The sequence below is a fragment of the Chiloscyllium punctatum genome, chromosome 26, assembly GCF_047496795.1.
Source record: "Chiloscyllium punctatum isolate Juve2018m chromosome 26, sChiPun1.3, whole genome shotgun sequence".
Lineage (NCBI taxonomy): Eukaryota > Metazoa > Chordata > Chondrichthyes > Orectolobiformes > Hemiscylliidae > Chiloscyllium > Chiloscyllium punctatum.
In genome coordinates, this window is record NC_092764.1 from 9,888,432 (window position 1) to 9,960,520 (window position 72,089).

Consider the following 72,089-nt stretch of genomic DNA (forward strand, 5'->3'; position numbering starts at 1 on the left):
AAATCTAACTTCTTCATAAATGTCCTACAGAGCACAGAATCTCGACAGAAACACCTGAGAACAGAAAAGATGCTGAACTTTAAAAGAAGTCTGCCTGATTTTCCTCCCATTTCTGTTTCCTGTTTTTTTTTTCTTTTCCAATGGAAGTATCCTACCTTCCTGAATCTTTCCTTATGTCTGATGCTAAACTCAGACCATAACCTCCAGGGTCAGGATGAAATAATCTCATGAAAAGTTGTGTCAAGCTGGAACCAACAATTGAGCTAACTTTGGACTTAATCACAGTGTCCATTCTGAGCTAAGTTAAACCAGACTCTTCAGAACAGTATTGAGGGAAAGGATATTCCAACTGAGCAGGGAATCCAGAACTAGAGGTCACAGTCTAAGGATAAGGGGTAAACCTTTTAAGACTGAGATGAGGAGAAATTTCTTCACCCAGAGAGTGGTGAGTCTGTGAAATTCTCTACTGTAGCAAGCAGTTGAGGCCAAAACATTGAACATTTTCAAGGAGGTGTTAGATGTATATCTTTAGGATAAAAGGATATGGAGGAAAAGCAGGAACAGGGGACTGAGTTAGATGATCAAGCATGGTCATATTGAATGGCGGAACAGACTCAAAGGGCTGAATGGGCTACTTCTAGTTTCAATGAGAGTTCTGAAATGTCTTTCAGATGATGTGTTCAAGTGATGCACTATTCTGCCCTCCAATTTGCTTGTAAAGGTCCCATTGCCACTTTTTGAAGAGAGTCATTGTCATTAATGGGTGGCATAGTGGCTCAGTAGTTAGCACTGATGCCTCATAGCACCAGGTGCCTAGGTTTGATTCCACCCTCAGGTGACTCTCTGTGCAGAGTTTGCATATTCACCCTGTGCCTGTGTGGATTTACTCACACAGGCCAAATATTGGCCATACTAAATTGCCTATTGAGTCCAGGGATGTGCAGGCTACGTGGATTAGCTATGGGAAATGTAGGTTTGTGGGGATGAGGTGAGCCTGGGTGGAATACTCTTCAGAGGGTCAGTGTGGACTTGATGTGATAAATGGCCTGATTCCACATGCGGGGATTTGATGATTATTACCCCTGAATCTTCAGATGCCACTGAAACAAATGATCTGGTCATTAACTCACTGGTACCTGTTGAGTGCAAGTTAGTAGCTGCTCTTCCTTTGTGACAATGCTGCATTTGAAAGATATTCAGCCAACTGTAAAAAGTCTCAGATTATGGCATCTCATGATATACACTTGGAACTGCAAGTCCAGTGAACCTAAAGCCCTGAAATATTTTTCAAAACATCACCTTGGCTGTTTACCTTCAGAAACAAGTTTATTTTGAAGTGCCTAGTCAGCATTATAATTGAAAAAGTGTATGGGAGGAACACATCATTTTCAAATGGTGACAACATGGAGCTCGCTACTGTAGGGAATAGTCAAGGAGAACAGAAACACATAAGGGAGAAATAAATGGAATATTACCTTGACAGGTTAAGATGAAGAGGCATGACAGAGTTTGTGGACCAATTTGGCCAAATAACCTGTCGCTGTGCAGTAAAACTGAGATTTAACGTTTGCAGCAATTGATGTGGGAGGTGATGGACTGGTGCTAGGGCTTTCACTTTGGGTGCAATTTGGACTTCAATAATGGTCAAGATTGGTCTAAGTTTCAATAAAGTTTTCTGCCCTTAAGTTTCCTTTCAAATTGACAAATGCTGTGCTACCACATCATCAGGGCATGTCTTTAGGATGTATATATTTTGAAAAAAAAACTGCCTTAGAAGAAGTTCCCTCATACTTTTAAAAGTATTAATTTTTTGATGTTTGATCAATGAGAAGTCTATTGCTTGGGAGTAATGTGATACACAACTGAAAATAATGAATAAGAAAACCAGAATCATTTGTTGGCTGTATTGGTATCTATTCCTCAGTAAATTAGATAAACATACGAAAAGCGTTTAGAATGGTGCCTATTAATTCCTTGTGAGTTTAACTAAATTACATCTTAGAGCTTCCTGAAAGAATTCCAGCCAGTGCAATGAACTTTACATGCAACAATGATTAACTGACTAGTGATGATCATAATTGTCTCCCAGACCAATTGGCTAAAATCAATTTTGCATATGGGATCATCTTCTGTGCAAAGTCTATATTAAACTAAAATAGTTGCATTGAATCTTTTTCACTTAAACTTCCATGATCTTGAGGACTATATTCTCTGCTTTTTGACAAATTGCATGAAAATAAACTCAATAAACCGAAGGGCAGCTCAGGCTTTGGGTGTGTATGTTGCACTATTGGGTTTCACTGCTTCACTACTGTGTTTGTTTATGTACGATAGCTTTATTTTCTCATGCTTGGTGAAGGTTTGTGTTCTTGCGTTGGGATTGTACAGTCAGGCTGGTGTGGAAAACTGTCATTTCTCATGGGACAGCTTGCAATTGGCAATGTCACAGAAAAGTAAAATTATGAGCAAATATACAGTAAAAATACCACACTCTGATATAGAGTCATAGAGACGTACAGCACGGAAACAGGCCCTTCAGTCCAACTCGTCCACACTGTCCAGATATCCTAAGCTCATTGAATCCCATTTGGCAGCACTTGGCCCATATCTCTCTAAAACCTTCCTATTCATATACCCATCCAGATACCTTTTAGAGGTATCTATTGTACTGGCCTCCACCACTTCCTCTGGCAGCTCATTCCATACATGTACCACACTCTGCATAAAAAAGTCGCCCCTTAGGTCCCTTTTATATCTGTCCTTTCTCACCTGAAGCCTATGCCCTCTAGTTATGGACTCACCCACCCCAGGGAAAAGACCCTGCCTATTTATCCTATCCATGCCCCTCATGATTTTATAAACCTCTATAAGGTCACCCTCAGCCTTTGACGCTCCAGGGAAAACAGTCCCAGCCTGTTCAGCCTCTCCCTACAGCTCTGGCAACATCCTTGTAAATCTTTTTGAACCCTTTCAAGTTTTACAATATCCTTCCAATAAGAAGGAGATCAGAATTGCATACAATATTCCAAAAGTGGCCTAACCAATGCCCTGTACAGCCGCAACATGACGTCCCAACTCCTGTACTCAATACTCTGACCAACAAAAGAAAGCATACCAAATGCCTCCTTCACTATCCTATCTACCAGTAACTCTACTTTCAAGAGACTATAAACCTGCAATCCAAGGTCTCTTTGTTCAGTACTATCCCCCAGGACCTTACCATTAAGTGTATAAGTCCTGCTCTGATTTGCTTTTCCAAGTGCAGCACCTCACATTTATCTAAATTAAACTCCATCTACCACTCCTGAGCTCATTGGCCCATCTGATCAAGATCCCATTGTAACCTGAGGTAATCTTCTTAGCTGTCCACTACACCTCCAATTTTGGTGTCATCTGCAAACTTACTAACCATCCCTACTATGTTCACATCCAAATCATTTATATAAATGACAAAAAACAGTGGACCCATTTGATTATATTGTCAGATGGGGTGACATGGTGGGTCAACGGTTAGCACTGCTGCCTCATAGCACCAGTTTGATTCCAGCCTCGGACGACTATCTGTGTGGAGCTTGTACATTCTCCATGTGTCTGTGTGGGTTTCCTCCCACAACCAAAAATATAGAGCTTATGAGAATTGGCCATGCTTAAAAGTGCCCTGTCACATCCAGGGTGTGCAGGCTAGGTGGATGAGCCATGGGAAATGCAGGGATATGTGGGATGTTCTTCAGCAGGTCAGTTTGGACTCGGTGGGCAGAATGGCCTGCTCCCACACGGTTGAGAATCTACTTAAGAAGCCTCTCCTACATTAATCACAATAATTGATACTTTCACAGCTGTTTTTGTTTTATTTTTACGTCAGATAATGTCCAAATTTGCGCATTATATAAACTTAATACTGTGACACGGTCAGAGATGTTAGGTCAGGTGCACAATAAGAGGTAGCTTTTAAGGGACACCTTAAAAGAGAACAGAGACAGAGAGGTGAACTTGAGGGAGGGATTTCCAGAAATAAGGACCTTGATTGTTGAACGTACAGCTCCAATCAGAGAGTCACATAATCATTACAATGCAGATAGAGACCATTGTGCCTGTCATGTCTATACTGACTTTCCAAATAAGCAGTTTTTTGAGTGCTATTCTCTTGCATTTTCTCCACCAGCATGTCCATTGTTCCTTTTCAAATAAAACTTATTGGGTGAGAAAGTTTCTTCATACACCACTTTTGTCAATTCCTTTAAATCTATGCCCTCTTGTTCTTGATCCATTCACACCTCGACCAGATCTACTCTCAGCCTTCTGTTCTCCAAGCCAGTTTCTCCAATATTTCTTCATAACTGACATTCACAATCCTTAGAGCTATTTTCCACATTCTCTATAGTGTTTTGACAACCTGCCTTGCAGTGCTCAAAATTGAATGTAATACTCCAGCAAAGGCTAAGATGTGTCTCACACAAGTTCAGTTTAATGTCATTGCTCTTGTACTCTATGTCCCTATCAATAAAGCTTAAGATGTGCTCTCATTTATTAAATGCTCTCTCAAAGTATCCTGCCACCTTCAATGAATTTTGCACAGCTGCAGCCAGGTCTCTATGCTCCAGCACACCCTTTAGTTGTGCCCTTTAGTTTGCTTGCTGTGAGATCTATCGCACCTTTGTCCTTTACACACCTGCTATCTTATTGGGTGTGATATTATTTAAAAATCAAAGATCAGCAAAACAACAGAACTGGAGGAGATCTTAAAAGGCTGGAGGAAAGTCAAGACATTGAGGGATTCAAAAAAGTAATTAAAAATTGAGACTTTGCTGAAATGAGATGACAAAGGACAGCCAAGTTGGAAGTCGTTAATAAATGGGTCTTGGTGGGAATTAAACTCAATTAATTCATCTTTTCGAGGTTCTGTTGTGTTCTGTGCCTTGACAAGGTGCAGAGACGATGCAACAATTTCTGTGTCTGAAATTGTTCAATGCTTTAAAATGTCTGCAGCAGCCACAAACCTGCAGCTGATTTTGCATTTCTGTTTGTCAGATATCACACCAAGTCTTCATTGAAGCTGAGCAAACAGTGAACACATAACCAGACCAACAAAACAATGGAATTCTGCAGATCCAGGTTTACAGAGGATAGATGGAGACTGCCGTGAGGAAGTATTCGATTGCACAAAAAGTCCTGGTCCCTCTCAGAGGCACAGTGTTTTGTTTCTTTAACAAAGCTACTCACATCAACTCGGCCACGCATTAGGCCGACAGACGCAGCCAACACATAGCATTTGATTTGACAGCTGTCTCATTATCGGATTGCTATCTGCAATCCCGAAATATCATGTGTTACATTGGAAGGAAACGTTTACTTCAGTAACAGAGTGTTAATGAGAAAGCCTTAACAACATTGAGAAGACCTACATGAGGACACTCTTTGCTGCATTGTTTGGCCTCACACCATCTTTCTTTGAACAGATTGCAATCCCGTTAGGAAGCACATGGTGTGCATCTGCCAGCAGTTCATTTGCATCTCCTAGAGAAAAGAAATTCGCTCTGGGCGACTCGATGACTTATCTTTTCTTCATAGTCAGGATCAGTAATGGAAAAATGCACCTTGGTTCTGCTTCTGCATTGGATGCATGTGGCAAACTGAACACTTATTGCCCCACTTGACTGAGATGAAGATATGGTACAAGTTTCCACCGAATGTTATTTACATAATTATTAGCATTAGCTTCTCCATGAAACACTGTCATTAGGCTGATGCATTCGACCAAATTGTGTCAGATTAACATCCTGTGATGCTAAGTTTGTGTGTGAATGACCTTCCTGAGGAAGTGGTGGATGTGGGCACAATTACAACTTTTAAATGACACTTCGAAAAGTACATGAAGTGAAAGGTTTGGATGGATATGGGTCAGGGGCAGGCATGTGGGACTACTATAGTTTGGGATTAGGTTCAGCATGGACTAGTTGGACCGAAGGATCTGTTACCATACTGTATGACTCTATGACTCTATGAGAGCAAAGGATTTCTTCCTGGGCTGATAATTATCAGTCAACCAACATCACAAAAAAAAATCTGGTCATATCTGTTATAGGACTTGCACAGCAGCATGGATGACCTCAAAATACCCAAAGCAGTTTGTGATGAAGCAATTCCTTTAACAAGGTTAGGTTGTCCTTGGGTTTTTTCCAGAGAGGTTGTATACAACTCAGGTTCCAAAAAGTCTGAGTATGGACAAATTGTAGGGCCAATTTGTTTATAGCTAAAAGATGCTGCCTCAGGAAGAAGGCTTTCAAGTTTAAAAAAAACTTCTAGAATGAAAGGGGAGTGGCCAATTCTCGCAGCTTATTTTTTTTCTTTGGTTTGGGTCTGAATGCAGGTGTGTGTGTGTGTGTGTTTGTGTGTGTGTGTGTGTGTGTGTATGTGTGTGTGTGTGTGTGTGTGTGTGAAGAAAGGCTGCCGGACCCTCTCTCTCTCTCGATTTCTCTCCTGCAAGAACATGTTTGAATTGTGCCTAGGGGTGTTTATAGGGATTGTTGCAAGTATTGTGGAACAGCATCATTAGGTTGGGATAGCCTGTTGGGTTTTCAGATAGTATAGGTTATTTGGTATTCCGTTTGCTGTTCTTTGTGTTTCATTCAGTAATCTTGTAAATAAATTCCATTTTGTTTAAAACTAAATAGGGTGACCAACCGATTCTCTGCTGGAATATCCACAGTTCACATGCTGAAATCCAATAATAAAGTTAGGGTCTTCTTGAAATGTTTTGAGGAATCTGGCCTGGCCCATGACAAATCCATGAAGTACCTTTCAACTGTAGCATAGGATCCCCACAGTGTAGAAACAGGCCATTGGCCCAACAAGTCCACACTGACCCTCTGAAGAGTATCCCACCCAGACCCATTCCCCTACCCTCTTACTCTACATTTCCCCTGACTAATGCACCTAATTTACACATCCCTGAACATTATGGGCAATTTAGCATGGCCAATTCATCTCACCTGCACATCTTTGGATTGTGGGAGGAAACTGGAGCACCCAGAGGAAACCCATGCAGACACTGGGAGAACATGCAAACTCCACACAGACCTGAGGCTGGAATATGAGGCACTATGAGGCAGCAGTGCTAACCACTAAGCCACCATGCTGCCCCAGTAGTCAAAATATCTTATGCATCTGTGCTTATAACAGTGCAACCTCCTTCATATCAGAATATCCAAAAAATATGCTTCTTGTGTCTGATCTCATTCCAATTCTCTCCTACTCAGCACACGTTGACCTCTCTTGTGACCCTGTTTAGCAATACATCAACATTGTTTTTTTTTAACCTTGTTTTGAAATTGCCAACTGCGTAAATTTCCAAGATATTGGCACTCGTCTAATCCGAGCTCTTTGGTCAGCATCACTTTTAATGGCTTCACCACTGGAGCTTGTGCCTTCTTTTACCTGGCCCCCAAGATCAGCAATTCCTTCCTAAAGCTTCTTCCTTTGGATGCTCCTTGAACCTACCAGTGGTTAGCTGTAAATTTTATGTTTAACACTCCTGTTAAAATCCTTAACTATCTCCCTACATGGGGACTACTATGTAATGTCACAAACAATTGAGAATAGACGGTCCCCTCTTTTTTAAACCCCGCTTAATCAGTCGCAACATTTGTTTTATTTCATTCTTATTCATTCTTAACGCGCAACTGCCTGACATCAATTGAACTTAGTTAAAAATGAAAACTCTCCACTTTCAAGGTGTACTTGAGTGAGAGAGAATGGGGTTTTGTTCGCTATTAAACCTGAAACAAATAACAAAATTCAAATACACACACAAACACGGCTCATAAGCTTACATAAAGTTCAGGCACAACTGGTTCTAGTGGAGAAATATCAGTTTAAACTTCTCAGAGACCTACAATTGCAAAACTTGTGTATCAATGGTTTAAGTGTTGCCTTATTCTCTTAACATTGGTAACATTTGCAGATATCCTTGAGGTCTCAGTAAATGGTCATTGTTCAAATTGCTTTTCCACTGGCCTTTAGTTTGAAAAGGAAGAGGGTGGGGTGCAAGACAATGTCTAAACCTTCCTGACCAATCCATTTTTTTTGTGTCTCTGCTCTGCTGTTCAGAAGCAATTGTTGAAAAGGGTTCACTAATGTCCTTTAGGGAAGGAAACTGCCACCCTTACCTGGTCTGGCCGACATGTGATTCCAGACCCACAGCAATGTGGTTGACTCTGAAACTGTCCTCTGAGCGACTCAGAATAGGCAATAAATGCTGACCTAACCAAAGACACCCACATCCCGTGAATGAATTTTTAAAAAAATTGCATATTCTTGAGTCTGCTCATTGGCTTTCAGTAGTGAATGCTGATTTAGAACATAGGTTGAAAGTGAGAGGGAAAAGATGTAAAAGGGATCTAAGAAGCAACTTTTTCACACAGTGGGTGGTGCGTGTATGGAATGAGCTGCCAGAGGAAGTGGTGGAGGCTGGTACAGTTCCAATACTGTCACTTTAAAAAGGGTTTTTTGTTCTGGGTTTTTTTGAAGAAAGGTTGTAACGGCAGACGTGGCGAAGAATCTAGGGAGCTAGGTTTATTTTTAACAGTTAAACAATAGAAGGGGAGCGGCCAATTCTCCCAGTTCAGGCTCTTGTTCTTTTTAGCTGTAGCAGTCACAAGATGTTTTGAGAACCAGAAAGTTGCAAGCTTCAGTAAATTATTCCTAACTGACTTTTTCTGAAATCTCTCTGGATGTTGTTCCCTCTTGCCTGTCAGAATCTGTGTTTGAATTTACTTTTTTGTGAAGGGGTGTGTTTATAGTATGTTAGTGTCCTGAAACAATTAATTAGTTAAGTTGCTGTATCGGTTGGGTTAAGTTTTCCAGAAGTTAAGTTATTCCAAATTCTGTTTTGTTTTGTTTGTGTTTCAACTGTAGTGTTTAAATAAATCCAGTTTCACTCAAAGCCGAATGGTTAGACCAGCTGCATCTCATCTGGAATATCCACTTCACATCTACCTTTAGAATAAGAAAAAGTTAGGGTGTAGTCTACCCTCTTACGGGGATCTGACCTGCTCCATATAATGTTTAAAAGACATCTCGATGGGGACATGAATAAAAGGGGTTCAGAGAAATATGGGCTGAGTGCTGGCACATGGGACTAGATTAATTTAGGGTATCTGGTCCTGAAGGGTCTGTTTCCATGCTGTATGACTCTATGAGATGGGTTGTTTGATTATATGAGCCTGTTTGCCATTGATTCCCGCTGTGTGCTATTGGTTAAGCTTGAGTGTGGACTCAGAGAAAAGTAATCAAAACTGTGGAAAGAGCTAGAAACCTACGCTCACAGCACGGCACGGACAACTTAAAGCACCATAAATAAAACCTTTCACTAACATGGAAATTACTGCTGCCTTGGCATTGCTTTACGGCAAGAAAAATATATAACATAAACACTCATGGCCATTTGAGATCAGTGTTGAAAAGGAGAGAGAGAATCCAAGCAAGAGGATGATGGGTAAGCAAGAGATGAAAGGAAGCAGAGAGCCGGAGAGAACGAGCTCAAGTAAGAAAGAACAAGAGAGATAACTGGTCAGGAAGCCTAACCCATATGTAATTGCCTCAGTGGTGTTAGACAATTTTTCAGTTCAAGACTTCTACAATGAATAATTAAGTGTTCTGCTCAGGCTCCTTCCCTTTCACAGGAGACCTATAGGTGGACATGCTGACAAGTGTGCATGATGACTGTTAGGAGAAAGCGAAGACTTGCAGATGCTGGAGAGTCAGGGACAAAAAGTATGACCCTGAAAAGGCACAGCAGGTCAGGGAGCATCTGAGGAGCAGGAAAGTCGACCGTTTGGGCATAAGCTCTTCATCGGGGATGTGGGCATGATGACTATTGACCAGCAACATTCAGCTTTATCATTTTAGACTGTGAGGAGTTATCCATGCCCTCATTTCTATACAAGCAAGGGCTACAAATCTGCTCTTCAGATCCAACAAATATCTTGCAGTATCCTGCCCTCCTTGCCCCCGATAAGAGTTTGTTTTCTGTATGCAAGTACACATTTACTGTTCACATTGAGAAAGTTAAGGAAAATTCATTTAATTTTGCGATCCTTCACAGAGACTCCTCTTTTTGGGGAGAAATCGGCGAAGCACTGTTTATTTTTTTGTGACATGATTAGCTGCAAGGTAGCAGAGTGAGGGCCTCTTAAGAGATTAAATGCAATGCCAATTACATCGTGCACAGTAATGAAATGTAAATCATCACCAGCAGCACCCTACAGAGAGGGGGAAGAAAAAATCGCCGCAGTTGCTAAGAATCAGGTTAAGAGATGTGTGCACCTTGGAACTGAAATTAAAGAAAAACAAATGACAGCTATTTAATAAAAATCTTGTTTTATCATTCAGAGCTCAGGTTGTGGGTGAATATGCATTGTCATTTCTGTTTAGTAGGACACAAGCCCTGCGGCACCTGCTGATGTACTGCACTCACTTAGCCAGCCTTGTAAAAGCAGAAACTCTCACATCATGCAGAGTTTAAAAAAGGAAGCATCAGAATCCGTGATAAGGTAATTTTATAATCCCTTATTTCTGTTTTACTTTGCATCTTAGAATCCCTACTACGTGGAAACAGGCCATTTGGCCCAATAAGTCCACACCGACCCTCTAAAGAGTAACCCACCCATACCATTCCCCTACTACTCCACATTTACCTCTGATGAATGCAGCTAACCTATATATCCCTGAACACTATGGGGAATTTAGCATGGCCAATTCACCTAACCTGACCAATTTTGTATTATGGCAAGAAAACGGAGTACCCGGAGGAAACACATGCAGACACAGAGAGAGTGTGCAAACTTCACATTAAATACAGTTAATTTATTCTGTTATTTTCCTAACCATCTGCTGCCAGAAACTGTTTATAAAGCCTTCGGCAAAATAACATAGGCTACAAGAATGGATGTCCTTCAAAGGTCCTGACACTGGCTCCAACTGGAGTCCCCCGTGCTTGTACAATGTGCATGGATGGCACAGCTGGGCTAACAGCATTCAGGGGAACAAAGTAAAAAAGATCTTGCATTTATGAAGCTCCCTTTCATAACTGCATGGTGTCACAGAGCTTTTTCTCAGTCAATAAATTACTATGGAAGTGCAGTCTCTGCTTCACGACAGCCAATTTCCAAACAGTAAGCTCTCACAAATAGCGATGTGATAATGAGCAATCTGGTTTTGTAATTTTGCGTGATGGTTAAACATCAACTGGACATAGAAACATATCATAGAATCTCTATAGTGTGTGAGCAGGCCATTTAGCCCATTGAGTCTACACCAGACCTCTGAAAAGCGTCCTACTCAGATCCACCCCCATATTGTATCATTGTAACCCTGCATTTCCCATGGTTAACCCACCTAGCCTGCATATCCCTGGACACTATGGGGCAATTTATCATTCCTGATTCAGGGCTTTTGCCCGAAACTTCAATTTTCCTGCTCCTTGGATGCTGCCTGACCTGCTGTGCTTTTCCAGCACCACTCTAATCTTGGCAATTTATCATGGCCAATCCACCTAAACCTGCACATAGTTGGACTGTGGGAGTAAAGTGGAGCACCCACAGACATGGGGATAATGTGCAAACACCACACAGACAATCACCCAAGGGTGGAATTCAAACCTGGGTCCCTGGCATTGTGAGGCAGCAATGCTAACCACTGAACCACATGCCACTCATCATTGAAAACTTCCTTGCTCTTCTTCAAAATAGTATTATCAGGATATTTTACCACTATCTTAAAAGTTAAGTGTGGTCTCAGTTTCATATTTGATTTGAAAGACATGACCCTTTACTCAGTAATGCACTGAAATTTCAGTCTGGATTTCCTTTGCCTTGAGGTTTGAATTGTCAAGAAAGTGGCTCACTGAGTTGCATCCAACTTCAGTGAATGTAGGAGTTTCAACTGTGTCACTTTTAAATCAATTTTAGCATGCTATTACAATTTCCCAAATGTCATTTGCCATCAGACAGAAGCAAAAAGGTGCTGGAAATATGAAAACAGACCCAGAAATTGCTGGAGAACCTCTGCAGGTCTGAGAAAGAAACAGAGTTAACGTTTCAAGTGCAGCATATATCTTCTTCAGACTACTTACGGCAACTTGTTGTTTAATTGTAGGCTTACCCTTTATAATTTGTAATCAACTTGTTTAGAGATGTTGGTTCCCCTCTTCTGGAGAAGGTGACACATAAATCAGGGTCTCCTGGCTCAGAGGTAGGGTTACTACTATTTATTATTATTATTATTCACTAGTGGGACCGAGACATCATTGGCTGGCCACCATTTATTGTCGAGATTAGAGTGGAGCAGGAAAATTGATGTTTCAGGCAAAAGCCACCATTTATTGCCCATCCTTCGCTCTTCGAGTATTGAGTGGTTTGCTAGGCCATTTTCCTGGAATGTCAGAGGGTGAGGCCTGAACATATAGTGGTTTAAAAAATCATGAGGGACAGAGATAGGGTGAACAGCCAAGGTCTTTTCCCCATGGTAGGGGAGTCCAAAACTAGAAGGCATAGGCTTTTGGTGAGATTGAAACATACAAAAGGGACCTAAGGAGCAAATTTTACTCAGAGGGTGGTGCGTGTATGGAACGAACTGCCAGAGTAAGTGGTGAAGTTGAGTACAATTGCAACATTTAAAAGGCATCTGGATGTGTCTGTGAATAGGAAGGGTTTAGAGAGAGATGGGCCAAATGCTGGCAAATAGGATTAATTTAGGATATCTGGTCTACATGGATGTGTTGGACTGTAGGCACTGTTTCTGTGCTCTACAACTCTATGACTCTGTTCTAATCTGTCCATGTACACTTGTCTACACAGGCAGCTGGCCTTGTACCATCCTATGTATTTATGTACGAACAGTATTTACCTCTGCATGGCATCTTTATGGGCAGCACGGTGGCACAGTGGTTAGCACTGCTACCTCACAGCATCAGAGACCTGGGTTCAATTCCCGCCTCAGGCGACTGACTGTGTGGAGTTTACATATTCTCCCGTGTCTGCGTGGGTTTCCTCCGGGTGCTCCGGTTTCCTCCCACAGTCTAAAAATGTGCCGGTTAGGTGAATTGGCCATGCTAAATTGTCCGTAGTGTTAGGTGAAGGGATAAAAGTAGGGGAATGGGTCTGGGTGGTCGGTGTGGACTTGTTGGGCTGAAGGGCCTGTTTCCACACTGTAAGTAATCTAATCTAAACATCTAATCTTATACCATTCCTCATTCTTACAACTTCTGAATTCCACCATCTCTCACTACTAGACTAAGGCAAGTTTTTTTTTAATTCTCCAGACTGCAGATGATATTACTGATTATATTTAATACACAGACCAAGAAAGAGTGTTATTCTTACACATTGGGAAAGAAAATTTTAAAAATCAGGCTCCAGATCAATGAAAATTGTTTGCACATTTGTTTTGTATATGTAACAATCAATGCCACATGGAATATGAAAGATGTGCATTTAATCCAAGATTTCATTTATATGTTGTGGATCTAGCCTGCACTGTCTTTGGTAGGGCATTGATTGTCTGGCTTAATAGGAACGAAAACATCATCCAAGTTCAGTTGATGATGCAAAGTTCTGCTGTTAAATTTGGACTTGGAGGGCAGAACTTAATGCTTTTCCTCAAGTGCATTAAGAGGGTGGGTGTTATGGACCAGGCCAGACCCCCTCAAAACATTTCAAGAAAGTAGTCCAGGCCCCAACTTAAGCAGGTGTAAAGCAGATAGAGCCATAGAGTCATAGAGATGTACAACATATTCCAGGAGAGATGCAGCTGGTCAAACCGTTTAGTTTTAAACCAAACAAAATTTATTTACAAGATTACCAAATAAAACACAAACAAAGGAGAACAGAATACCAAATAATTTAACCTATCTGAAAACCCATGTACTACCCCAACTTAATGATGCTGTTCCAAATACTTGCAACAATCCCCATAAACACGCCTTGGCACAAAAGGTAAAATCAAACACAGGGTCTTACAGGAGAGAGAGAGATGGCAGAGGGATTCAGCAAGGAACACCTTCTTCCACATGACTGTTTCTTGGTCAGATTTGAGGCTGCTGATCCAACTGCTTTCAGTGAACAGTCAGACCGCTAAACAAAAACCAAATAAACCGAAAAAAAGCTGAACTGGGAGAACTGGCCCTTTCCTTGTCCAAGTGTTTTTTTTTAAACTTGAAAGCATTTCGTCTGAGGCAGTATCTGTTAGCTATAATCAAATTGACCCTAAAACCCTTCAAACCTAGACATTTCAGAATTGCTGCTTTTCCAACTACTCCGAAAAAAAATAGCCAAGCACTGCATAACCTTGTTAAAGGAGCTACATTATAACATGAGAGTTGGTGGGTGGGGTGGGGGGGGTGGGCGGGGGGGGGGGGGGGGGGGGGGGGGGGGGCTAGTGGGAAGATATTTAATCAAATATCAAACTGTCACAAATGGATCCATCACCTTCCCACCTCCACCCAATGAGACAGTGGTGGGAACATTGTAGATGGTCTTCCTGCTGTTAAGAGTTTTAATTTGTAAGAGGTTTAATTTGTATTTGGCATTTTCTAAATGAAGAAGGGGGATACATAGTTTGAGTTTCATTTTTAGAGTTGTTAAGAAGTCTGGTGGCCTATTTGCAAATATACATTTTAAAAGCAGCCTTATAATCATTGAACTGAAAAGATGATGGTTTTAGTTTAGTACAGATAAAACAATATAGGTAGAAAAGGGAATGGTGTTATCACCTAGCAACAGTGTTTCATGTTGTTCAGAGACTATGGAAGTGGAACATAAGGACAGGAGTAGGCCATTCAGCCCCTCAAGTCTGTTCCACATTCAATTAGATCATGGTTGATCTGTGATCTTGGCCTGTATCTTTGTTTTTATTTATAGAATTCCTACAATGTGGAAATAGGCCATTCTGTCCAACAAGTTCACACTAACTCTCCAAAGAGAATCCCATCCAGAATCACCCCCTCCATCCTATCTACGTAACCCTGCTTTCCCATGGCTAAATCACCTAACCTACACATCTCTGGACACTGTGGACAATTTAGCATGGCCAATCTACCTAACCTGCACCCCTTTGGACAGCAGAAGGAAAATGGAGCATCTGGAAGAAACACACGCAGACGCAGGGAGAATGTGCAAACTCCACACAGACAGTCGCCTGAGGCTGGAATCAAACTTGGGTCCATGGTGCTGTGTCCTTTAATATCTTTGCTGAACAAAAAAACTACCTCAGATTTAAATTAACAAGTGATCCAGCATCCACTGCATTTGTGGAAATGAAGTGCAGACATTTACCACCCTTTGTGTGTAGGAGTGTTTCCTAACATCTCTCCTGAATGTAGGAGCAAATTCTTGAGCATTCTGGCCCTAATTCTCAGTCTATGCCACCTAGTTGCAGAATCTTCAACTAGTGAAAGTATTTTATCTTTATCTACCCTGCCTGTTCCTGTTAATGTCTTGAAGACTTTGATCAGATCAACCCTTAACCTTCTAAATTGCAGAGCAAACAGGTCTAATCTGTGTAATCTTTTCCATAGCTCCTCCTGAAAACCAGGTATCATTCTTGTAAACCAATGTTGTACTCCCTCCAAGGCCAATCTACTCTTGCTTGGTATGGGACCAAATCCTCTCACAGTACTCCCACCTGGGTTTTTTTATAAAATCAGCATAACCTTTGCGTTCTTGCACACCAGCATTCCATTGACTTTTTGATTATTTTTTGCACCTGTTTGTAACATTTTAAAGATCTGTTCACCTGTGCCCCCAGCTGTCTTTGGACGTCCATTGTATTTAATTTCACATCAGTTCGGGAGTACTCTTTTACAATACAAAGTGGATAACCTCACACTTGCTTACATTGAAGTCCACCTATACAGTTGTCGCCTATTAATATCCCTTTGGGATTTTACACTATCAGCGCCATGTGAAGGGTGATTAGAACATTGAATGAGTCAGGACACGGTCAGCAAAGATTTTCATCACCTGAAATTTGCAGAGAGAGGTAGGTGACTGGTTTATCAGAGGAGCATTGGAACAAATGAGTCTGAAGATAACAAAGCTGGGTTGAGAGTTCAGTAGTAGATGAGATAGGCAGGAGCAGAAACAGTCAATATTACAGAGCTGGAAATAATGGTCTTGGTGATGTATGGGATTTTGCATTGGAGGTGGACCTCAGAATTAAATAGAATGCTGAAAATAAGGAAATAACAAAGATTTTCTTCATACTTTTCTTTTAAGCATCAAATAGATCTGTATACATGACAATATGACAGATGAAGATGAACAGACAGAGGCACATGAATAAGAAACAAGCTTTATATGTACATCCGTGTACAGTTTTAGCGCAGTGAGAGCAGATTGCTGAATTTCCACAAATAATAGGATACAGCAACTCACTGCTATGATCCTCAATAAAGAGATTAAACTGAATGGATGAACTGGCTTTGGGACTGAATGGTCTGCCCCTGCTCATAGCTTCCAACAATTAGATGGTGCATACAATAAGGAGACAGCCTGCTCTCTTACAGTTTCCCACTGGTTAGATTAAAATTTACCTTTAATGATCTTGTCTCGTCATTAAGATTCAGAAATAAAGGAATGCCTGCAAGCACTTGAAGAATGTTCCCTCACTGAATATAACCAGATTAATTCAGTTCACAAACTCATCTCATAAGTTAAATTCAGGTGTGGGGAACTCTCTGGTACATGTGAAGTTGGTTTTGCCTCCAGTGGGGTATTTTACCTGCTGCTGTAACATTTATGTTTTAAAAAATGGGTTGGATATTGTGGTACAGGAGAGACCAACATACATTTATTACATGATTATGTACAAACATTGCACTCATAGACGGATAAGTGACTGACACAAACACAGAGAGCATTTACTAGAGAAACTCAATGGGTCTGACAGCATTTGTGAAGGGAAAACAGAGTTAACGTTTCAAGTCCAGTGACCTTTACTCAGAACATTTATAACTATCCCAGCTATTCACGTAGATGACTCTAAAACTGTCAGATTGTTAGTAAAACAGAAGAGCTATTTATGTCTCCAGTTATAATCTCTTCTAACCTCTTCCTCCAGGCAGAAGATAGAAAAGCTGAAACGCATGTACCAACAGGCTCAAGAACAGTTTCTTCTTGGCTCTTATTAGACTGCTGAACAAACATCTCAAATATTAAATTTAATGCTGATCTCACTCTTTGTGCACCTTCTCTACAGTTCTAACATTGTGTTCCTCACTCTGTCAATTACCCTAATGTACTTTGTATCATATGATTTGCCTGTACGGCATGCAAAACAAAACTTTTCATTGTACCTAAGTACACATGACAAAAATCAATCAAATCAAATCTCCAGGGGAGCCCTTGGCAAGCAGTTATTTGATTCTCTTTTGTGAATTCTTCTTGATGCAAGTACAATTTGGTAATATAGAAACAGTCTTGTGAACATACATTATACTCCCTCCAAGGCCAATATATCCTTCCTCAGATGTAGTGCACAGATCTGCTCACCGTATTCCAATTGTGGTCTCACGAGAGTTTTTACACTTGCAACATAACTTGTACTCTAGTCCTCCAGATATACAGGCCAGCATTTCATTAGCTTTCATGATTATTTCCTGTTGTGACATTTTAAAGATTTATTTCTTTCTTTTTCCCTTTATTTCTGTGTTTTGTATCTAAGATCGTATGAAGAGAGGTTGAACAATTTAGGCCTGTACTCTCTGAAATTTAGAAGAATGAGGGGAGATCAAATTGAGGTCTTCAAGATGATAAAAGGTTTGGATAACATAGACATGGAGTGGATGCTTCCTCTTGTGGGGCATTCTAGGATGAGAGGTCATACCCTTCGGATAAGGGGTAGCAAATTTAAAACAGAGTTGAGGAGAAACAACTTCTCCCAAAGGGTTGTGAATCTGAGAAATTCGCTACCCCAAAGTGTGGTGGATGCTGAGACAGTGAATAAATTTAAGGAGGAGTTGACAGATGTTTAATTGGTAATTGGTTAAAGAGATATGGAGAGAAGGGAAGAAAATGAGGGTGAGGAGCATATCAGCCATGGTCAAAAGTTAGACCAGACTCGATGGGCTGAATAGCCTAAAACTACTCCTATATCTTGTGAACTTATAAGATCTGAACCTAGGTACTTTGTACCTAAGTTGGTGCCATATGGGTCAACATTGTAAACTTTTCACTGTACTCCTGTAGTTCAGTACTTGAGTACATGTGACAGGAAAGGATATTCTGTTCTATCTCTGCAGCTGAACCCCCAAGTCTCTTTGGACTGTTATTATAAGATTTATTCTGCCCATTTTAAAGATAAATTAGATTTCTTTGTAACACATATATTATAACAGCACATTCATGACAGCAGCATGAGTCCATTGGTTTATTATGAAATGGTTGTCTATTTCTTCACTGTCTGCAGCATCGATCTTTAACCATCTATGACATTGATTGTGGTTGTCCATTGACTTGTGCGTAAGGAAAAATATATTCACCATAAATGTATCAATCGTTACCTGTGAACTTTCCATGCTAGAAAAATTGAAAATTTTGATCGAACATTGGAGCTCTTGGTCAATTATTTAATTCCACCCTAAAGTTTTAAGTGCTTCAAATTTATGGACAGTGAAACTGTAGGAAAACAGTGAGCCAAGGCCAATGTATCACAACTTATCATAAAATAATCAATGGCATCACTGCTTAAAGGCTATCTCATATCAGCATAACAACTGATAAATTGAACAATGATTAGAGTCACAGTGCTTTTTCCATTATCCAGGCAGATCTACTGAACCTTAGCAATATAAAACGTGAAACGTGTAATTCAGTCACTGAAGACTTTGTTCCAGAATTAACTGCTCTCCTCACCAAGCTACAGACCAGCTCCAACTCTGGCATCTCCACAGCAACTTAAAACATTGGTCATGGTATCTCCTGTCCACCAAAAAAATATCAGAACAATCCAATCAGGCAACTACCATCTCAACAATCTACTCTCAATCATCAGCAAATTAAGGAATAATTGTTGGAAGATGTGATCAGCAGTACCTTTTGTTTCTCTTTTTTTTAACAGTGAAAAACAACAAGTGTGCACAGCTTTATTTATATCCCACCACCAGGCAGGAAAGAAACACATGAGTGGCCAGTGACAAGCAGTGCCCTCCTCAAAGGGCAATGCTGCACGATCAAATAGTGAAGAGGAGGGCAGGGATTAAATCAAAATAGAGTTAGAGGGGGAAATAATATCCTCCACTCCCTCCACTGCCCACCTTTCCCTGAAAATCTCATGATCAACAGTGCTACCAGTAAACTGCTCAGGTGAGATACAGTGGGGAGATTCAGCTCCTGATCTCATTGGTCCAAACATGGACAGAAGAGCTAAATTCAAAAGGGGAGGTGACAGTGCTATCCTTTGACATCAAAGTAACATTTCGCCAATGATGGGATCAAGAGCTCTTGCAAAATTGAAGTCCATGTGGAACAGGAAGAAAATTCACCACTGAGTTGGGGCAGCATGGTGGCTCAGTGGCTAGAACTGCTGCTTTACAGTGGCAGGCACCTGGGTTTGATCCCTGCTTTGGGTGACTCTCTGTATGGACCTTGCATATTCTCTCTATGTCTATATTGAGTTTCCTCCGGGTGATCCAGTTTTCTCCTACATTCCAAAATATGTGCAGATTAGGGTGAATTGGCCATGTTAAATTGTCCTTAGTGTTAGGTGCATTAGTCAGGGAGGAACGGGTCTGGGTGGGCTACTCTTTGGAGAGTTGGTATTTTCTTATTGGGTCGAAGGGCCTGTTTCATTACTGTAAGGAATCAAATCTAATGACTGTAACCTGACCTCGTTTAAAGACTGGTTTTTGCAGTCAGTTCTCTCGGTCCCAGGACATTATTGCAGGAGCTTCTCAAGATGATGTCCTCAGTCGAGCCATCTTCAGCTGCTTCATCAAGGACTTTGCATTAGATAAGTACTTTTCACTGATGACTACACCATTTATAATTCCTTAGTGACTGTTAAACTGTGTGCCCACATGATCATTCACACCACTGCATCTAAGCGGGGCACACCTGACCATCTATCCCTGGATATTCAATGACTTTCTTTTCACTGTCAGAAGTCACATGACACCAGTTTATAGTCCAATACGTTTATTTGAAATTACAAGCTTTTGGAGCACTGCTCCTTCACCAGGTGAAGGGACAGCGCTCTGAAAGCTTGTGATTTCAAATAAACCCTTTCTACTATAACCTGGTGTTGTGTGATTTCTGACCTTGCCCACCCCAGTCCAACACCGGCATCTCCCCATTGTTTTTGATCACTGAATTTGTTATAATCAACACCCTGGGGGTTACCATTGATTGGCAATTCACCTGAAGCAGCCAATAAATACCATGGTTAAAAGTTAGGAATTCTGCTGTGAATTGATCACCACCCAATTCCCCAAAGATCCACCATCTACATGGCACCAAATCAAGAGATTTATAAAATAAATCTTTACACTTGTCTGGATGAGTGTAATGCCAAACACACAAGAAGCTCATTATATCCAGAACAAAGCAATCTATTTGATTGACACCTGATCTATCATTTTATGCATTCATAGAGTCATTGAAATATAGTGTTGACAGTATGGAAACAGACCCTTCAGTCCAACATGACCATGCTTACTCAGGTTCCCTAAACTAAACTTGGTTTACTTGCCTGCATTTGGCCCACTATCTAACTGCATGGTGGTCCAATGGTTAGTATTGCTGCCTCATAGCACCAAGGTCCCAGGTTTGATACCAGCCTTGGGTGACTGTGTGGAGTTTGCCCATTGTCTGTGTGGGTTTCCTCTGGGTGCTGTGGTTTCCTCCCACAGTCTAAAGATGTGTAAGTCAGGTGAATTGGCTGCGCTAAATTGTCCATAGTGTTTGGTGCATTCATAGGAGGGAAATGGGTTACTCTTTGGAGGGTCGGTGTGGACTTGTTGGGCTGAAGGGCCTATTTCCACACTGTAGGGAATCTAATCTATACCTATCCAAATGTCTTTTAAATGCTGTAACTGTACCTACATCAACCACTTCCTTTGACAGTTCATTCCACATATGAACCACCCTTTGTGTGAAAAAGTTGCTCCTCAGGTCCCTTTTAAACTTTTCTCCACTCACCTTAAAATTATGCCCTCTGGTTTTGAACTCCTCTACCTTATGGAAAAGATCTTTGTTATTCACTTGATCAATGCCCCTCATGATTTTATAAACCTCGACAAGGTCACCCCTCAAAACTTGCCATCTGTCAACAGCACACAGTAGCAGCAATGTGTACCAACTGCAGGATGTGGTGTAACAATTCATCTAGGTTTCTTCAATAGCATTTTCCAAACCTGTGACCTCTACAACCTAAAATGACAAGAGCTATGGTCACACAGGAGCACCATCACCTGTATGTTCCCTTTGAAGACGCTCATAGTCAATCTGATTTCTAATCACAGTTAAACATCACAAAGTACCAGGTGAGAGTCCTGATTTGGAGGTGCCGGTGTTGGACTGGGGTGTGCAAAGTTAAAAATCACCCAACACCAGGTTATAGTCCAATAGGTTTATTTGGAAGCACAAGTTTCAGAGCACTGCTCCTTCCTTGTGGACTCCACAACCGCCTGATGAAGGAGCAGTGCTCAAAGAACCAGTGCTTCCAAATAAACCTGTTGGACTATAACCTGGTGTTGTGTGGTTTTTAGGGTTATAGTACAACAGGTTTATTTGAAAGTATAATCTGGAGCTGTGTGCTTTTCAACTTTGTCCACCCTTGTTCAACACCAGCACCTCCACATCAAAAAAATGCCATTCCTTCTTTACTGGGTCAAAATCTTGGAATTGCCTTCCTAAAATAATGTTAGGTATTGCTACACTGCATAAATTGCAGCTGTGCGAGGGGAGCAGCTTATTATTACTTGTTCAAGAGTAATTAAGGAGGGACAATAAATACTGGTCTGTAGTTTGAAAGTACTTGGTACCAGAAGCAATTCCTTTGATTATACAACCAAATGTCAGGCCAAAATTGGAATCTTCCACTTTAGAGGAAATGAAAGATAAATTAAGAAAGTAAAAGAAAGATTTGTATTCATGCAGTTGCTAGGATGTTTGAAAGTGCTTTCCAGGTAATTAAATACTTTATCCAGGTGTCCCTTTTGCATCTTAGCACAAGACATGTAGCACTGGAATCTTGACATATGATTCTTAAAGCTAAAGGGATAAACAGTATGGTCAGAAAGTGGGTAGAGGGGACTGAGTTTGATAATCAGCCATGATCACATTGAATGGCAGAGCAGGCTCGAAGGGCCGAATGGCCCATTCCTGCTAACTAAAAACTGCAAGAACTGTAGATTTTGTTGATCAAAAAGAATTTGCTGGAAAAGCTCAACAGGTCAAGCAGCATCTGTGGAGAGAAATCAGGAAGCTCAGGGTGTTTTTTTGCAGGCAGAACACAACAATAGGGAAAAGAAGCTTAGACTGAGTGATCGCTTTGCAGAACATCTACTTTCTGTCTACAAAATGATCGTGAGCTTCCAGTTGCCTGCCACTGCAACACCCCACCCTGTTCCCTGGCCAATATCTGTCTCAGGTTTGCTGCAGTGCTCCAGTGAAGCTCAGCGTAAGTTGGAAGAACAGTTCCTCATTTTCCGCTTGTGGAACCTGCAGCCTTCTGAACTCAATATTGAGTTCAACAACTTTTGGATTTGAGATCTCCAATGTCCTTACTCCAACCCCCACACAAGGCCTTATTATCACATGGTGTGTTATTACACACAACCCATTGTTATCCACTAATAGTCCCCATTAGCAGGCATTCAGCGCAGGCTTGGAGGGTTAAAGGGTTTGTTCCTGTGCTGTATTGTTCTTTGCTCTATTTACCTTCCTAGCCAGATCATTATCTATTCCTTTATCTGTCCAACTGTTCTTTTGTCTCTTTGTGCTTCTTTCCTGCTTATCATTTACTACTTGCCCCCTCCCCCCACCCCATCTTTTACATATAAACCAACATTTTCCTAGCTACCAGCAGTTCTGAGGACGGTCATTCAACACGAAATGTAAACTTTGATTTCTCACCACAGATGCTGCCAGACTTATAGAACATAGAACATAGAACAGTACAGCACAGAACAGACCCTTCAGCCCACAATGTTGTGCCGACCATTCATCCGCATGTAAGGTAAGCCTGATGTATGAACCCTCATATTTCTGTGACCATATGCATGTCCAGCAGTCTCTTAAATATCCCCAATGACCTCACTTCCACAACTGCTACTGGCAACGCATTCCATGCTCCCACAACTCTCTGCGTAAAGAACCCGCCTCTGACATCCCCTCCAATCTTTCCGTCAAACAGCTTAAAACTATGAGCCCGCGTGTTAACAAGTTCTGCCCTGGGAAAAAGTCTCTGGCTATCAACTCTATCTATGCCTTTCATTATCTTGTACACCTCAATTAGGTCCCCACTCTTCCTTCGTTTTTCCAATGAAAAAAGTCTGATCTCAGTCAACCTCTCTTCGTAAGATAAGCCCTCCAGTCCAGGCAGCATCCTGATAAACTTCCTCTGAACCCTCTCCAAAGCATTCACATCTTTCCTATAATAGGGCAACCAGAACTGGACACAGTATTCCAAGTGCGGTCTAACCAAAGTTTTATAGAGCTGCAACAAGATCTCACTACTCTTAAATGCAATCCCCCTGTTAATGAAAGCCAAAACACCATATGCTTTCTTAACAACCCTGTCCACCTGGGTGGCCATTTTAAGAGATCTATATACCTACACACCAAGATCCCGCTGTTCCTCCACACTGCCAAGAATCCTGTCTTTAACCCTGTACTCAACTTTCAAGTTCGACCTTGCAAAATGCATCACTTCGCATTTATTCTGGTTGAACTCCATCTGTCACCTCTCAGCCCATCTCTGCATCCTGTCAATGTCACGCTGCAGCCTACAACAGTCCTCTATACTGTCAACGACACCTCCAACCTTTGTGTCATCTGCAAACTTGCTAACCAAACCTTCAATCTCCTCATCCAAGTCATTAATAAAAATTACAAAGAGTAGTGGCCCAAGAACAGAGTCCTGTGGAACACCACTCACCACTGACTTCCAGACAGAATACTTTCCTTCCACTACCACTTGCTGTCTTCTGTCGACCAGCCAACTCTGTATCCAAACATCTAAATTTCCCTGTATCCCATTCCTCCTGAGTTTCTGAATGAGCCTACCATGGGGAACCTTATCAAAAGTCTTGCTGAAATCCATATACACCACATCCATCGCTCGACCCTCATCAACTTGTCTAGTAACATCCTCAATAAGATTTGTGAGGCATGACCTACCCCTCACAAAGCCATGCTGACTGCATTTAATCAAGCCATGCTCTTCCAGATGGTCATAAATCCTATCCCTCAGTATCCTTTCTAACACCTTGCAGACGACAGACGTGAGACTGACTGGTCTGTCATTGCCAGGGATTTCCCTATGTCCTTTCTTGAAGAGAGGCATTACATTTGCCTCCCTCCAGTCCTCAGGTGGAGAGCGAAGATGCAAAGATCTTCGCAAGCGGCGAAGCAATCACATTTCTCGCTTCCCAAAGCAGCCGAGGACAAATCTGGTCTGGCCTTGGCGACTTGTCAATCTTAATGTTTGTCAAAGTTGTCAGCACATCAGCTTCCTCAAACTCTATCCGTTCCAGCATGCTTACCTGCTCCTCAATGGCTTCATTCACTACAAATTCCTTTTATTTAGTAAATACAGAAGCAAAAACACATTTAGGGCTTCCCCTACCTCCTCAGACTCTATACACAAGTTCCCTATGCTATCCCTGATCGGCCCTACTGAGCTTTATCAGCAATATCTATTTTTAGTGTGTCGCACTCTGCTTCTCTTGGAAATGTTGTCACAATTATGATGTAGGAAATTTAACAATACACAATTATTAACAATTCCGCTTATTAATAGAAAATAAGATAAGATCTGTCATAATTCTCCACTTTTTAAAAAAAATGATGTTAGCCTTGTAGCCAAGTGAAATGGTGAGGTGAACCAACTGACTCCCAGTGAGTAATAATTACAGGAGTAGTCGATCAGGCTCTCTCAAGGGCAGGGAAGAACACTGAACATGCGAATGAGTGAGGTTGTTATGATCAATAAGTTGCTCAGAACATGCACAAAATCTTCTCCTGATAACTTAATGAAGCAGGGAGGCAACATAAAACATTGAATATTACAGGAACAGGCCCTTCAGCCCACCATGTCTAAGCCAATCATGAAGCCATTTTGAACTAACCCCACCCCTTCAGAATTTTCAGATAAATTACAAGCTGTATATTTTTTACTGCCATCATGAGTAGTTTTTGAATGTATTCCATGCCTAACCAGAATGCCCTTAAGACTTTATTGTCATTGAAATTCCAAATCAAATGGTACTAACTAAATGCATTCCTGTCTGCTTTAAGACTTGTGAACTTTGTTTAATGAGTTGATTAATTGATCTGAAATATAGATTCTAAGATCAAAGGGATTGTCAGTCTCTTGCCTACCTCTTTCTGAGGCTCAATTCCACTTCTTAAAACTCAGGTCAGTACTCTAAGAAATCTAGCTAAGGTTTCGAATCCAGATGATTTCTTCAGAGCTGAAGTGAAGTGTGGAGGGGACAGCATTTATGCAATTGTGGGATGGGGGATTTGGAATGCTGGTGGAGAAAGGATGTTCACAGTCCAGATTATGTGAACAGAATGTGAGAATGGAAGACTAGTGTGTGTCTAACTGCCAGACTGGAAAGGACAGACAGTCCCACTGGGGTGGGGGAAGGGAAGGGAGGATGTGATGGCAGAGAATGTAACAAGTTAAGCTAAAAGAAAGGTAAGGAATGGCAATGGAATTGTTTGTTGTTTCTAGTCTAGCAGTTAGACACACCATTGGTTTGCCATGCTCACATTCCAATCACTTAATCTGAACCATCAACACCCTTTCTCCCTCAGTACTTGAACACTCCCCCAACTATAGCATAAATGCTGCCCCCTCCACACTTCACTCTAGTTCTGCCGAAGTGTCATCTAGACTTTAAACCTTAGCTAGATTCCCTAGTGGTATTGAACCTGACTTTTTAAGAAGTTGAATTTCCATGGATGCTGCCTGACCCACTGTGATCTCAAGCATTTTTCATTTCAGTACAGATTCTAGCATCAGCACTAACTTGTTCTTCTAGGTAATCTGCAGAAATATCCCTTATGTCTGAATGACATGGAAAGTGTTGTAACTGATTGTTCAAAATCAATATGTGTTGTCTAAAAATGATAAAGCCAACTGAGTTGAGATTTTATTAGTTCTTTAAATGTGAGTTTAGGATGATGACGAATAGTATGGAGTTAAGTATGTGCATCTGTTGGTTTAAAAAAACACTTTAGTGGCTAAAGTAAAGGTGTTGTCCTCCAGTAGTGTGATAAAGACTATAAATCCAAGGAGCCTGCTTTTTTGCATGCCAGTTATGAAGCTTAATTGATGATTGCTAGATGTTCAAAATTACAATAAAGGAGTTTAGTTCTACTTCTGTGTGCGACCATACTCCCCAAATATCTTCCAAAAATCTGTAAAAATGTAATGGCTGTTTTGTGCACTTCCATAAAATGGTTTCCTCCCATTCAACTATGGATATTTTTTCATAAGCTGGTGCAAGGTTTTTTTTAATCCACGGCCGTCGCTTTGACTTCTAAATAATTTTCTCCATTGCATTCGAAAACACCTTTGGTTAATCTTAAATGTAACAGTTTTAATATTGCCTTATCTGGTCTATTTACTTGGGGGAATTGATTTAAAATTTCCTGCGTTTGTCTCAATGTTAGGGTAGACGATATCAAAATGCATGGTAAATGAACAGAGTCAGGTGGTAATTCAAGCAAATTTATCCTTTAAACAAAATGTTACATATCCTTAATGTAACTAGGGTATTTTTGAGATAGAGGGTAGAGGAAAAAAAATCAGTGCATTCTGCTATTCTGTAGAATTGACTCCTGCAATCAGAAACAATCAGTCATCCCAATGGTATTTTACCCGGAATTGTCCACTTTTCCAGATGTTTATGAATCTGAAGGAAGAGACAAAATCTTCTAGGGCTTATATTGTCCCATACATAAATACAGTTTATTTTTTACTAATATATTTATTCTGTACCACTCCTTCAAGTATCTGCATTTTTGTTTTGCCTTAGTAGATTGGTTTCTACATTTTAATGTAATATCCGAAATCATTCAACGATCTCTAAGCTTCAAAATAGATATTGGCATTTATCCATTATAACTATATTTCCCCCTTTCATCTGCTGGTTTGATGACAATATTATGATTATCACTCAATTCCTGAATAGCTTGTTTCTCTTTTCTAATTATGTTTGTTGGATTTTTGCGATATTCAAATTTTTCAGAATCTATTTCAGTTATCTTTAAGAAGGCTAAGAAACATGGGTTGATTTGGAAATAAAAGGTGTTCTCTGTATTTAATTTGATTCATTGCTGTCACGTGTACCGAGGTCCAGTGAGAAGTGTTGTCTTACATGCTTGACGGGCAGATCGTACTGTACAAGTGCATCAGGGTAACAGAACAGAGAACAGTACAGTGTTACAGCTGCTGAGACAGTGCAGACAGAGATCAACATTAACATTTGAGAGGCAAAAGTGAGGACAGCAGATGCTGGAAACCATAGTTTAGAGCATTGTGGTGCTGGAAAAGCACAGCACGTCAGGCAGCATCCGAGGAGCAGGAAAATCGACGTTTCGGGCAAAAGCCCTTCATCAGGAGGGCTATTCCTGATGAAGAGCTTTTGCCCGAAACATCAATTTTCCTGCTCCTCGGATGCTACCTGACCTACTGTACATTTCCAGCACCACTCTGATCTAAACTTAACATTTGAGAGGTCCACTCAGAACTCTGATAACAGCAGTGAAAAAGCTGTTCTTGAATCTGTTCTTTTGTGCATTCAAACATTTATACCTTATGCCCAACTCGAGAAGCTGGAAGGAAGTTTAACCAGGGTGGGTGTGGTCTTTGATTATGTTGGTTTCTTCTGAAGACCTATATCAATTCTAACCTCCTGTAAAAGACTTTCAACTCCTTTTTAAATTAACCGTGGTGTTGGTTTAGTCTATTGAATGGGATGCTGCCTAAACTGCTGTGCTCTTCCAGCACCACTAATCCAGAATCTGGTTTCCAGCATCTGCAGTCATTGTTTTTACCTCTATTGAATGAACGTTAAACCTAAATTTAGTATCCTTTTCTGTGTCTCAGTGGGATGGAATGCTCTCAAAATGTTAATGACTGTTCTCCCTATATCTAAATTATTGTTATCCCTCCCTCTATTTATCCCTCTACTTGGGTTTGTGTAACTTCTAGCGTAAATATTTCAACCATTTTGTGATTAAAGGGGCGGGGGGGGGGGGGGGGGGTGTGTGGGGGGTTGGCAATGCCAGTCTTCCAATAAATGTTATCAGCCTCTATTTTCCAAATGTTTTTTCCACTAATTTTGCAATATGTGTGTGTCTTGATGTATCTATTAATTGCTCTCAATGTTTGCCACTGATTCTTTGGGAGCTCTTGACTAATTTATTTCTGCTGTCTCAATTTCTGTATTAGGAATCTTGAATCTGACCCTTCTTAACAACATTTGAGGGTGTTTAATGGCTGTCAGTGATAGTTGATCCCTCTTGTTAATACCCAAGGCAAATACGGCTATTTTTTGATTTAAGAATAGCTTTGTAATTTATCCAACGTGCATATCAAATTTATGAATGGGAAGGAATCCATTTGTATATTTTCACTAGTACAAGTTCTGATAGCCATGAGGTTTGAGTCTCCCAATATTATATTGGGTTTAGTTGGTTGAAAAGACACACATTTTAACTTTCTGGTAAGACTCCAAGTATGTAAAACTTTTCTTTAACAAAGTTAAGCCATCCTGGTTTATGAGTAAAACATTTGGATCAAGATGCATTTGGGTTAATCTCTGTTCATCTTTTTTGTTCCCATACTTACGTGTTTTACCAAACAGCCCTATTCTATCCAGTTGATGGCCGGCAGATGTTGACAGTTTTAGAGAAGTATTGTAATCTGTTGTTTAGTAAGTAGTCCAACAGAGTTTACTTCTTCTTGTACTGTTACATTCTCATTGTGCATGAAAGTTTGACGTACTGTGGTGAATGGAAATTGACGAAGGTCGTGACAGGATTTCAGTGTTTCAGAATGTGTTTATGTAGTGAGAAATATTTCAAAGGAGGATTTTTAAGTTTTCTTCCGTTGTTGCATGAATGGTATTTGAACTAATGATGTGTTTAATGGAACATGTTCCTGGTTTGTCTGTATACAAATTCATCTATCACAAACCTATGCTTTTGATGTTACCATCATATGTTGCTATAGATCTTGCCAGTAAAGCTGCAGTATGTGTTGCTTAGCTTGAAAGATGGTATTAGATTTTAATGTATCTCTCATGTTTGCAAGTCCAAATCGTTGCTCCAGTCAAAACTTATTCCAATCTAATTATGTATTCAATATTCTACTATTCCTCAACTACGAGGAACCTAAGTTGCTACATTGTGAATATTTTTTGTTATCCTTGCCCATTTCTGAACATTTTCCCTCAGCTGAACAGTTTTTTTTTGTTGGGTTAGCTGGTTTAACCTCAATAATCAATTGCTCTCCCATAAATTACATCTTCACCAAAGACTGCTCTCCTGTGCTTCAACAATATGTGTGCTGACTTCAAGTTTGGAAGAACATGCTTTGCCATATCCTGACTATTTTTGTGACAAGAGTTCTACTTTGTACTTGATACTTTCACGCTCCCAGGCATGTTACTTACCGGTTGAATCTGAATAAATCAATTGCACTATCGAGTGAGACAACTGTTAGACTAGGGTGAAGAGACAACATGCTTTCAGCTGCCTACATGCACAGCAGTGGAATTTCTTCCATAAACACCATCACCTTTCCATCTCCCATTTTTATTTCAATATTCCATAAAACCGTCCACATCTGAATATTTCATTACATGGTATCATGTCTGATTTTGTTTGATAATTCCTCCTGTGAAGAGCCATGGGATGTTTAATGACATTAAAGACAATAGCTACATGCAACTATTGTTGATTATGTTTGTATATAAGTTTTTCAACCACTTGAGTTTGTGAATTAAAGAATAAGGAAAAATGACCAACAGAGCAGGAACTCAATTAACAACGTGTGTTTTAATTATCTATAAGAATTTTCACAGAATAATACCTAATTTCACAATGCATTAATGTTCTTCCTGTCATTTGAGGTCTGTCTCCATTATTTGGTCAATAAAACTTCATAATGGCTCTTTGTTGATTGACTTAAGTACCAGATTGGCTTGATTGTTAATGCTCTCACCTCTGCATCCCAGTGTCAACAAATGAAGTCCCACTGCAGGCCCAGAGCACAAAAGTTACAACACTTCACAAAATAATTTACGGGAAAGAAAGAAAATCAAAGATGAAACAGTATTCTGAGTGTTACACTGATACAGGAAGGTGCAGGGTCAGGATAGTGATGAGAATGCTGACAATGGATAACAGAGTGTATTTTTTCACATAAATGGTGATTAACAGCTGGAAGAGATTGCCAGGGGAATGGCTAAGGTCAGACGTCTCATCAGTTGAAAGCTTTAATAGAAAGATGAGATCAAATGGGCTAAAGGGCCACTTACATTCAAACTGACCTTTAGCTTTCTTCACAGCATTGTAGATATAGATATGTACATCACTCTCTTCCCTTTCTTATTCAAACGTTCAAGCTTTTAACTCCGTTTTTGTGTCTGGCTCTTCAGTCTCAGAATGAGATGTGACTAACAAAGACAGCACTCTTTGCCAGTCTCTGGTTAGAAGGAAGTCAATCACTTTCTTAAAGTGAAGGTGATTCCATATTCTCAGTAGGTAGGGAGCACTAGGATTTCAATACATAATGATAAGGGACAGCTGATACAAGTGTTAGGCAAAATGGTGTGTCTGACATGGAGCCTGATGACTTCCAACTGGGACTTAACTACTCCACATTTTCATTGGAACTATGTGCTTATCACAATATTAACCCAGAGAGTGGTGGCTATATGGAATGTTCTGCCCCAGAAGGCAGTGGAGGCCAAGTCTCCGGATACTTTCAAGAAAGAGATGGATAGAGCTTTTAAAGACAGTGGAATCAAGGGTTATGGGGATAAGGCAGGAACAGCATGCTGATTGAGGATGATCAGCCATGATCATAATGAATGGTGGTGCTGACTCGAAGGGCCAAATGGCCTACTCCTGCACCTATTGTCAATTGTCTATTATCTAATAAGGCCTCTTGCGGCACAGTGGCAGTGTGCCTCCCTCTGAGCTAGGACAGCCGAGGTTCGAGTCTCAGTTGCTCCAGGGGTGGTGTAATAACGTCTGTCAGGTTGATTAGAAAATGCAAAAAAACTTATGTCTGAGCTGGAAGGACTCTTGTACAACAGCATTCCTATCTTTGGAAAAGGAAGCACAGGTTCAAGTTCCTATCTGCTCCAGAAGTGTGCAATAACATTTCAAAGAATCTTTACAGCGTGGAAACAGGCCATTTGGCTATCGAGTCCACACCGACCCTCTGAAGAGCAGGCCACCCAGACTCACTCCCTACCTTATGTTTCTCCTGTTCAATCCACCTACCTTGCACACTCCTGGAGACTGTGACCAATTTAGGTTGGTCAATCCACCCAAACCTGCACACCTTTGGACTGTGGGAGGAAACCAGATCACCCGCAGACACTGAGAGAATGTGCAAACATCGCACAGTCACAAGAGGGTGGAATCAAACCTTTGTTCCTGGTGCTGTGAGACAGCAGTGCCAACCACTGAGCCAAGATACAGCCCTCTGAACAGTTTGGTCAGAAAATGCCTGTGCTGGATATTGGGGGGGGGGGGGGGGGGGAACACACGGTGAATGTGCTCCTATGTATTTTACTGCACATGTCCTTTTAGTTGGTGCACATCACAGGTGCATTACAACCAATGCTCACACATACTGACACTCACAATGACTTCTTACATGGTATCTTGTGAATGATGCTAGTTTTGCTGGTTGAATCTAATGGATCCTTTAGGTTCATTTGTCGCTGCTTAAGTGCGTTGGTTAGTTTGTGGGCTACCATGAAGTCAAGAGGTCTGAGCAGTCTGGAAATCATTTCTGATATGTCCTTGATGTAAGGTAATGTGGATATAGATTTTGGTTGCATTGTGTAATTTACAAGATACCATGCAAGAATTATAAAAAAACACTACATCAGACAAACTAGCAGGAAACTTGCCACCAGGATGCATGAACACCAATTGGCCACCAAAGAAGATGACCCACTGTCACTAATTTCCATACATACAGACAAAGATGGATGCCACTTTGACTGGGACAACACACACCTCCGAGGAAAGGTGAAACAAAGACACACACGAGAATTCTTAGAGGCATGGTATTTGAGCCAGAACTCCATCAATAAACACATCAATCTGATCCTATCGACCTTCCTGAAAAAAAAAGAACTGGAAATGACATCACCCACATTAAGAAACCAAGACCTATAAATAGAGAGGCGAGACATACCACCAGCGCTTCACCAGAGACTGTCACTGATGAAGTTACCTAGTATGGTGCCGAAACTCTGAGAACAAACCTTCTAGCTCAGTGAGTTAACTTACATACTTACTATATTGTACTTATTATGGCTAAATCTAAGATGTATGGTAGTCTATTATGAGACTCTGTCTCAACTTAAGAGTACATAGACATTACTACAAGCTATATTGATCTTAGCACTTGCAACAGTATACTACAACACAACAACCAGTTTTAGACACTGGTTAGCTTCTCTAATGAACACTTTTTGAGAGATAATTTTGAATCAATATGTTACTGCACCTTTAGAATAGATGGGGCTTATACCTGGGGCTCCTGTTCAAAAGGTAGGATCACTACCACTGCATCACATAAGCCCTTCAACAGTCTTATAGATGTTGATGAGCAGAATTTATTACATCGTGTCTATTCACCATGTTGCATACTAAGTGTCTTAAATAATATTTTTATATTTCACCCCAATAAAGTACCTGGAAAGAAGACGGTTAAGAGGGGATTGGATAGAGACATACAAATGATCAGAGGATTAGGTAGGGTAGACAGAGAAAGTCTTTTTCCTAGGATGATGATGTCAGCTTGTATGAGGGGGCATAACTACAAATTGTTGGGTGATAGATTTAAGACAGATGTCAGAGGCAGGTTCTTTATGCAGAGAGTGGTAAGGGTGTGGAATGCCCTACCTGCTAAAGTAGTCAACTCAGCCACAATAGGGAGATTTAAACAATCCTTAGATAAGCACATGGATGATGATGGGATAGTGTAGGGGGATGAGCTGAGAATAGTTCACAGGTTGGCGCAACATAGAGGGCTGAAGGGCCTGTTCTGCGCTGTATTGTTCTATGTTCTATATTCTAATGCAATGCTCCTTCTGTACTGCATTGGATTGCAAGACTCGATTCTGTTCTCAAATCTCAAATGAAGGATGTGAACCCCTTTTGACTTCAGATGAGACAAAGAGTTAGCCACTGAACTACAGTTGCGAATGAAATTATTGTTAACATATTTGAGAATCATGGTGTGGTTCCAAGGAAGAGGAGTTTAACTGTCATGTGAAAAGAGTAAAGAAGTTGGGATTGCTCTCCTTGAAGAAGAGAGGGTTGAGAGAAGGTTGGATAGTGATGTTCACAGTTATGAGGGGTCTGGACTGAGTTAATAGAGAAAATAAAATGTTCCTGTGATGGAATGATCAAGAATCCAAAAGCACAGACATGAGGTAATTAGCAAAAGAACCAATGGGGAAACAAGGACAACATTTTTCATGCAATAAGTGATTAAAATCTGGAATGCACTACCTAAGTGAGTAGGGAAGACAGATTCATTGATGATATACACAAGACAATTTGATTAGTATCTGAAAAGAAAGAATATGCAAGATTCTAGGGAGAAGAGAGTTGAATGGCATTGGGTGTTTCGTCATTCAAAAAAACTAATGCATATACAATGGGATGAACATTGCTGACAATGGAGCATTAAACTAATGGACACATTCCATTAATTATCAACACTGACAAATCATTGGGACATTAGATTAGTGTTCCTTCCAGACTTTTTTTATTATAGCCCTCAGTGCTATACAAGATTTTATGCTGAAGTATCCAGAGTAGTTGAATTTGCAACACCTAATGTAAGACATTACATATCCATTTATCCCTGGAGCCACATCCTATCTAATTATAGGTGTCATACTGTTTGCCATGAGTATCCAATCAAGTTATCTTCACCATTTGAAGTCAAATGGAGGTTGGACCCAGATGGTGGGGGAGCACAAGGAGAATTGTAATCAGCTCTGACCCCTTCCACATATGGCAATTACACACACTTTGTTGAAGGAACATAGGTTTATGATAAAGGTTTACCTGTGGTTAATTTTCAACTCCTTGGCTCAGCAATGCAGAACCAAATTTTCATGCCCCCACTGGTGACTCAGCTGGATTCAAAACTCCCTATTTAGCAAATCCCTCAGTGGCCTCACCCATAGAGCTGCACCAGATTTCCAATATTCCCTTTCAGAGCCTTGAGATAAGCTATAAATTGTACCTAAGTCATGTGATAGTTTTCAGTGGGCTCTGATGATGAAACTTGCCTTTGTAAGCGAACTATTGGCGCTGGCAATCCTCCCTTGAAGTAAAACATAGAACAAAATAAATAGAAATAAAATGATTTTGAGTTAACTGGAAAGTACATTGAACTTAAAAATGTGTTGCTGGAAAAGCACAGCAGGTCAAGCAGCATCAAAGGACAAGGAGAATTGACATTTCGGGCATAAGCCCTCCTTCGGGCTTATGCCCGAAACGTCGATTCTCCTTCTCCTTTAATGCTGCCTGACCTGCTGTGCTTTTCCAGCAACACATTTTTAAGCTCTGATCCCCAGCATCTGCAGTCCTCACTTTCTCCAAGTACATTGAACTGTAGAGTGTAGGCAAATAGGCAATTGCAGAGCAATGTGATTGTATATGTGTAGAGGAGAAGGTGCAAAATAAAAGGATCGATTGTGATATTGGGGATGGGAGTGGGAGAAAGGAGTTGACATTTTCCTGCTCCACTCTACTTCTTTTATTAAGAGAAAATGCTGTACATCAAATTCCCTTAAATTTTACTGGCAAACTGAATTTTTAACAACTTGAGAAACTATAGATGATTAAACACCAGGGAATGAGATCAAAATGACATAAATTTGCATAAATATATTTATTAATTTCAAAAGACAAACCAAATTTATTTTACATACCTACTGATTACTGTTTCCTTGGCTAACAATTTACTAGTAATTAAAACCCTGTTATTGTCCCCTTATTTCCCAAAGTCATTTACTCTTTCCTGGGATCCTGAAAAACACCTTGTTCCAGTAGTCATTTATCCTGAGTGTATCAGTTGTTTTTGCTTGTTAATTCCGCAAGGGTAAACATTGTAACAACAGCAAAACTCCTTACTGACATTGAAGACACAAGATTTAAGATGACTGACTTCTAGCTGTGGCTCTGTTGATTTATTGATCTCTCCTAGCTGTCCATCTTCCTTCCCAAGGATCCTCTCCACCCATCATACCAACCTATCACAATTACCCCTCACCTGCATCTACCTATTGCCTTCCCAGCTTCCTTAACCCCACCCCTACCTTCCTATTTATCTCTTACCCCCCTTCTGCACACCATCCAGCTCCTCCAACATTCCTGATGAAGAGTTGATATCCAAAACGTCGACTCTCCTGCTCCATCGAAACTGCCTGACCTGCTGTGCTTTTCAAGCATCACACTTTTCAACTCTTACTGCTAAATCAGAAAACTATAAGTTTAAGTATCAGTGGAGAGGCTTCAGCACAAATGCCTACACTGCGAGTGCAGTACTCAAGGAGTTCTACATAATCAGAGTGTCTCTTTGCATAAGAGCCTAACTCAAGCTACTGTCATTATCCTCAGGAGATTAGATTAGATTCTATTCGCTAAAATATGGAAACAGGCCCTTCGGCCCAACAAGTCTACACCGACCCCCTGAAGAGTAACCCATCCAGACCCATTACCCAACCCTATATTTACCCCTGCCTAATGCACCTAACACTATGGGCAATTTAGCATGGCCAATTCACCTGACCTGAACATCTTTGGACTGTGGGAGGAAACCCACATAGACATGGAGAGAATGTGCAAACTCCATACAGACAGTCGCCTGAGCCGAGAATCAAGCTCAGGTCCCTGGTGCTGAGGGGCAGCAGTGCTAACCACTGAGCCACCATGTTGCCCCTAGGAGGCTGCAAAAATTCTCATCGCCTTATTTCAAAATAGGGTAGGACAATTCATCAATTCATCAACACAACAGAAACTGTTGGAAAAGCTCAGCAGGCCTGCAACATTTGTGCAGAGAAATCAGAGTTAATGTTTCAGGTCCAGTGACCCTTCCTTAGAACTAGCTACTTCTGTTTTTGTTTCTGATTTCCAGCATCCACAGTTCTTTGGTTTTCACCAATTCCCCAAACTGACGCCTCAGTTTTATGTAATAGCATTCTATTACATTTCAAATTACTCGCTGCACCTGCAAAAAAACATTTGTGGTTCACACACAAGGGCAGTTCTCTGCCTCTTGGAGGTGCACAATCTCACACCATTTCAATTGTTTGCTTCTGTTTTCCAAAATGAACAATTACATGCTTTTTCACATTATACTCCATTCGCAACATCTTTGTTCATTCATTTAGCCTTTCCATTTCCCCTTACATTTTCCTTCAGTCCTCTTCATAACTTACTTTCCTACCTACCTTTGTGTTGTCAGCTAATTTAGCAACCATACCTTCTGTCCATTCATCTAAGTTAATTATATGAATTGTAAAATGTTGAGGCCCCAGGACACACCATTTATTACATCTTGCGAAGCATGAAAAGACTTATTTGTGCTTTCATTCTGCTTCCTGTTAGCTAGACAATCTTCTGTCTAAGTGTTACCCTGTACTCCATTGTTTCTTATTTTCTTCAATCAGATTTGATTGTGGCAGCTTCTCAAATGCTTTCAGGATACCCAAGTGCAGGATATCCACTCGTTTATCCAAGGAATCAAATCCTTCCAGGTTAGCCTGCAAAATTAGATATCAGATACTCTCCATCGACTCTGATACCACATTCATATATACACTGCACCCTCCATGAAAAAATCAGAAATGATTACAACAGAAGGTGTGTGGTATGCTTTCCTTTATTGGTCAGAGTATTGAATACAGGAGTTGGGAGTTCATGTTGTGGCTGTACAGGACATTGGTTAGGCCACTGTTGGAATATTGCATGCAATTCTGGTCTTCTTCCTATCAGAAGGATGTTGTGAAACTTGAAAAGGTTCAGAAAAGATTTACAAAGATGTGCCAGGGTTAGGGGGTTTGAGCTATAGGGAAATGCTGAATAAGCTGGGGCTGTTTTCCCTGGAGCGTCGGAGACTGAGGGGTGACCTTATAGATGTTTACAAAATCATAAGGGGCATGGATAGGATAAATAGATAAAGTCTTTTCCCTGGGGTGGTGGAGTCCAGAACTAGAGGGCATAGGTTTAGGGTGAGAGGGGAAAGATCTAAAAGAGACCTAAGGGGCAACTTTTTCACACAGTGAGTAGTATGTGTATAGAATGAGTTGCCAAAGGAAGTGATGGAGGCTGGTACAATTGCAAAATTTAAAAGGCATTTGGATGGGTATATGAATAAGAAGGGTTTGAAAGGATATGGGCCGGGTGCTGGCAGTTGGGACTAAATTGGGTTGGGATATCTAGTCGGCATGTAGGGATTGGACCGAAGGGTCTGTTTCTGTGCTGTACATCTCTATGACTTGATGACTCTGTAACAGAAACTAGACCAAGACTGCAACTTATATCTTTTACCTTCACCTGTCTCACTACCAATTCCTTCCAGGAGATGCAGCAATTCACTTTGACCTCTTTCAAAGAATGATTTTGTATTTACTGCTTCTTGTCACTGGGGAGGTCAAAACAGATTGTGTGGCCATATTGCAGAACTCTACAGTTAAAAGATTACTTCATCAATGAAGGTGGGGATCTAGGACTGTACAGCATTTCATTTATAACATTTTTGCGATAAGCAGTACTCTACCATTCACTCCACAATCATAACTCTGAGTTCCAGTCTTCTGTAGTTCTCCATGTTGCCCCCAGTTCTTTACCTCAGAAGAACAAAAGATGATCTCATCAAGACCTGCATGATCCTGAAATCTTTATATCAGACCCAAAATATTAACTCTATCTCCACAGGTGCGGCCAGGATTTTCTGTCAAATATTTTAAAAGGAATGGTTAATGACAGTGTATCAGTTTTGTTAACTGGAAAGATTTTGGTTTAGAAGAATTGTCACTGAAGTTATGTCCAAAATATTGATGCATCTAAGGACCTAAGATAACATATTGCCTATTAAGCTATTTCATTAGCCAGAGTTGTGATACCATTAGAAATTTAACTTACAAATGTGACATATTTTCAGTTTTTGTTTTCAGTTTGTATGAAGAAAAATATTCATAGGAGCAATCTTCAGATGCTGTGTTTGTTATTTTGGTTCTCTTGGGGTTGGAGGTGGGAGGATGTGGTTCTCCCACATGGAACAAGGGGCACCATCATTTTGAGTCACTGAAAATCTTTACAATACCTTTATCATAACATGATTTGCATGGAATGGGAGTGACCAAGACAACTGGTGAAAATGAAATTCATTTAATCAATCTGGAATTCAAAGTTAGCCTCAGTAATGGTGACCAGTAATGCAACTATTGGATTGTCATAAAAACCAACCTGTTTCAGGAAGGAAATTGCCCACATGGCCTACATGTAACTGCATATATTGTGGTTAATTATAAACTAGTAAACTGCTGCAGATTGGGACTGCATAGTGGCTCAGTGGTTAGCACAGTTGCCTCACACTGACAGGGATCTAGGTTAGATTCCACCACGGGCAACTGTTTGTGCCTAGTTTGCACATTCTCCCCGTGTCTGCGTGTGTTTTCTCTGGGTGCTCATGTTTCCTCCCACAATCCAAAGATGTGCAGGTCAGGTGAATTGGTCATACTAAATTGCCCATAGTAGTAGAAGCATTAGTCAGGGGGAAATATAGGGTAGGGGAATGGGTCTTCGGAGAGTCAGTGTGGACTTGTTGGGCCATATGGCCTATTTCCATACTGTAGGGAATCTAATCTAAAGTCAGAAAGAAACAGAATTGGATGGATGACCTGGCACTGACATTGGACTAGTTGGACTAGTTCTCATTGACTTTTGAAGTTTATACCAACATTGGAGGATTTAATCAATCTGGAATTCAAAGTTAGCCTCAGTAATGGTGACCAGTAATGCAACTATTGGATTGTCATAAAAAACAACCTGTTTCAGGAAGGAAATTGCCCACCTGGCCTACATGTAACTGCATACAATTAAGTGATACAGAATCGTACCTTACAGCAAATTTCCTGACAGCTCCATCATCATCCTGGGGTATATTCTGTCTTAGTGCAGGACAGATCCAGCAGAGGTGAGGCACAGTAGTATACAGTTGAGGAGAGAGTTGCACTGTAGATGCCTCAACATTGAGACTGGATCCCATGAAATGTCATACTCTGAAGCAGTGGTCACTCCTACCACTACTGTTAAGACCAGCTTTACCAGGAAGACTGGTTGAACGTAAGATCCAGCAGGTGTTTTCATCATTATTCCCCTCACACTTGTTAAAGGCCCAGCCTGGCAGATACTGCATGCCCTTCAGGACTCTGTTGGCCACTAGTGGTGCCACCAAGCTGATCTTGGTGTAAGGCTCAGAAGTATGTTGTCTTTCCATGGTACCCTCAGTGATTCTAAGTGATGTTGAAAATTGTCAGCTGGGGCATTGGTCCAAATGAGGAGGAGATTTTCTGCCCATATATCAGCTGAAGATACTGAATCCTGCAATAACAATGAACCTTGACAAAATCTTGACAAATACTAAACTAAATGCGAGGTGCTGCATTTTGGGTAAGCAAATCTTAGCAGGACTAATACATTTAATGGTAAAGTCCTAGGGAGTGTTGCTGAACAAAGAGACCTTGGAGTGCAGGTTCATAGCTCCTTGAAAATGGAGTCGCAGGTAGATAGGATAGTGAAGAAGGCATTTGGTATGCTTTCTTTTCTTGGCTATACAGGACATTGGTTAGGCCATTGTTGGAATATTGCGTGCAATTCTGGTCTCCTTCCTATCGGAAAGATGTTGTGAAACTTGAAAGGGTTCAGAAAAGATTTACAAGGATGTTGCCAGGGTTGGAGTGTTTGAGCTATAGGGAGAGGCTGAATAGGCTGGGACTGTTTTCCCTGGAGCATCGGAGGCTGAGGGGCAACTTTATAGGGGTTTATAAAATCATGAGGGACATGGATAAGTAAATAAATGAGGTCTTTTCCCTGGGGGTGGGAGAGTCCAGAACTAGAGGGCATAGGTTTATGGTGAGAGGGGTAAAATTTAAATGGCATAAATTTAAATTTAAATTCAAGATGCAACCTTTTGGCGCAAATGATGGTGCGTGAATGGAATAGCTGCCAGAGGAAGTAATGGAGGTTGCTACACTTACAACATTCTAAAGGCATCTAGATGGATATATGAACAGGAAGCATTTAGGGGATATGGGCCAAGTGCTGGCAAATGAGACTAGATTAGGTCAGAATATCTGGTCGGTATGGGCAAGTTAGACTGAAGGGTCTGTTTCTATGTTTATATTCTTTCTGTTTATATTTCAGATTCCCAGCATCTGCAGTATTTTGTTTTGTTTTTCTTATTGTTTTCACATGATTCTTTAGAGGCTTGATTAGGAACACTGTGAGGCTGTTTCCCTGGCTTTACAATCAGGAGCACAGAGGCACATTAAGGGAGCAATGGACTGGAAATGTTATGTCTGATATGTGATTCATCTGTGTTTACCAATCCAGGGCTGTTCTCTTATTGTTGCTGAAGAAACTTGCTGCAACCACAAAAATATTAAATCTATTACCATCGTTTTAATTTGTCAGAGAGGTTTGATTTCAGCTCCCCGGGCACCAATCTCTGGAGAGTTCAAAGTCTGACAAGTTGCTGGTGGAATTTCATTGTCACGGGTAATGAATAGATGATGCAACTAGAAAGAACATGAAATGGAATCCTGTGAAGAAACAATAATTCATCTTCATTTAGACGGCTTGCCACTTCCCAAAAATAAAGAAATGTGTTTCTGTAAAGACCTGTGATCATTTCCCAAATTCTGTATTCTGCAAATTGTCTGCTTTATTTTAGGGAAGTGTGCCAGAGGTCATGCATCATCCCACAAAGCATCACAAAGCAGATTTGAAACATGCAGGGGTGAATTCTCTATTGCTGGATCGTTCATAAAAGGAATGCCACCTCTGCTGAGAACATTCAAACTATTGAGGGAAGACGTGGGAATACTACGAAAAGATGCTGACTCGAAACAGGCAAAAACAGAAATGGCTGGAGAACCTCAACAGGCCTGGCATCATCTGTGGAGAGAGAAAATAACAGTTAACATCTTGAGTCCAGTGACCCTTTCTTAGAGCTGACTTGGCCCAAGAGGTCGGTGTAGTGCCAAAGATTAATGGTTCTTTCACTGATATTAGCAATCTACTAGGTTGGCTGTGTTGTAGACAATGAGTATGTAGAGAAGAATCTGAGATCAGCAGCGATATCACTGCGTCCTCAGTAGTTTCTTGTTAGCGTTCTGTTAAGAAATTGGATTGAACCCTACACAACTTGATGGATGGTGTACTGCAGCCTTCCCAATGCGTACGTTGCAGCAGTAAGCAAAGTCCGACAATTAATAAGAAGTCTGACCTGGGCTTGTGTGAAGATCTAAAGAACTTACATGAAAATTGGCTCCAACTGTGAAAAAGGATTCTCATTACAGATGTCATCAAAATGACCTGAATACAGTTTATTGTTTGTCATGAAATTGCAACTGATGGCTGCAATTGAATGAAGACATCAGTAACATTACAGAGCAAATAATTCCAAAGGGGAATGAAGAGTCGTATATTCCAACATACATTTAGTCCTGACTGAACATAACAGAGACCAATTTGGTTGACTGGCCTGTTCCCGTCCTGTAAATTCTGAGGTGTTTCTGTCCTGTAAATTTTAACATACTCCAGTCTGCCTTGTAAGGGAACAAAGCTCAAAAGAGTAAGAAAATATTAGTTGCTTTTATGCAAAAAGCAGTTTAGTTGTTCAGTGATGTTGTTGAATTGTGCTGTGCACAAAATGGCAGGTGTCTTTGCCAGCATAACAGCACTCACTAGAAGGTGTAATAATTCATTGTGTATGCACATACTTGCAACACCTGTTAATTTGCGTCCTTATTTTTAAAAGATCATTTCTGAACAGTAATTGCTAATCATATTCACTCCTTACCTTTTCCATTTTCTGGGTTCAGTAAGTTCTATCTTAAAGTTGTGGTTGTATTTCTGAAAAATTGGATTTAATAAAGAGTTGGAATTAAAGGTTAGCCCGGTGGTGATCATGCCACCAATGTTGACTGTCACTTGAATCTATCTGGTTCACTAGTGTCCTTCAGTGAAGGAAATCTGCCATCCTCACCTGGTCTTGCCTACATGTGACTCCAGACCCACAACAATGGGATTACTCTCAACTGCCCTCTGGATAATTATGAATGGACAGTAAATACTGGTCAAGTTAGTGATGCCTACAGTGATTAATTATATTTAAAAAGTGTTTGGAACCAGATGGATCTAATTGACTATGAGATCTTTGATCATGGTTGTTAATCTGGGCAAATCAGGAAACACAGGCTGACCAAACATAAAACCGGGGATATGGGGGTCTCAATCAAGTGCATCGCTGTCATTTTATCTGTTTGTTCTTCTGTTCAATGAACAAAGTTTTATCTTCTGGTGAAAGGTAACTTTGCAATTTGAACCAAGTCTCCTATTTTGAAGTTTCATGCTTTCTGGTGATGGTAATACTCATTGAAATAAAACCATGTTACAATATATAAAAAATAAATAGGGGTTTAGAATCTCCTCAGCTCAGGGACTGACTTTGAGCTGGCTGAACACAGCCAATGTACTGTGCATGTGTAAATAAAGGGTAACTTAGTGACGAGATACAGGCCCCTACACAGGTATTTCAGCTTCCTCAACAAAATTGCAGATTTGAAGAATTGGCAGGTTTCTCAGTGATCGAGCTCAGGGAACCCGTGTGAGAAGCTTTGCGATGTTTTATTTTCAAATGAAAAGCTTTTAAAACACTACAATGTTATTTCACGGGGTAAACCCTCCTGCTTAATTTAAACCAGTAACACAGAAAGATTTATCCTGTGCAGTAATCTGTGAAAATTAGAAAGGCCAAGAACTATTTAAAGTAAAAATGAACAACTTTATTTCTTAAAATATAACAAAGAACAATTAAATAACAACAACTTACAACTCCTTTCTCTAACCTATCATTTACTCTCCCTTCTATAATGCTACTCCGATAAAACCCCTGATTAAGATTTACCAAAAATTCAAATTTCAAAGCCAGCCAGCAGTCAAATCTTCTTTTTATATCTTCCTCTGTAGATTTGCTCTCCAGGTCTGTGGTTGATGATTTTTTTTGCTGTGTAATCCTTCTCTAGACAGGTACCTCTCAGAAAGTTCTGACCAGCAACCTACATTTGTTGGTCTTTTGGCAGTTCTCCTCCCAACTGTTCAATTTTCCACGATCTTATACCTCTCAAAGTATCAGATTGTGTCACTGGGTTTTAATATAGAACATAGAACACAGAACAATACAGTGCAGAACAGGCCCTTTGGCCCTCGATGTTGTGCCAACCCACGAACTAGTCTCAGCTCATCCATCTATACCATCCTACCATCATCCATGTGCTCATCCAAGGATTGTTTAAATTGTCAATATACTAAATTCTAACTTTACTGGAGGCTTTTTTTTCGGGGGGGGTGTTATAATTTAACCTGATTGGCCTAATTCAAATTTGCTTTTGTCTCTAGGTAACCAGCTACCCTAGCTGCTGGACCACATATTACATTGTATCTTATTCAGAACACTTTGTGCTGCCAGGTAGTTCTGCTAGCTTTTAACTCTCTTAAAGATACAGTACATCCACTTCTTCATAACAATGATGAATATTTTCCAGGACAGAAGTCCTCAAAGAACAGCCACATTTATTAAAAAAAAGTCTATCATTAAGTTTGAAGTGCACATGGATGCAGCAGAAATGAGAATCAGTCAAGGAATAATCATTTAAATTTGTTCAGCACTTTCCATGAACTCAGAATGCCTTGGAGAAATGTGATGTTGGCAAAGGGAGACTTTGAGATGGAGTACATGGCAGCCCTGCCTTTGAACCAAGAGCACTGGGCTCAAGCTCAACTCCAGTGCTCATAGAATCATAGAATCATACAGCATGAAAACAGACCCTTCGGTCCAACCAGTCCATACTGACCATAATCCCAAACTAAACTAGTCCCACCTGCCTGCGCTTGGCCTATACCCTTCCAAACATTACTTATTTGTGTATTTACGTAAATGTCTTTTAAATGTTGTAACTATACCTCCATCCACCACTTTCTCTGGAAGTATATTCCACACACAAACCACTCTCTGTGTAAAGAAAATGCTCCTCATGTATTTTTTAAATCTTTCTACTTTCACCTTAAAACTATGCCCCCACCCTTGGGAATAGACACCTGATATTCACCTTATCTATACCCCTCATGATTTTATAAACCTCTGTAAGGTCACCCCTCAACTTCCTAATTGGAGTACATTCATAACCTGGCCAAACATTGAGTTCTAATCTTGTAAATTTACTCAATATGCTTCTGGCAGGTAGAAGAAGCAGGGTAGCCAGGGTCAGCAAGATCCTATTTTCTTTTTAAAATCCTTATCTATTCAATCTGGATGAGCATTTGTTGTTCATCGCCAGCTGCTTTCAAACTGAATGGCTTGCTTGGCCATTTCTGAGGGCAGTTAAAAGTGAGTGTTGTGGTTATGGGCCTCAAGTACTACATGGGACAGGCCAGATAAGGACAGTATGTTTCCTTCTCAAAATGTCACGAGCGAGGAAGGTGAGATTTTGCAACAATGACCCAGGTAGGGGAATCCAAAACAAGAGGGCATAGGTTTAAGGTGAGAGGGAAAAGTTATTAAAAGGAACCAAAGGGGCAATTTTTTTACGCAGAGGGTGATGTGTGCATGGAATGAGGAGCCAGAGGAGCTGGTAGAGGCAAGTACAATTGCAACATTTAAAAGGTACCTGGATGGGTATATGAATAGGAAAGGTTTAGAGAGAAATGGCAAATGAGGGAAGATTATGTTAGGATATCTGGTTGACATGGATATGTTAAATGGAAGGATTTGTATATCTCAATGACCCTTTGATTCTATTTTGGATTAACCATTACTGACACTAATTCAAAATTTATGAAATTAGTTTTAAATTCCATCAGTTGCCATTTTGGATTTGAACACTCTGTCCCACGGACATTAGGCTGGGCTTCTGAATTACTCAGATGATGACACAACCACTTTGCTCCATTATTATTTCAGTAATTGTCACAGCCTGCCCATGTAGTTTATGCTCCGGTTCCTGTCACAGTTGCATGCTATGTCAAGGGTCCTCTGAGAGACCACAAGATGAAAATGTGTGAGCAAGTAGCAGTGATGTTATAAAGTCAAAAATACAGCAGCTTCTTCTTGTTGAGCAACATCCCAAAAGGCAATTACTTTTTCCGTTCAATGGATGTTGATGTCAATGGCTATGTGGACTTTTATTGCCCAAGGACAGTTAAGAGTCAACCACATTGCTGTAGGTCTAGAATTACATGTAAGCAAACTGCGGAAGGATGGCAGCTTCCTTCCCTAAAGGACATTAGAGATCCAGATGGGTTTTTTCCACCAAAAACCTGTAAAGGTTCCATGTTCATTATTAGACTTTTAATTCCAGATTTTTATTGAGCTCATTTTTCACCATCTGCCATGACAGGATTTAAACCTATGTCCCCAGAGCATTATTAGTTTGTCTGAATTACTAGCCCAATGTCAATATGATTAAGCCTTCATGTCCTCCTTATTAATATGATAATAATCACCAGATCATTGTCTTTTTTTTACTAGGACCATCGACAGCAATCAGTGAAGGGGTTCTGCTGCACACAAATGAATTACAATTTGCCATAACAGACCAACAAGCCTTGTGAACCAAAATCTTGATGTTGTTGTAATATTCCAAAGCGAGAAATAATTGGAAGCAGTCAGCTCAAAATTAAAGGGTGTCACAGTAAATGGCAGCACTTTGCAATTGTTTGATATGCAGATATGGTGAAATTTTCCTAGAATTTGGAATCAACAATTTTTTCAGCCCTTGAATGTGTGTTCTTTACAGACATTTTCACATTGTGAAATCAAGTGATTCCTAAGGGGTGTGTGCTTGCTGATGACTTCTCATGTTGCCCTTTGAGAAGGTGATGATGACCTTCCTCCTTAACCCCATGTCAAACTTTACTGAATATACTTAATGTAATCATTACAAGAAGCAAAAAGGAGAAGAAACAAAAGGCTTTTTCAAATAGTGAGTGGTTAGACTCTGAATTGCACTGCCTGAGAGATTGTCAGGTTCAACCAAGGCATTCAAAAGGAAATTAGACTGTTGGTTGAAAAGGAAGAATATGCAGGATTACAGAGAGAAGGTGGAAGAATGGCATTTGGGGAACTGTTCCTTTTGAGTGCTAGAACAGACACTGTGGGCTGACTGGCCTCCTTATGCACTCTAGTAACCCTGTGATTCTGTGGTCAGTTCAGATGGCAGCTAAGATTCAACTTTCTTGGTACTGGACTGGGTTTATATCCAGGCCCAGACCAGGTAAGGAGGCCACCTTTCCTCCTCTAATGGATATGAATGAACCAATAATTGGACAGCTTCATGGCCACTTTTTATTGAATAAAATGGATAGCCTCATTTTGAGTTCAGAAACAATGGGTCAATTTCTTCTCTGCTATCAATTACATTAAAAATGGTACGACACCAAGTTATATTCCCACAGCGTTCAAAGTTTGTATTTTCAAATAAACCTGTTGGACTATAACTTGGTGTCTTGTCATTTTTAACTTTGTCTTCCCCAGTAAAATGTCAATATCTCCACATCAATTATGTTGCAATTGGTCTTGAAAACCATTTTCACATTGATTCTTCAAAAAAAACATGATAAACAAAAGACAGTGATCATGTGGAGGTGATATATGTACTGCTGTTGGGAAAACCATAGGTAAGCAGAGGTATAATTGGATACAGCTCACTACTATCAAGATCAAGATGCTGAGCAGTTGCTGTTTGGAGACATGCTTTTAGCAGTAAACTCTTAAGCTATTGAGTTAAGATTGGGAGGATAACATGAATATGGGGAATGAGATCTCTCACAATGATGTGTTGGTTTTGGGTGTTTCAGTTCACTGAGGAGTCTGGCTTGCTGTGGCAACATGAACTTTTTACTGTTCTGAAGAAAGATCACCAGATTTGAAACATTAACTCTGATTTCTCTTAACGGATGCTGTCAGACCAGCTGAGCTTATCCAACGTTGTTGTCTGGCTGTATTGGATGGTACATCTCAAGGCTCCAACTTTCTTTCCATCATAGCTCAATTGGCTGGACGGCTGGGTTGTGACTCAGAGTGACACTGACAGCATGGGTTCAATTCCTGCACTGGCTGAGGTTACCATGAGGGATTCTCCTTTTCAATATTTCCCCTCAATAGAGGCATAGTGACCCTCAGACTAAATCACAACCAGTCCTCTCTCTCATTCTCTATAATGGGAAAGCATCCCTACAGTCTGGTAGGGCAATGGAAACATTTTTATGGCTGACCAAGAATCTCTGACATTCTTAGCACCCACCATGATTGTGTGTTGGAAAGACGTCCAGCTTGAAATGTAACTTATTTGACCAAGTAATGAATTCTTCTTTCATGACCATAGAGTGGTACTCAAACCCAGAACCTCTGGCCCAGAGGCAAAGAAGACACTTATTTTCTCACAAGACCTTCCACATCATTGTGGAGCATTGACAATATTTACAATTCCCTCAAAGAATTGAAAATGATACAGAGGTAAAAGCCACTGGTCTAACTGGAGTGACCCATGTTGATGTGATGTTGATCACTTTATGTTACAGACAACCAGTGTTATTTTGGCTCCATGCCGTCTAGAATCAGACATATGTGAAGCTCCATCAATGAGATTCATATACTGAGAACTTAACAGTACAGAATAATCTACTCAGGAAACCTTAGCGTATTTTTATTTCATCATGTGATCTGTGTGTTACTAATTAGGCCATCATCTATTGCATAGAGCGCAGTTAAGAGTCAAACACATTGTTGTGGGAGTGGAGTAAGATGGAGGTCAGAAGACTTCCTTCACTGTTTGTGATGGGTTTTTATGACCATTGACAGTGGTCAGAATAGGTTAGCATCTTACACCAGTGTTGATTGAATTTTATTGTAATGGGATTCGAACACCCGGCTAAGAACATTAGCCATTCCTTCCTCCATATATTCCATAAATGTACAATCAGAAGCAACAAGAGCAACAGATGTTGCATTCATATAGTGCTTTTCACACTTAAAAAAAGATGTAAGATGCCTCACAAGGCATTAAGCAAAGTCTAGTGTTAAATCTTTGAAGGAAATATGTGGAAAATCAACCAAAATATGGCCAAAGAGATGGGTTTAGCAAACTATCACCAGAGGAGTGGATGAAGCTCGTGAGTTGGAGAGATTTAGGGGGAACCATTCCAAAGCTTAGACTGGCAATGGGGTGTGATCACAATGGGGTCAAAATAGCAAGAGTACAGAACTCCCTCCTGAAGGCAGAGCAGATCTACCCACAGCACATGGACTGCAGTTGTTTAAGAAAGTAGCTCACCACCACCTTCTCATAGGGGCAACTAGGGATGAGCAATAAATGCTGGCCCAACCAATGATGTCCACTTTGCAAGAGTGAACAAATGAACACAAGTTGTGGAGGATGATGGTCTTGGAGAAGATCATAGATCCTTACAGGCGCTTCAGCCCAACAAGCCCACAGTATGTAGACAGGCCTACAAGGGGCGAAGCCATTTTAGATTTAGTACTGGGTAATGAGCCTGGCCAGGTGTTAGATTTGGAAGTAGGTGAGTACTTTGGAGACAGCGATCATAATTCTGTCAGGTTTACTTTAGTGATGGAAAGGGATAGGTGTACTCCACCAAGCAAAAGTTATAGCTGGGGGAAGGGAAATGACGATGCAATTAGGAAAGATTTAGGAAGCGTAGAATGGGGAAGGAAACTGCAGGGGATGAGCACATTAAAAATGTGGAGCTTGTTCAAAGAAAAGCTCCTGTGTGTCCTAGATAAGTATGTACCTGTCAGGCAGGGAGGAAGATATAGAATGCATGAGCCGTGGTTTACTAAGGAAGTGGAATCCCTTGTCAAGAAGGAGAAGGCTTATGTTAGGACAAAATGTGAAAACTCTGTTTGGGCGCTTGAGGGTTACAAGGAAGTCAGGAAAGATCTAAAAAGAGAGCTCAGAAGAGCCAGGAGGAGACATGAGAAGTGTTGGTGGATAGGATCAGGGTTAACCCTAAGACTTTCCATAGGTATGTCAGGAATAAAAGAATGACGAGAGTTAAATTAGGGCCAATCAAGGATAATAGTGGGAAGTTGTGTGTGGAGTCAGAGAAGATGGGGGAAGCACTAAATAAATATTTTTCGATAGTGTTCACTTTAGAAAATGAAAATGTTGGCGAGGAAGATACAGAGATACTTGTATCTAGACTAGAAGAGATTGAGGTTCACAAGGAAGAGGCATTAGAAATACAGCAGAGTGTGAAAATAGACAAGTCCCTTGGGCCGGGTGGGATCTATCCTAGGATCCTCTGGGAAGCAAGGGAAGAGATTGCCGAGCCTTTGGCATTGATCTTCAAATCATCATTGTCTACAGGAATAGTGCCTGAGGACTGGAGGATAGCAAATGTGGTTTCCCTGTTCAAAAAGGTAGTAGAGACAACCCTGGTAATTACAGATCAGTGAGTCTCACTTCAGTTGTTGGTAAAGTGTTGGAAAAGATTATAAGAGAGAGGATTTATGACTATCTCGAAAAGAATAATCTGATCAGAGACAGTCAGCACGGTTTTGTGAAGGGTAGGTTCGTGCCTAACGAATCTTATTGAGTTTTTTGACAAAGTGACCAAACAGGTAGATGAGAGTAAACCGATTGATGTGGTGTATATGGATTTCAGCAAGGCGTTTGATAAGGTTCCCCACAGTAGGCTATTATACAAAATGTGGAGGAATGGGATTGTGGGAGATATGGCAGTTTGGATCAGTAATTGGCTTGCTAAAAGAAAACAAAGGGTTGTAGTTGATGGAACATGTTCATTTTGGTGTCCAGTTACTAGTGGCGTAACGCAAGGGTTCCCGTGTTGGGTCCACTGCTGTTCGTCATTTTCATAAATGACTGGATGAGGGCTTAGAAAGGTGGGTTAGTAAATTTGCGGATGACACTAACGTCGGTGGAGTTGTGGATAGTGACGAAGGATGTAGTAGGTTGCAGAGAGACATAGATAGGATGCAGAGCTGGGCTGAGAGGTGGCAAATGGAGTTTAATGTAGACAAGTGTGAGGTGAAACACTTTGGATGGAGTAATCAAAATGCAAAGTACTGGGCTAATGGTAAGTTTCTTGGGAGTGCAGATGAGCAGAGAGATCTCAGTGTCCATGTACACAGATCCCTAAAAGTTGCCACCCAGATTGACAGGGTTGTTAAGAAGGCATACAGTGTTTTGGCCTTTATTAATAGAGGGATTGAGTTCTGGAACCAGGAGGTTATGCTGCAGCTGTACAAAGCTCTGGTGCGGCCACACTTGGAGTATTGTGTACAGTTCTGATCACCTCATTATAAGAAGGATGTGGAAGCTTTGGAAAGGGTGCAGAGGAGATTTACAAGGATGTTGCCTGGTATAGAAGGAATGTTTTACGAGGAAAGGCTGAGGGCCTTGAGGCTGTTCTCATTAGAGAGAAGAAGGTTGAGAGGCAACTTAATAGAGACATACAAGATAATCAGAGGGTTAGATAGAATGGACAGGGAGAGCCTTTTTCCAAGTATGTGGACGGCAAACATGAGGGGACACAATTTAAAGTGAGGGGAGATAGGTATAAGACAGATGTCAGAGGTAGTTTCGTTACTCAGAGAGTAGAAAGAGTATAGAAGAAGGGCTCATGCCCGAAACGTCGATTCTCCTGCTCCTTGGAGGCTGCCTGACCTGCTGCGCTTTTCCAGCAACACATTTTCAGCTCTGAACTTCAGCATCTGCAGTCCTCACTTTCTCATATGGAATGCTTTGCCTGCAACGGTAGTAGATTCGCCAAGTTTAAGTGCATTTAAGTCGTCATTGGACAGGCATATGGATGTAGATGGAATAGTGTAGGTGGGATGGGCTTCAGATTAGTATGACAGAGCGGCATAACATCGAGGGCCGAAGGGCCTGTACTGCGCTGTAATGTTCTATGATCTATATAAGTCCACACCGACTCTCCGAAAAGTAACCCACCCAGACCTATTCGTCAAAGCTATTATTCTACATTAACCCCTGATCATGCACCTAACCTATGCATCCCTGAACACTATGGGCAATTTAACATGACCAATTCGCCTAAACTGCGCATCTTTGGATTGATGGCAAAAAAGTGGAAATGGTGAGGCAAAGAAGGGTTTTCAAAATCAAGGTATTACAAATCAGGAGCCTAGGCAGCTCAGGGAAAGCAGGTGTGATGGGTGAATGCAACTGAGCATGAACTAGAAAGCAACTAACAGAGTATGAGTCATACAGCCTAGAACCCAGTGCTCAGGAGAAAATAAGATCACAGCTGAGAAGTTCAACAACTCCAAATGTCACATTATCAGAAGTAAACAATGTGATTAGTCTGACAACATGAAGTGACATCTTGAATAAAAGCAGAAAATTCTGGAGAAACTCAGAAGATCTGGAAGTGGAGAGAAAACATTTCAAGTCCAGTGACCCTTCTTCAGGACCCCATGTCAGACCAATGCCTTGAGCTCATCACAGAGCCAGTAGAAATAGGGGTGATAAAATCTTCCAAATGGAGCTGACTCTTATACAGATAGCCAACACAGTCACCAGAGTCAAAGAGCTAACTCTGCCTTCTCCCCACGGATGTTGCTTGATCTGCTGAATTTCACCAGCAATTTCAGTTTTTAAACATATTCAGCCTGACAAAGAGCAAACCTTTTGCCTCCACATGGTCCATATCTCTCTAATCCCTGCATATTCGTTTATCTGTCAAGATGCTTCTTGAAGATGATAGTGTATCCACCTCCACCACCTCCTCTGGCAGCACATTTCAGGCACTTACCACCCTCTGTGTAAAATAACTTGCTTCTCATAGATTTTTTAAACTTACCCCCTTTTACCTTAAACCTTTTCACTTGTTCTCCAGTTTGATGGTCCCGCCAGCCTCCTAACTTTACTCATCAGACAGGTGAATCCTGTGAGTGCAGTTGCAGTGCTTTATTGCTGTCTTCAAAGTCCCGTAGAGAACAACATAGAACAGCAGATTGCAAACGTTCCACCCACAAACTGTTAGGTTACTCAAATGAAGCCAACTTGACATTGAATTGTTTTCCTCCCACTTTTGAAGCACAGCTGAAATTCTACTCTCAAGTTTCATCAAAGGAAAGTTTCTATTTACAGACCCTGTTCTTACACTTGCTTTTGCACTAAGTCTGGCATAGAACTTTACGCCAGCAATATTTTTAAACCATTGCCTAGGAAGTGTTGAATAACTTTCCACTTCTGCCATTCAGTGCAATGAGGAAAAATAAATACTGAGATACAACCTATGCAATTGAGTGGATGAAGAACAGATAGATGTGAGGGATAACTTCTGAAGATGGCACTAGCGATATCGAACATCTTGAGCCAAAAGAATAGGACTCAGGTAGGAATCTACCATCAAAGCTTTAACTATCTGATGAGTCGTGACACTCGTGTTTCTTCCAACAACATTCTCTCTCTTCCAATTTTACCCTTTCCCATCACTGGCACAGAAATTTCACAGGTGATGGTATGTTATGGAATGACCAAACCCCTCAAAATGTGTCAAGGTGATCGCCTGGATCGTAATTTTTATTTTACTCAAAGGCAAACTTAAGGGTCTGCTTTCCAGATGCGAGTCAATTGGAAAACTGCCAGGGTTTAAGAAAAATCCATTTTTTTTCATACACCACAGTTAAAATGCAAACAAAAAAAGAAGAATTAGCATAAGTTTGACGCTATCAAACTTTTAAAAATTCATTTGTGGGATGTGGGCCTCGCTAGCTGGGACAGCATTTATGGCCTAGTTGCCCCTTGAGAAGGTGATTGTGAGCTGCCTTCTTGAACCACGACAGTCCACCTGCTGTGGGTTGACCCAAAATGCCATTAGGAAGGGAATTCCAAGATTTTGACACAGCAACAGTGAAGGAATGGTAATAGATTTCCAAGTCAGGATTGTGAGTGGCTTGGAGGGGAATGTGCAGGTGGTAATGCTCCCGTGAAGCTGAAATATTGATCAAAATAACATATAGCAACAACTGTTCCAATATAGCAGCATCCCGTAAACACACCCTTGGCAAAGGCAACGGACTGCAGATGGGAGGTGGAAGACCTGGAATAATGGTGCACTGAGAACAACCTCGCTTTCAGTGCTCCTACACATTAACAGCACAGAGGTGGAAAGAGTAGAGAGTATTAAGCTCCTGGGAGTGACCACAACAAGCTTTCTTGGACTCTTAATGTGGACGCACTGGTTACAAAGGCCCAACAACGTCTCTTCTTCCTCAGGCAGCTGAGGAAATACCCTTGGCAACTTTTATAGGTGTGTCATCGATAGCATTCTGTCTGGATGTATCACAATCTGGTATGGCGACTGTACCATTCAAGATCCGAGATGGTTACAGAGAGTGGTGAACTCAGCCCACACAATCACAAAGGCCAACCTCCCATCTATAGAATCCATCTGCCAGGCCCACTATCAATGAAAGGCCACCAGCATTCTTAAAGATCCATCCCACCCTGGCAATGTTTTTCTACAAACTCTACCATCAGGGAGAAGGTATAGAAGCCTGAATACATGCACCAGCCGGTTTCCTGACAGTTTCTACCCTACTGTTGTTAGAATATTGAATGGACTCACAAATACTTAACTTTCGCCTGTACCTGTGTTTTTGTTTTTGTCACTGTTTACCTATTATGTACTTATCCATGCTACTTAACTCTGTGATCTGCCTGTATCGCTTGCAAGACAAAGCCTTTCACTGTGTCTTGGTACACATGACAATCAATTCAATTCAATTCAATTCAGCAAAACAGATCTCCCTCACTTGCTATCTCCCCTAGTCCAGGAGAAGGAACACCAACAAAATGAATCCAGTCCTGAAGAAGGGTTAAACTCGAAATGTCGGCTTCACTACCTGATGCTGCCTGGCTTGCTGTGTTCTTCCATCTCCTGCCTGTTTACTCTGGAATGAATCCAGCAGCAGAAAGATAACTCAAGCTTTATGCTGCAGCAGCAGCAGCAGCAGCAGCAGCAGCAGCAGAGAGAGCTGTATCTAGCAGCTTTAAGGCCAAAAACCTAGCTTCAACAATTGAAAGCAAAACTAAAACCTGAGGTCTGCATAAGCCTGACTCCAGCCACTTTCTTTTGTTTATTTAAAAAAATTCTGTTTACTCTTCTTTCCATGGAGCAGACACATCATCATCCGGTTTACAACACCCCACTTCAAGAGAAACAGAATAGACTAAATCCCTCTTACAGGCACCTATGATCACTGGTATGACAGTATATGTGCACACACTGTCAATGTTATGCCCTAAGGGCTGTAAAATGCCTAAATAGTAAATGAGATGCCATTTTTCCAGCTCTTGTTGAGTTTTTTTTGTTCACTATAACAGGCATAGGATGGAAATGTTAGCAAAGCAGTAAGATGTCTGATTGAAATAGTGACCAACTGAAACATCAGGATCAAAGTCAGAAATTGCTGGAGAAAGTCAGCAGGTCTGGCAGCATGTATGGAGAGAAAGTCAAGTTAATGTTTCTAGTCCAGTGCCCCTTCCTCAGAATTGCTTTTTTGGAGCAGTTTTGAAGAGACTTGCTTGACCTGAAACACTAAATCTGCTTTTCCTCCACAAGTGATGCCAGATCTCTCCAGTCTTTCCAGAGATCCTTGTTTATGTTTTTGATTTCCAACAGCCACAGCTTTCTAGTTTTTTTTGATAGATAAGGGTCATCTTTACAGAAAGAGTGGAGGTATTCCACAAAGCGACTACCGAGTATGAGTTTAGTGTCTCCAAAAAAAAAATGATGAGTGCCCAATGAGCAGTGAATACTGTAGAGTAGATTGAAAGAATTACAAATAAAGCCCTGCTGGACCTGGGAGATGTGTTTGGTGGCCTGTACAATGTAAAGGAAGGAGGTTGGAGGGCAAGTGTTACACCTTCTGTGATTTTATGGAGAGAGTGCCATAGCAGTGAGGAAATGTGTAGGAGTGATGGAGGAATGGGCCAGAGTGTCACAGAGGGAATGGTTCCTGCAGAATGCTGACAGTGGAGAGGAGGGAAAGATGCATTTGGTCATAGAATCCTGCAGGATGTGATTTTGGTGTTTGTATTCTTTAACATCTGAAAGGAAGAGAAAACGTTTCTTGCTAACGTGCTGATTGAGGTGAAGAATGGAGTGGAACTGGAGACCGGGACAGCTTTGAGAGAGTTGAGACAATGAATTGGTTGCCTGTTTCATCCTCCATTGAGTTCAATGTAAAAACAAATTGAGCATCAAGTGAAATGGACTGTGAGCTTTGCTATCATGCTTTTATTCTATCAATGAAAGATCCATTTAACCTCTGATGTGACTGAATCAATTTCAGTAGCTCTCTGTGGCAATATGTTACAGAGTCCAGAAACCCAGCAACAGGAGTAGGCCATTCAACCCAATGAGCCCGACCTGACATTCAATATAATCATAGTTGACTGAACACCTCAATGCTTTTTAACTCACCCCATCCCCACCAGGTTATAGTCCAACAGGTTTTTTTGAAATCATAAACTTTTCGAGTGCTGCCCTTTGTCAGGTTACCTGGTGTCGTGTGATTTCTGACCTTGTCCACCCCAGTCCAACACCAGCAACTCCACATCTTAAAAATACTCAATAACTGAGCCCCCACAATCTTCTGTGGCAAAGAATTCCAAAGATTGACAATCCTCTGAGTAAATAATTTCTCTTCAGCTTGGACTGAAGAGGCATGCCCTTTATTTTTAAATAGTCACCCACAATTCTAGACTCCCCAAGCAGGGCATACATCTCACCTGCACCAACCTCGTACATCCTTTCAAGCATACTGTAAACTTCAATGAAATCACCTCTCATTTTTCAAAATTCTGAAAAATAAAAGCTTCATTTATCCAATCTCTCTTTATAGGAAATTCCTGCCATTCTGGGAAGAAGTATAGTGAATATTTGCTACTCTCTCTCTCTCTCTCTATGACAATATCTCTCCTGAGGTAAGGAGAGCAAAACTGCACACAGTACACCAATTGAGGCCTAACTGGGTTATCATGCAACTGAAGCAAGACTCCTGTACTCAAATCCCCCTGAAATCAAGGGTAACATTCTGTTAGCCTTCCTAGTAGCTTGCTGCACCTGTCTGTTAACCTTCAGTGACTTACTGACAAGAACACCATGTACATCTACACTTTCCAACCTATCACCATTTAAGAAATACTCTAATTATCTGTTCTTTCTATGGAAGTGGATGACTTAACATCTCCCCACATTATATTTAATCTACTGTGTTCTTGTCCATTTGCTAAGTCAGTCCAAATCTTCCTGAATCTGTTTGCATCTTCCTCAAAAGATGCATTCGCAGTCAGCTTTGTATCATCCACAAATCTGCACATATCACATTTGGTCCCTATCTCCAAATCACTGACGTATATATTGTAAACAGCAGGGGCCTTAGTATTGATCCTTGAGGTATCCTGTTAATCAAGTGAGCCAATATGAAAATACCAATTTATTCCTTCTATTCCATGTGTTTTAATATTTCTAACCATGTGGGATTTTATCAAAAGGTATCTGAAAATCTAAGTGTACAACAAACACATCGATTTAGACCCCATCTACCACTCCCTGAGAAAAGGAATATGAAGTGACTTCACCACAGGAAATAACATCACCACAGGAAATGACAACACCAACCCAAAGAAATCCAAGCACAAATAGGAAGCAGGAATTTTCAGCATTGCTTCGCATGATGTCCACTGAAGATGTTACCTAGTAAGGTAACGAAGTGTCTAGAAATGAACCTTTCAGCTACATCCAAACCTCAACCTGAGCTACAAATCTTCTTAAAACTCACTAGGTATATACCATCCATTGACTCTTCATCAATTGTGCTTGGAACAAAGAGCAGCAAATTTCCTATTCTTGATGCAGTTGACTATCTGATCAAATCACTGTGTTCAACTTTTGTCCAAACTCTGCCATGAATCAGCACCATATGCACCAGCAACAGTCAGTGATATGAAACACAGTTGGTTATTTATTTGACTAGGAGACAGAAAGGAAAGCAGATGCTGGAAGCAGAGACAAAAGATGTGAAGCTGGAAAAGCACAGCTAGTCAGACAGTATCCGAGGAGCAGGAAACTCAATGTTTCAAAGGGTTTCGACCCAAAGCATTGACTTCCCCATTCCTTGGATGCTGTCTGATCTGCGATGTTTGTCCATCTTCACATCTATTGCTTATTTATGTCCTTTGTGTTAAAAGAGAGATGTATTTAAGAACTATAACCTGGTGCAGTTTTACTAACACAACTAAAAATTGAAGTATCACAGGAAAGTAAGCATTTAATCCTTCACCTGTCATAACCTGATTTCAAGTTATGGCAACAGCCTAAAAAAAACAAACTCTACTGAAATATTAGAGTGGTGCTGGAAAAACACAACAGTTCAGGTAGCATCCGAGGAGCAGGAAAATCGACGTTTTGGGCAGAAGCCCTTCATCAGCCCTTCATCATCTCATTCCTGATGAAGAGCTTTTGCCCCAAAGCGTCAATTTCCTGCTCCTCGGATGCTGCCTGACCTGCTGTGCTTTTCCAGCACCATTCTGATCTTGACTCTGATCTCCAGCATCTGCAGTCCTCACTTTCGCCTCTACTGAAACTTCACAAGTCTTTTAACCAATAAAGTACTTTATCGTCACTTGAGTACACAGAGGACGATGGCCTAGTATCTTTATTGCTGGACTGTTAATCCAGAGACCCAGGGAATGTCCTGGGGACCTGGGTTTGAATCCTGCCACGGTGGAATTTACATTCAATTTTAAAAGAAAATCTAGCATTAAGAATCTAATGATGACCGTGCATCCACTGTCAGAAAAATCCATCTGGTTCGCAAATGCTCCTTCGGGAAGGAAACTGTCATCCTTATCTGATTTGGCATTCATGTGACTCCAGACCCCACAGCAAGGTGGTTGACTCTTAGCTGCCCTCTGGGTAATCAGGGATGGGTATTAAATGCTGCTTGGACAGTGATGCCCTAATCCTGTGAATGAATACAAAAAAAGTGAGTATGGTAAAGAGAAAATACATTTTGTCAAACCATTTCATCAGGATATTTTGCAAGAGTTATCAACTCGAAGGGTGGTGCTGGAAAAAAGCACAGCAAGTCAGGCAGCATCTGAAGAGCAAGACAGTCAACATTTTGGGCATAAACCTTCATCAGGTCCTCATGAAAGGTGATGCCCAAAATGTCGCCTGTCTTGCTCCTCAGATGCTGCCTGACTTGCTGTGCTTTTTCCAACGCTAAACTTTATCAATTCTGGCTCTCCAGCCTCTGCAGTCCTCACCATTTCCTTATCAACACAAAGAGAGAAACCATTGATGACAGGGGAGCATGTTTGGTAGAAACATTGACATGGAAAGATACCAATGAATGATGATTAACTGTTCACCACCAAGCTTTGATTAAACTTTGAACAAAGAAGGTTGGTTCTATTTTGTCAACAGTACTCTGAGAAGTGTTCCAGCAAATAACCCATCTATTTTATTGCACTGAAGCAGACAGAGTATGTTTAAATAACCTTTCTGTCTGCAAAGAAAAGGGTCCTGTGTAATAATATTTGTAGCCTCTAACTGCACCACACAGCAAACCTGATTGACAATCCAAAATTGGTTGTTAGAATAACTCTTCATACACACAGGATTACGTGCAAATTTTGTCTAATCATGCAGGCATATTTAATGTTCAACACAATGGGAAGAATCTTATAGGGGTGTGAGTGATGTAGGAGATCTCAAGACATGTGCCAGGATTAGATGACAATTGTGGAGAAGGCTATCTCAGTTTTCAGCTCATCTCACTCCTTCTATTATGCTTTTCACAAGTGATGTGGTGAGATTCTCACTGGGCAACAGTGAGCTGCCAATTGATGGTTAATATGCCTTATTAAATGCCTCGTTGATGGCCCAGTTCACCTCATTAAAATCCAGACACCCATCTTTAGCAACTTTCCAAACAAGCTCAATGTCAGGAAATATTGACAAGATGCCAAGAGCAAGCGCCTGATGGATTCAGCTCACCACTTTTTCTTATTGATACTTACATTGAAAACCAGACACAAAAGTCTCAGGACATGCTCTTTTTGCACTGGCCACTCACACCCAACATTGAAAGACATTGGCAACTCATTTGAGTACATGTGACACTGAAGCTAACTGAATTCCATTCAGTGTCCCTGCTTCCCTTTACATGTGCTTGCCTTTTTATGCTTTTGTCCCCTCAGCTAGAAATACCATGCATAGATGGTATTGGTTAACATAGAACCAAGGCCAAGAATTTTGTTAGAATTGTCAGCAGGCCTCAGCCCTATTAAAGAGAGGATAGCCTTCATTCAGGGATCCTGGGAAGAGTAAGTCAAGGGCAATCTGCCATACCATAGGTGGCCCTGCATGGGATGGTCAGAGTCAAGATTGCCTCTTCATAAGGGGTTCAGGATTAGAGATTTGCTGGAAAAGCACAGCAGGTCAGGCAGCATCCGAGGAGCAGGAGAACCGATGTTTAGGGCAAAAGCCCTTTATCAGGAATCAGCCCTGATGAAAGACCTTTGTCCAAAATGTCCATTTTCCTGCTCTTCGGATGCTGCCTGACCTGCTGTGCTTTTCCAGCACCACTCTAATCTTAAATCTAATCTCCAGCATCTGCAGTCCTCACTTTCACCTCTTTGTAAGGGGATGACAAGCTGAATGACTACCCAATGTGACTCTATCTGCCCTGGGCTGTGGAGCTTTTTCACCTGGAATGGGAGAGAGGCAGCAATCGCAAGACATGAAAATGGAGCTGGAATAGCTATGATTTTGGTACAGGTAGGGGAGTGTTCTGCACGGGTAATTAGGCAGCACAGATGGTATGCAAGGCTATTGGTGTCAGAATTAGAGTGGTGACAGAGTGGGGAAGGTGGTGACCATAAGACAATAAGACCATAAGACATAGGAGTGGAAGTAAGGCCATTCGGCCCATCGAGTCCACTCCACCATTCAATCATGGCTGATGGGCATTTCAACTCCACTTACCCGCATTCTCCCCATCGCCCTTAATTCCTCGAGACAACAAGAATCTATCAATCTCTGCCTTGAAGACATTTAGCGTCCCGGCCTCCACTGCACTCTGCGGCAATGAATTTCACAGGCCCACCACTCTCTGGCTGAAGAAATGTCTCCGCATTTCTGTTCTGAATTTACCCCCTCTAATTCTAAGGCTGTGTCCACAGGTCCTAGTCTCCTCACCTAATGGAAACAATTTCCTAGCATCCACCCTTTCCAAGCCATGTATTATCTTGTATATCTCTATTAAGTCTCCCCTTAATCTTCTAAACTCCAATTAATACAATCCCAGGATCCTCAGCTGTTCCTCATATATTAGACCTACCATTCCAGAGATCGTCCGTGTGAATCTCCGCTGGACACGTTCCAGTGCCAGTATGTCCTTCCTGAGGTGTGGGGACCAAAACTGGACACAGTACTCCAAATGGGGCCTAACCAGAGCTTTATAAAGTCTCAGTAGCACAACAGTGCTTTTATATTCCAACCTTCTTGAGATAAGTGACAACATTGCATTCGCTTTCTTAATCACGGACTCAACCTGCATGTTGACCTTTAGAGAATCCTCGACTAGCACTCCCAGATCCCTTTGTACTTTGGCTTTACAAATTTTCTCACCGTTTAGAAAGTAGTCTGTGCTTTTATTCTTTTTGCCAAAGTGCAAGACCTCGCATTTGTTCACGTTGAATTCCATCAGCCATTTCCTGGACCACTCTCCCAAACTGTCTAGATCCTTCTGCAGCCTCCCCACTTCCTCAGTACTACCTGCCTGTCCACCTAACTTCATATCATCTGCAAACTTTGCTAGAATGCCCCCAGTCCCTTCATCCAGATCATTAATATATAATGCAAACAGCTGTGGCCCCAACACTGAACCCTGCGGGACACCGCTCGTCACCGGCTGCCATTCTGAAAAAGAACCTTTTATCCCAACTCTCTGCCTTCTGTCAGACAGCCAATCCTCAATCCATCCCAGTAGCTCACCTCGAACACCATGGGCCCTCACCTTGCTCAGCAGCCTCCCGTGTGGCACCTTATCAAAGGCCTTTTGGAAGTCTAGATAGACCACATCCACTGGGTTTCCCTGGTCTAACTTACTTGTCACCTCTTCAAAGAATACCAACAGGTTTGTCAGGCATGACCTCCCCTTACCAAATCCATGTTGACTTTATCTAATCAGACTCTGCTCTTCTAAGAATTTAGGAACCTCATCCTTAATGATGGATTCTAGAATTTTACCAACAACCGAGGTTAGGCTAATTGGCCTATAATTTTCCATCTTTTGTCTTGATCCTTTCTTGAACAATGGGGTTACAACAGCGATCTTCCAATCATCCAGGACTTTCCCTGACTCCAGTGACTCTTGAAAGATCTCAACCAATGCCTCCGCTATTTCCTCAGCCACCTCCCTCAGAACTCTAGGATGTATCCCATCGGGGCCAGGAGATTTATCAATTTTAAGACTTTTTAGCTTTTCTAGCACTATCTCTTTTGTAATGGCAACCATACTCAACTCAGCCCCCTGCAGGCAATAGAGAGCGTGATAGAGCATGAGTCTTGCTGAGAGAAGGTACAATAGCAGAGACAGACTGAGGGTAAGGTATCAGAGAAAAGATGGTGGATTTAATGGAGTGGAGAAGCAGATTGATCTTAGAACATAAGACATATGATATAGGGGCATATTTAGGCCATTCAGGCCATCGTGTCTGCTCCATCATTCAATCATAGTTGATATGTTTCTCAAATAATATTCTCCTGCCTTCTCCCCATAAGCCTTGATCCCCTTATTAATCAAGTGCCTAAGTATTTCAGTCTTAAAGGCACTCAATGGTTTGACTTCTATAGCCTTCTGTGGCAATGAGTTCTACAGATTCACCACCGTCTGGCTACAGAAATTCCTCCTTATCTCAGATCTCAGCCACCTCTTCACTCTGAGGCTGTGCCCTGGCTCCAAGAGTCTCCTAGTGGAAAAATCTTCTCCATGTCCATTTTATCCAGGCCTCAGTATTCTATAAATTTCAATCAGATCACTCCCACATCCTTCTAAATTCCACCGAATACAGACCCTAAGTCCACAACTACTCCTCATGTGACAAGCTCTTCATTCCCAGGATTACTCTTGTAAAGCACCTCTTCAATCCAGCCCATCTTTTCTTAGATAAAGGGCCCAAAACAACTCACAATATTCCAAATGCGGTCTAACCAGAGCCTTATACAGTCTCAACAATACGCCTCTTCTATTGTTTTCTTGTCCTCTTGAAATGAATGCTATTACTGCATTTGCCTCCCTTAATGCCAACTGAATCTGCATGCTAACCTGCAGACAACGCTGGATGAGGACTCCTAGGTGTCAGATTTACAAATCCTCTCTCTGTTTGGAAGTAGTGGACACCTCTATTTTCCCTTCCAAAGTATATAACCACACATTTTCCCACATAGTATTCCACCGGTCACGATTTAGTCTATTGCTCAAACCTTTGAGGGAACTGACCCTTCCAGGACAGACTGGTCAATATTCAAGCCAAAAGTGATGTACTTAGGTCCAGTCATGATTTTCCATGGTATACATTGAGAAATAGTCTGTTGCCATTGTCCCAAACCCTGGGTTTGACGTGCCTAATTTAAGCATTCAGCTTGCATTGTGAACAAAAGGTTTTGACCCCAATTACAAGGGTCGATCATATAGCCAATATTCAATCATATAGCATGAGGAACTGTAGGAATCACAATGTGCATACTGACCAGTGAATGTAGGTTAGTAGTGGACAGCCATTGCAAAACCCTTTATCAATTTCTTAACCAGACTGGAAGGAAAGGGAGCATGTTTGATAGTTCCATTATAAAGGTGACTTTAAGCATAAGATGGAACCCATTATGACTTGTAAGGAAATTCTTACAAGTAACTGCAAATTCAAATAAAATAAATGTATTATCTCAATATTGGAAGTACGCGGGTGTAAAAGATTAGATATCATTCCATCAAAAACACATTTCTCATGGAACCCATCAAAGGTACTTGCTAGAGCTGGGCCTGGTGGAGATTCCATGGCAATGAGTTTTGAGAAGATTTGTAGCTCAGGCTGAGGTTCCGGATGTAGATTTGTTTGCTGAGTTGGAAGGTTCATTTTCAATTTCAGCGAGCAAATCTACACCCATTCCATGGCAACACTAATTTTTTGGGCATGTGTGATTTTGTTAAAGCTCAACTCAATGTCAGGGCATAGTAGGCTATGGATGAAATACAGGTAAATGGGCCTGGGATAATTTGGTGTTTATTTATTAGCATAGGCATGGTGGGCCGAAGGGCCTTTCTCCTTGCTGTGTGGCTCTAAAACCTGAATTTTAAAAAAACGTAAGTTTTTGAGATCATAAGTTGAGCGAATAGTGATTCACGTAATAATTTTGGCTGCAGCCCACCATAATAGTTGTGGCTTTCTTGAGTGATATATTGGTGAATAGACTATTCATGTTAAACAAGCCCAAGGACACTGACTCACTATCAACATGCAAATTCTGCATGTTTTTTTTTCCAAATACAACTTCACTGTTTCTGTAGAAAACTTGCTCATTGCTGGTTATAGCAATGAATGGACCTAAGGCTGCCAATTTTGATCTTGAATAGTGCCCAGAGTTTGATCTAGATAAATGTGAGGTGCTACATCTTGGTTAGGCAAATCAGGGCAGGGCTTATATACTTAAAGTCCTGTGGAGTGTTGTCAAATAACAAGAGTTTGGACTGCAAGTTCATAGTTTCTTGAAAATGGAGTCACAGGTAGACAGGTTGGTGAAGAAGGCATTTGGTACGCTTGCCTTTTTGTTCAGCGTACAGAGTGTAGGAGTTGGGAGGTCATGTTGCTGCTGTACAGGACATTGATTAGGCCACTTCTGGAATACTGCATTCAATTCTGGTCTCCTTGCTCTGGAAAAGATGTTGTGAAATTTGAAAGAGTTCAGAAAAGATGTACAAGAATTTTGGCAGGGTTTAGAGGGTTTGAGCTGCAGGGAGACGCTGAACAGTCTGGAGATATTTTCCCTGGAATGTCAGACACTGAGGGGTGATCTTATAGAAGTTTATGAAATCACGAGGGAAATAGACAAGGTGAATAATCAAGATCTTTTCACCAGGTTAGGGAGTCCAAATCTAGAGGGCATAGATTTAAGGTGAAAGGGGAAAGATTTTAAGAGGACCTGAGGGGCAACTTTTTCACGCAGAGGATGGTGTGTGTATGGAATGAGCTGCCAGAGGAAGTGGTGGAAACTCGTACGATGACAACATTTAAAAGGCATTTGGATGGGTAAATAAATTGGAAAGATTTAGCGGGATATGGGCTAAATGCTGGCAAATGGGACTAGATTAAGTTAGGATACCTAGTTGGCATAAACGATTTTGACCAAAGGACTTGTTTCTGTGCTGTACATCTCGGTGACTCTATGAATAAAGTTAACCTGAAAGGAACACAAACATTTGAACAATAGGTGTAATTACTTGATTCATGCTGCTACTAGGCAGTAGTAACACAAACAGTGTTTGCCACTAACAGAGTGCTGTCATTGAATCAAAAGTTCATCATGTCGACCACATAGAAGAGTAATGTGGTCTATGAATTTCACTGCTGGTGGGGTGACAGATATGTAGGCCATATATTGCAGTGACTGTAGATCACATCAAACAGCTTGTCCCTCTGCTGTTCATAAAAGGAAAATACAGACTGTCCCCTCGGCATTGCTAACATTTTCTGAAAGTAATGATTAAATCTGCTTTGCTTGGCATCACTCAGCTACAGGGTGGCATGATGGCTCAGTGGTTAGCACTGCTGCCTTACAACACCAGGGATCTGAGTTCGATTCCAGCCATGGGTGACTGTCTGTGTGGAGTTTGCACATTCTCCCTGTGTCTGCCTGGGTTTTCTCTGGGTGCTCAGGTTTCATCCCACAGCCCAAGGATGGGCAGGTTAGGTGGATTGGCCATGCTAAACTGCCCATAGTATCCAGGGATGTGTAGGTCAGGTGAATTAGTTAGGGGCAAATATATGTGAATGGGTTACTCTTCAGAGGGTCAATGTGGACTTGTCAGGCCAAATGGCCTGTTTGCACACTGGAGGGATTTTCTGATTAGATTACATTACATACAGTGTGGAAACAGACCCTTCGGCCCAACAAGTCCACACTGACCCTCCGAAGAGCAACCTACCCAGACCCCTTCACCTAACACTAAGTACAATGTAGCATGGCTAATTCACCTAACCACGCAGACATGGGGAGAATGTGCAAACTCCACACAGACAGTTGCCTGAGGCAGGAATTGAACCCAGGTCTCTGGTGCTGTGAGGCAACAGTGCTAACCACTGTGCCATCGTGCCGCCCACAGAGCTACCAGGAGTGAGGTTTCAGGATTCTGAAATTGTTGCAAAACTACCTGACAGATCATAAGCCCACACGTATGTGACCCCATCCCAGAGTTTCTGTCATGGTTTACTCAACTGGCCTTCAGTGCTCAATCAAGCTCCTGTCCATCCTTTTGATGAACTTACAGACTTCATGATGTCATTCCCTATTTTGAAGAACAGGGGCATTCTTCCCAGTAACTGGGTCCTATACGTATCTCTCAACCAGCACCACTGAAACCGAAGACTTATTCCTTTATCTTACTGCTGTTTGTTGGAATTTGCTCAAATTGATTGCTACCTTACAGCAGAGACTGTAGTTCAAAAGAATTTCATTGGACGTACAGCATTTTAAGATAGCTTTCCATCGTAAATACTTCACAAAAATCAACTATTTTTTTCATTTTTATTGTTTCACAGCCCCTCTTTGAAACAGAGTTTAATCGAATGTTAATGCATGGGATCAGGTGCCTTTGTCTGTCTTGGTCAATGATTCTCATTTAACCAAACTTCCACTGAAAAAAATATTAATTCTCATCTCACTCATTCATGGGCTCCTGCTGTGTGAGTAGTAGGATTACAACTGTTTAAATTTATATTAACGAGTGGACAGAGGAAAATGTAGCTAGATTTGCAGGTGGCAAAAAAATAAGTGGAAAGGAAGGATGTGAGAGGGATACAAATAGTTTACAGAGGCATGTTGCTAGGTTAAGAGTGGGTGAAAATTTGGCAAATGGAATATAATGTGGGAAAATGTGAAATTGTTCATTTTGGACGGGAGAACAAGATAAAATAATACTATTTGAATGGAGAAAAACTGCAGAAAGTTTTAATGCAAAGGGACTAGAAGTTATTTATACATGAATCACAGAAAGCTAGCAGCAGGTAATCAGGAAGGCTAATGGAATGTTGGCCCTTATTTCAAGTGGATTGGAGTATAAGAGTAGGGAAGTCTTAGTGCAACTGTACAAGATGCTGGTGAGACCATACCTGCAGCACTGTGAGCACTTTTGCTCTCTTATTCAAAGAAAGATATCTTTTCATTGGAGGCAATTCAATGAAGGTTCACTGTAATGATCCCTGGTATGGAATGACTGAGGTATGAGCAAAGGCTAAACAGGTTGGGACTCTCTTCACTGGAGTTTAGGAGAATGAGAGGTGACCTCATTAAAACACATCAGATTCTCAAGGGGCTTGACAGGGTAAACACTGAGACGATGTTACAAGAATTAGAGGGAACAGTCTCAGGATAAAGATGACAGTGAGGACTGCAGATGCTGGAGATCAGAGTCGAGAGTGTGGTGCTGGAAAAGCACAGCAGGTCAGGCAGCATCCAAGGAGCAGGAGAATCGACATTTCGAGAATAAGCCCTTCATCAGGCATGAGCATTCCTGATGAAGGGATTATGCTCGAAACGTGGATTCTTCAACTCCTCAGATGCTGCCTGACCAGCTGCGCTTTGCCAGCACCACACTCTCTACTCAGAATAAAGGGGTGTCAATTTAAGACTGAGATGAGAAGGAATTTTCTCTCAGAAAGTTGTGAGCCATTGGAACTCTGCCGCAGAGAGGTGTAGGGGCAGAGTCCGTAATATATAGTTAAGACCGAGATCTATAGATTCTTGATCAGTTGGGACCTCGCGGATTATGGGGAAAAGACAGGAAAGTGGATGTGAGGAATGTTGGATTATCCATGAATCTACAAAGTAGCAGGGCAGGCTCGAGGAACTGAATCAAGAGTGTGGTGCTGGAAAAGCACAGCAGGTCAGGCAGCATCCGAGGAGCAGGAGAATCGACAGTTCAGGCATAAGCCTTTCATCAGAAATGAGGCTCGTGGGTTGGAGTTGAGAGATAAACGGGAGGGGGTTGGGGTTGGAGGTAAGGTGGCTGGGAAAGTGATAGGTGGATGAAGGTGAGAGAGAAGGTGATAGGTCAGAGGGGGTCAATGATGGACGGTTCTGGAGTGCAGTGCTGAGTTGGAGGCTTTGGACTGGGATAATAGGGGGGGGGGGGGGGGGGTGGGTGGATTGTTGGGGGAGGGGTGGAGGGGAAATGAGGACGCTGTTAAAATCCACATTTATCCTGTGTGGTTGCAGGGTCCCAAGGCGGAATATGATGCGTTCCTCCTCCAGGCGTTGGGTGGTAACGGTTTGGCACTGGAGGAGACCTAGGACCGGCATGTCCTTGACAGAGTGGGAGGGGGAGTTGAAGTGTACAGCTACGTTGTCTTGGGGTTGGTGGGTGCGGGTGTCCCAGAAATGTTCTCTGAAACGATCCGCAAGAAGGTGTCCTGTCTCCCCGATGTAGAGGAGACCACACTGGGTGCAACGGATGCAGTAGATGACATTGGTACATGTACAGATAAACTTCTGACGGATGTGGAAGGATCCCTTGGGGCCTTGGACAGAGGTGAGGTGGGGGAGGTCTGGGAACAGGTTTTGCACTTCCTGTGGAGGCAGGGCAAGGTGCCAGGAGTGGGGTGTGTGCTGGTGGGGAGTGTGGGGGTGTGGACCTGACCAGGGAGTCACGGAGGGAATGGTCTTTTCGGAACACTGATAGAGGTGGGGAGGGAAATATATCTGTGGTGATGGGGTGCATTTGGAGATGGTGGAAGTGGTGTAGGATGATGCATTGCATGCGGAGGTTGGTGAGGTGGAAAGTGAGGACTGATGGGGGGTGTGGTTCTGTCCTTGTTGCACTGGGAGGGGTGAAGTTCAAGGGCGACGGTGCGTAAAGTAGTGGAGATGCACTGGATGGCATCATCAACTACGTGGGAATGGAAATTGCAGTTCTTCTTCCAGGATCGCAACTTCCCTTCCCACGTGGTTAACAATGCCCTCCAACGCATCTCCTCCACTTCAACCACCATTATCCCAGTTCCAGGCCTTCAACTCGCCACCACCCTCCAGACCGGTCCATCACTCTCCAACCCCCCCTCCCCGACCTATCACCTTTTCCCTCACCTTCATCCACCTATTGCTTTCCCAACTACCTTTCCCCCAACCCTACCCCCTCCCATTTGTCTCTCAACCCCGACCCACAAGCCTTATTTCTGATGAAGGGCTTATGCCTGAAATGTTGATTCTCCTGCTCCTCGGATGCTGCCTGACCTGCTGTGCTTTTCCAGTCTCAACTCTGAGCTCCAGCATCTGCAGTCCTCACTTTCTCCTCGAGGAACTGAATGGCCTACTCCTGTTCCTATTTCGATTGATCTTATGGCCTTTAGACCTCAGAAAAGACAGCTCAGCAGGAACCATTAGATAAGCAACTTCGAGACAAACTTTGAGAGGACTGGGGTGGGGAAGCAGTGGAGGAGTAGAACTCAATGGCCACATTCCATTGTGCTTTACATATCTGACTGAAATTGATAATTACTTCATATCTAACAGTCTCAGTGTGTTTCAGTCCTCCTGTCAATCTCTCCGACAGCTGCATATATTTCTTTTAATAGGACCCATCTATCTTATTCCTAGTATATCCTACGACAATTGTCACCTCATTACAAAGATATAGTGAAAGCCACTTAAACAAGATGAACATCCAGTAATAAAAACAGAAACTGCTGGAGAAACTCAGCAGGTCTAGCAAGATCTGTGGAGAGAGAAACAGAGTGAACATTTCGAGTTTAGTGGCCTGATTCCACAATGTGAGGATTCTCTGATTCGAAGTCAGTGAAGTGAGAAAACACAAAGCTGTATCTTACAGTTATTATCAGCGGAGTGCAGGTTGAGTTGTGTTTGATGGAGTGATTCTCACTGAGAAACTGGACATGTTCACATTAAGCTTTCCTTTGATTTTGCAAAGATTTTATGCCAGCAGAGTAAAGGATTTCTGTTTTAAAACACCTTGTGTGGCTCGTGCGTCTAACCTTTTGGTTTACATAAAGACCTCTGCATGGCTTTTATGGGTGACACAGTGGCTTGGTGGCTCAGTGGTCAGCACTGCTGCCTCACGGAGCCAGAGACCTGGGTTCAATTCCAGCCTTGGGTGACTTTCTGTGTGGAGTTTGTACATCCACCCCATGTCTGCGTGGATTTCCTCTGGGTGCTCCAGTTTCCTCCTACAGTTCAAAGATGTGCAAGTTAGGTGAATTGGCTCTGCTAAATTGTCCATAGTGTCCAGGGATGTGTAGTTTAGGTGATTAATTAGGGGTAAATGTAGAGTAGGGGAATGGGTCTGGGTGGGATTCTGTTTGGAGGGTCAGTGTAGACTTGTTGGACCAAATGGCCTGTTCCCACACTGTAGGAATTCTGTGATATGGCTGGCGCAGGTCAGGTAATTATTGGCCAATCTATAGATAGAGTTTAACTGAAAGTGAATACAGATTTTATTGCTTTGATACCAATAAATCTTTCTCCTGGAGAGAGGAACCAGACAGCCTTCTTTGGCTTAGATTTCCCAATCTCTGCTTGGGGCCAGAACATCCAAAGTTTCCTCCTATGGAGCCATCTTCATCAGCTCAGAGGGCGATAATGGAGATTGGAGCAAAGGTTGGTAGGGTTCTGACCCATTCTATTTGAAATTAGCAATTGAAGTTCATCGGGAAATGGAGAACAGTTCGATTCCACAATAAAATGCATCTCCCAGCAACATAAAAGTCTAATATGTAAAGGACCAGAAGGATTCAATATTTTCCTTTGGGGAACGGAGAGAAAACTTGGGAAACAATGTAGATGGATCAGCATCAGGCAAAGAATGCTGCAGCAGCACCACCTTCAGGACTCAACTTTCAGGATGTTTGTCTCCATTATTCTTATTCTCCTCCTTTTTCCTCTTTTCTTCTCTCTTTATTTCTCTCTTTAAAACTATCTCATTCTGTCTTTCATTTTCTCAGCCTCTTTCCCTCACATTATCTCTCCTTTCACCATTTTTCTCTCTTCAATCCTTTTTCTTAATCGTTCCCTTTCTCGTTTTTTTATCTCCTTCTTAGAATTCCCTCTTGAACTTCTCTGTCTTTATCTCTCTGTCTCTTAATTCTATTTATATTTGCTCTCTCTCTCTCTCTTTCTCTCTCTCTCTCTGTTTTGCCTGTCTCCAGAGTGGTTCTGATTTTGTGTGATAGTGTGACATTGAAATGCTTTATTTTTTATCTCTTCTGATTTTTACACCAAAGGCAGTGATCTGGATGCTGCATGATAGAAATTAAAATAGGGAGTGACGCAAAGGAGCTGTCATCTCATTGTCACCTGCAGTGCTCCATGAAGAAAGAGATGTTCCAATTGTCTGTCTCTCTCTTTTTCCCCATCTTCCATCTCTTTCTTCGAGCACTTCTGATTTCTTCATTCAAATATCCTTTGTAATTCCAGTAAATCCTGTTCTTCATCGTGTTAATTTACGACTAACATTATCATTGTTTGCCTGTGTTTTCTCTCCTATCTCCCCATGACTTGTTGGTTTTGCAAAATAACAGCGGTTTGTTGGGCTTTATCATGCTCCAGGTTAATTGGTGGGTTTACTGTAAACACTGAGGCAAAATTTGTTCCTGGCTTGTAATTGCCTCAGTTTTTACCAAAATTCGCAGCCCAAAAAAAGATTTCTACTGAAACAAAAACAAACAGAGATTGCTGGAAAGGCTCATCAGTTCTGGTAACATTTGCGGAGAGAAATCCGAGTTTGTGTTTTGGGTTCAGTAACCCTTTCTCACAACACTGAACCTGAAACATCAACTCTGATTTCTCTCCACTGATTCTGCTTAGCCTCCTGAGCTTTTCCAGCACTTTCTGTTTTTGTCTCTGATTTCCAGCATCTGCAGTTCTTTGGGTTTTTATTTAAGATTCCTACTGATACTGAGACAAATTGCACAGCAGCTTTACTTG